We start from the raw sequence: 72089 nt of genomic DNA on the forward strand, positions 1-72089 counted from the left end.
TTACGTCTGAAGAACAAACTCGCCTCCTCGTCTCTTCTGTAGATCCTAAATCCTTGAATGAGTTTCATTTTCACTGTTTACATTCCACAAAAGTTTACGGCACATGCCTCTACATCTTGTTCTATTATCTGTGTTAGCGTCACAGCGCCTCACACAGGCCTGGAAGATGAATTGCAGCGTTTTCACCAGCCTTTCTCAGTGTCATGGGTTCGAGTCCTGGCTGCAACAGTTTCCTTCTTTTCCTCTTCACTCTCTTAACTGTCTTGTCTGAAAAAATCATCTGCCCTCTGACCCCTCTGACGTCACACCTGCTGCGGGACTATATTGTAAGGCGTAGTAATACCATAGGAGCACTTCGACGTCCGCGCAGTAAAGTGGAAGTGCTCCTAAGGTTACGCCTTACAATATAGTGGTAAAAATCAACATGTTTAAGTTTGTGTGACTATACTTGGATCGTGTAAACTCTCACAGAACCGTATTTAAATAGGGGAAACGTGGACGAGCTTGGTCACTTGGTCTGCAGGCTTGAAGAATGTCGCACTTGATTTCACGACCTGGTAGGATATTTGTTGCAACCTTATTTAACTACTAAACATCACCTCCAATCTGCTACAAATGAAATGAAATCACAAGTAAATTAATACATCTTTAAACACAAATAGTGCTACTACTAAGACTTCTACAAAGGCTGTTTAAAATCCATAACATGTCCACTCCCACAATGTCCCGAAAATGCAATTAGAAATGGTATGTTTCTGTATGTTTTTTCCAGACTAATATTTTCATGGCGTTAATGGTATTGTACGTACCTGAGGCAATTTGTCCTCTTGGTAATTGCAAAGACATATCAAAATTCTGCTCCGGCAAAGAACGTGGGTGGACCAAACAACAAGTCCCTTTTGTAACACTGTGTGCCCAATTTTATTTTTTTTTCGGCTGCAAATTTGTAAAGAACATAAAAGGAAAACGAGAAAGGTTTGGGAGTAATTTTACTGCAGTGAATGATCAGGTCACGGGTCGGGGTTCACGGGTCGGGCTAACTGTTTTAATGGGAGGCTGTTATGCAAATTATACTGCTCCCTCATTAAAAAAAAGAAAAGGTGCTGTGTTTGGAGTCATGTATTTGAAGCTGCCATGGCAAGTATTGGAAGTTTCTCTCAGGCATTGGGGAAATGGTGTGATGAACAAACTAAAGAAAAACGTATTTCTGTGTATAAACAGAAGAAGAGGCAGTGGCAGTGAGATCCATTCTCCATTTCAGGGACCAGCTCCGACTTCAGCGTTGACCAAAGCAGGCCTCATTACATTCTGCATCCAGCAAAGAAGAAGCTTGTAAACAGCAAACAGACGATATTGCTCACTCCAAAGTCTGTTGCTTTCTTCTCCATTTTTGTCTAGACCTCGTTCCCTCGGACCCCGCAGTGTCTCCTAAAATACCCGCTCTCCAGATGGAAGTGGCTTATGCATCACTAATGCTATTCTGCCTGACTCAGAGATGGACCATCTTTTGTTTGGACCTCTTCAGCGCCTCTCAAAGCGTCTGGATCCCGGTATCTCATTTCTATCCACTCCAGACCTTTGAAACACACTATGGCTGATGTTTAATTTGCACCCATTTTGTGGACATGACGACCAAAGATCTACTGAGGTGGAACAATGACTGTTAGACAAAGTACCGCGTCTCATTTAAGAAATAACTTAAAGCTGCATTATGGAACTTTATAAGGGAAATTGTATTATATTTGTGTGTAATTCCCCTCCTGGAGCCGCCACCTTAACGTGGTGGAGGGGTTTGAGCGCCCGAATGATCCTGGAGCTCTGTTGTCGGGGGCTTTGTGCCCCTGGTCGGGTCTCCCATGGCAAACAGGTCCTAGGTGACCGGTCAGACAAAGAGCGGTTCCAACAGGCCCGGTTAGAACCATGAGGCCGTCCTTCTGTGGACCCACCACCTGCAGGAGGAGCCATAAGAGGCTGGTGCAATGGGATTTGGGCAACTCCAACAGCTGCCCCCACGACCCGGCAACGGACAAGTGGAAGAAGATGGATGGATGGATTTGTGTGTAATTGACCTTATTGTAACACAGCGGCTATTATGAGTGGTTAGCATGGCGCCTTCACTTTCCTATACAACGCTCCAGGATCAACTGTTTTCTGGTGGGAGGGTCCGTCAGCAGTGAAAACCTTCCAGAAACCCTAAAAACAATTGACCCTGGAGTATTATAGAGGCCACTTTGATTCAAGTAAAGGCGCCATTCGAACAACTGGGTCACCAAAAGGTCAGATATGCACAATTGAAAAGTTTATTTTTTCATTTAAAAAGTTCCATATTGCCCCTTTAAAGGTGCAGAATGCATTTTTTAAGAAAAAAAAAAAAAAAGAAGTTGGTATTTGCGCGTATTTGACCTTGTAGTGACCCAGCAGCTGTATGAGTGGCCAACATGGCGCCTTTACTTTTGATCACGGTGGTCTGTAGGACACTCCAGGATCAACTGTCTGGAAGGTTTTCCCTGAAGATGGATCCTCCCACCAGAAAACCTACAAAACAATTAATCCTGGAGCGTTACAGACCACCGGGATGGAAAGTAAAGGCGCGATGCTGACACTCATGCAGCCCCTGGGTCACTCCAAGGTCAAATACGCACAAATACTTGACCTTTAAAAGTTGCATAATACACCTTTAAAGAACATACAAACCACGCGTTTGTGGAAGTAAAAAACATTGTAATTTTGCAGGTATTTGTTAGTAAAGTCATGCACATCTTTATCTCTATCTTCCGCTTTGTTGGTTTGAAAATGCAATATTGATATAAAACAGTGGAAACTAAAGATCCAGTAATCTCACCATAAGCTCCTCCCACACCCTCCTCCTTTCGCTGCACAGCTGTTTCAATAAAGAGAGAGAGAAATACAGAAAAAAACCAAAAACGTCAGCCTGGTTTGAGTGTACAAGTGTTTTTACTTCACTATGAAATGATTAAGCTTAGATACAAAGATACAAAGGACTTCAAGAAGGCTAAGAGGTTAAAATGTGTCAAGTTAGCTGTAACCCGTATATAAACCTTTGACCTCTTACCACCCGCCTAAACCAAATGCATTCTGTCCTCTTTGGCTATTGTATAGACCTGTGTAACGCCTCATTTGAAAGCTAAGACCCAGTTGTTGCTGTGTTGTCTCACCTGTTTTTTCTTTTCTTTTTTTCCATTTTTGTTACATTTTTGTCACATTTTTGTTGAATTTTTATCACATTTTAGTTAAATTTTTGTCACTTTTTAGTTGAATTTTTGTCACATTTTTGTTGAGTTTTTGTAATTTTTTTGTTGAATTTTTGTTGAATCTTTGTCATTTTTTGGTTGAATTTTTTGTCACATTTTTGTTGAATTTTTGTCACTTTTTGTTGAGTTTTTGTATTTTTTTTGTTGTGTTTTTGTTGATTTTTTTTTGAATTTTTGTCACATTTTTGTAACATTTTTGTTTAATTTTTGTCATTTTTTGGTTGAGTTTTTGTCACATTTTTGTTGAATTTTTTCCACTGTTTTGTTGAATTTTTGTCACATTTTTGTTGAATTTTTGTCACTTTTTGGTTGAATTTTTGTCACATTTTTGTTGAATTTTGTCACATAATTGTTGAGTTTTTGTCACTCTTGGGTTGAGTTTTTGTCACATTTTTGTCACATCTTTGTTGCGTTTACATCCTTGTTTTCTCATTTTTTGCAGCTGTTTTTGTGCTTTTTTCCCAAGAATCTTTATGATTAGGGTAAAGCCAAACTGGAGAAAATGGGATCCGTTCAGGTGGGAGTTAAGAGGTTGAAAAAGCTGACAATTTGTAACTCATACCAGGAACTCTATTTCTTTCTTTGTTTTCAAACATTATCCTCGCTCGCCTCTAGGGTTTTCTCTGAGTCCCATCTTCAGTCACGCTTCAGTCTTCAAACCATCATTGATTTCTTTTCCTCTGTTATTTTGTAAGAGTGGCTCCTGCTTCGAGCCAAACCCCCCCTGATACAATTAAACAGAGAGCTCATGAGAATGTAAAGTTTGTCCGTATACCCACACAGTTAGTCAGCCCACGTCGTAGTTCTGACACATATGCTGGCGTGGCAAGTCTGCGTTGATGCTAATTTACACCTTGTTTTCAGCACGTGTGGGCGGACTGTCGTGGGGAAGCTGCCATTCACTCGCACTGCAGTTGTGGAGGTGCAAACATGAAGTGCACGGTAGAAAAAGGCAGAGAAGTGGAGAAAAGTTTTGAAAGTACTTGTTTTTCTTTTTTGAAAACACCCTCCTCTGCACATCGGCTACAGGACAGGTACACTGAAGAGCGAAGGGCAGCGGGTTCGAAGGTTTGGTGCTTATTAAAAGTGTTTTATGCTTTTGATAACTTTTTCTTGTAAAGTTAAAATGTTTTTTTTTCGGAATTGTGTGAGTCATGTGTTGTACTGCGGAGGTTTTAAAGTCCGTGAAGAACTTATTTTTTCATCACACATTTAGGCTATATCCACACAAAAATGAAACGCTTATATTTTCAGAAACTTTCTTTGTAAGCACGAAGCCAGCTCAGTAAATGTGTGCGTCCACATGGGTCGACTCAGGTCTGTGAAAACGGCGCAATTCATCTATGAAGCCTGTGTGAGGCGCTGTGACGCTAACACAGAGAATAGAACAAGATGCGCAGTAAACTTTTTGGAATGTAAACAGTGAAAATGAAACTGATTCAAAGGATTTAGAATCTACAGAAGAGACGAGGAGGAGAGTTTATTCTTCAGACGTAACGGGACTAAAGCAGAAAAACCTCAGTGACTTTTACTGTCAGTCCAAAAACACAGACTCGGCCCAGTTTTTCTACTTGTCACTGTGGCTTGTGGACGGCAGTGGAGCAAAGAGGAGCGGAGAAAAACCATCATAGATCCATGAGGAAAACTCATTATAAGGTCAGTAGATTATGGATCACAGACACCACTCTGGAGCTGTGACGTCATTTTAGTAAAAGTTGCGGAGACCTTGTAACAACGGCTCCATGTAAACGGCGTTTTGAGATCTTTCCACTCTGGGAGCTAGTTTGGAAAATGTTCGCTTACAGACCCCCAAAACGCCGGGCTCGTATGAACATTACACTGGACTGATAAAATATCTTTGCCTTTGGTCCTCAGCTTGACTTCGTATGGACAGGGCCTTAGTCTCCAGAGTCCAGACCTTAAAGGAACAGGCCACAAACTGAGATATGTTCTTACCTGAGCTTAGACAAGTTGATAAGTACCTGTCTGGTCTTTGTGCGTGCCCAGAGAAGAGCGTGGTAGCTTCCAACTTCAACCCGTTTGGAGCTATAGGAATAAACTGGGAGAGGCCAAATGCATCTTTGGTCGTTTTGCGTGACGGAAGGCACACAGTTCTTCCATACTGTGATATGTTCTTACCTGAGCTAAGACGAGTTGATGCGTACCTGTCTGGTCTTTGTGCGTGCCTTCAGTCACACAAAATGACCAAAGATGTTGTTGGCATTTGGCCTCTCCTAGCATACTTCCCATAGCTCCAAACAGGGGGTGAAGTTAGGGGCGACCACGCTCTTCCACGAGCACAAAGACCAGACAGGTACTCCAATTTTCATAAGTCATAAGTAATGGCTTTGAGCTGCTCTAGCACTCGGGCAATCACCATTTCTTTAGGACCCCATCTTGTTGGGCATTCAGTAATGAAGCAGTGCTCAGGAAGTTTGAGCTCCCTCTGTGCTTCTGTCATTACTGCTTTCTTCTTCCAACTGTGGGAGAAGTGTCCCACCACCTTTTTGCACAGTCCTATTGCTCTTGACACTAATCATCTTTGAGCACATGTGTCCTGTAATAAAAATATAATGATGAAAGTGAATGATAGAAGTAGAGTAATGTATACAATTTGGCTTGTGTGATACAAAGTTATTAATTAAATACACACATTCAAATTCTCTCCCTCCTCCCACACACGCGCACGCGCACGCACGCGCGCACGCACGCACGCACCCACGCACGCACACACACGCACACACCGATGTACGTACCAATGGCGAGATGTAATCGGTGCCCAAAACACTGCAGTCGGGTCCATTCATTAAGTCGTGCTGCCATCACCATATTCGATGCGTTGTCCGTCGTTATGCAGATGTGGTTTTCTTCATTTAGATCCTAGATGGCAAGCCCCTCTCTCAGGCCAGCTGCAAAGTTTTCCCCCAAGTGGTCATCGGGGAAGTAGGACGCTTGAAAGCAGCACACGTTAATAGTCTTCATCAATATAAAGCACAGTTAGACTCAGATATGGCTCCGTTGTACGGCTTGACCACAGATCAGTTGTCGTTGCAAAAAACTCTTCTTTCGCTATGAACTCCGTTACCGCCAGAGTTAATTCCGATGCCGCTTTGAATTATGTTCATACGGACTTGTACTGGTGCTTTGTTTACTTGAAGTTGTGCAGCTATTGTGCAAGGCTTTGTGGTGTTTTTTCAAGTGTTGATATAGATTTGTAGTATTACCTCGTGGCGTAGCAACCGTGGCAAGACATGCTCTACAGCTAGATATTCCTCCTGTGATAACAATAACGCTGGGTTAGGCGCAATTACAGGGACCAGGCTGGTTTTCGTAAGAAACATTTTAGAAATCTCGCACCAATGAGGGCTGGACTGTTAGCATTGGAGCTGCACGAACTACACGTCACGCAAGGGCCGACAGTGAAGATCCCGCTTTCGTGCCCTTTTTAGGAACATGCTTTGTCAGCTGCTGTTTGTGATCAGCATAATTCGGCATCTATTTGTTCTGATCAGCAGAGTTTGCCATCTAGTTGTCTAATAGGACACAAACAACAGACAAAATACTCGAGACATGTGTGCATCCCTTATTGCAAATCTTCAAAGCAGTGGTGCGCCAACTACAGTTGTTTCATCAGTTGTTGAGACTTTGGAGGAGCTTGTACATGAACTACACTGAAATATAAAACTTGATGTTGCAAACTTGTTCCCCAATGATACAAACACACAGGCAACATTGAGCACATATTGGAGACCGTTGATAATCCATTTACACATGTCAATACAGAGACAAAATGGAAAAGGTACTTTCATGACAAGTGTGGCATGGTGGAGCCGGTTGAGATCCCTCTCGGTGTGAATAGGGCTTCAGGCAGATATGACAGATATATTAGTGTATGTCTCCTTACCAGAAACTTAATAGTTTATATATTCAAACAAAGAAATTGGCAACTATATAGTTCAGCCTTGTGAACGGAGAGGTGTTTATAAAGATGTTTGTTATGGTACTTCAACACCCCTTTTCTCTTAGAAAAATAATTCTCTCCAAATAGATGTTTTTCGATGAATTTGAAACTGCAAATCCACTTGAGTCATAGCATGGCATCCACAAGATTGGTAGTATATATTTTGTTTTAACACATTTTTCTCCAAAGAAAAAATCTGCTCTGATGAATAGTCATCTCCTTTCACTTTTTTTTTGTTCACTTCACAGGTCCCGTCTAAATTATTGGCTCGAATCAAAATCATTACTATTGATATTCTTTCAGCATTCTTTTTACTGATAATAGGGCTGTAATTATTACTATACACGTTTTCTGGTTATTGAAGACATGAAGCTCCTGTTGGAAAATGAATAGCTCTCTTTAGAAACATAGTGATGGTTAAACAGGATGTGGAAGTGGTTTAGTTTGGGTAAAATTGGCCGCTTTTAAAACTTGAAAGTCTTTGTATCTAAGAAAGTAAAGCAGTGATCTGGCGAAATCTTAATGGAAATACACTGTTAGAAAAAGGGGTACGCTAAGGGTACATTTATGTTCTTTAAGATACAATTTTTAGTTATGTACCCTCGATGGGTCAAATTTTAGCCCCTAGATACTGATATGTACCCTTTTTGGGCTTAAATGGTGCTAATATGTTCCCACTGATGAAAGGGCCCTAATTTGTACCCTTGTTCTTTGACATAGGGGTACAATGCATATTATTCTACAATTGTATATACTGAAGCTGTTAAATGTGTGAGCCTGCCTATTCATCTGACAAGGTCGACTTTTTACTGTACTGTATACAGTATATGGCTCAATTTTTTTGCACACATTTGCGCTACATAAAATGTAATATTGTATGTCCAAACATTCTAGGGTATAATATTTTATGACCCATTCAATTGTGTGCTTTTGGGCTAAAATAATAAAATAAATACGTCAGTGCTAGTCTGGTTTGACTCTCAAATTTGATCTTCCACAAAAAAAAAACAAAAAAAAATTGTCCTTCCACGCCCCACAACAGTCCACACAAGCGCAGTTGTGCGGTGTGTGCGCGCGCGGTCCCGACAAAGATTTGAATTTCACCGCCTTTCTGCCTCGCGCGCACATTCCGCTCTCAAACTTTTAAGATATTCACCACGGAGCCGGAGGAACTACTTCTGCAGCTAAAGGAGTCGGGTATTAATATCACGGAGGAAGAGGCACAACATTCAGAGGTAACAATTTATTTTACCCGTACATTTTTATCCAATGTTGACGATGTGAGCCATAGACTGATGTGAGCACGAAGGTTGCTTGTCAGTGTCAAAATGGTTTGCTAATGCTACCTAGCTTATGTTACCTAGCCTGTTTGGGACTGCTACTAGCGTTAAACAACTACCGTGGTAGTACCGTGGTGTACCCGGGAAGGCACGCCGATTGCCGGGCTAACCACGGCTATCTCCCAGACGTTGTGCCTACTAGCTGGCTAACGGCGCTAGCTATAAAAAATCAAATTCAAATTCCTCTTATCTGTGTCACGGCCAGCTTTGCAGTGCCTTTATGAATAGGTCAATGTTATATATGTCATGTGTTGCCTATTTATGTTCAAAATTTATTTACATTTTCCTTCTCTCTCACGCTCTTTGTGCGCACGAGAGAGACTTTCTCTTTATAGACCATGAAGTTGACGGTGAAACTTTGGAGTACAATTGTGGCTCACCCACTTGTCCTGCAGAAAGGTAAGTCAAATAACATTTGTAGTTTTGATCTGATCTTGAGATATTTGTACTGGTGTCTGAGCCAGGTTAGTTGTATAACACACTGTTTAGATAGATTTTTGTTTTTATAAACATGCATAAAGAAACATTCTTTGTCTCTATGTTACGTGGATGACTCTGCGTTGTGTTATTTAGTAACGGTCAGGAGACGGGGTTGTTTCACAAGGGTTCTTTATCTGTGCAACAGACAAAAACGGCTGGTCAGCCTTGAACCTGGAACACCAACACTCATAGCAGCTCGGCTGCGCATTGACAGAATGGTAAAATAAATACAATAAATGTAAAAATAAATAAATGTACCTGTGCAACAGACAAAAACGGCTGTTCAGCCTTGAACCTGGAACACCAACACTCATAGCAGCTAGTGGGGGGGGGGGGGGGGTACACGTTACAAACCGTTAGTGGTGGTTTAACAAATAATCAAATAAAAATGTAGAAATTATTTAACTAAAACATGTCCTTAATAATTCTACTATCATACGACATTCATACAAATGATAATTAAATGTAGAAATAAAACTTAAACAGACACCCCAACAACCGTGACCTTACCTCGGCTGCGCATTGACAGAATGGTGCCGAGCTCACGTCGCCCCCACTATTTATAGAGTTTGCCGCCACTAGAGGGCGCTGCCCCACGATTAACACCAGTATCAAGTGGAATACAATAATTTACTGTTACATTCCCGTCTGCTGAATTCCACTTGACCCATAACAAAAAAACAAAATAGACCAGCACTGCACAGGGTACAAAAAAACAAACAGCGTGTAAAATCCATACTTATGTGTACAGGGAACATATAAAGCACTCTAGTTCCCAACCGTACTAGCGAGGTTATGTCGAGCACCTGACACAGCTACAAAACCCAGCAAAATAACTATCCCCGAGGGATCAGTGTGAGACCGGAATGGCCAAAACCCATCTACACACATAGGGTAAATAGAATATGCCCACTTACATATTCTGTTAAAATGCAACTGCAGGTACACCTCAAAGTACATAAAACAAAAATCACGCTTGTACAACAAACAGTACAAACTCAAAATGCCAACATCACCAAAATGTTGCAAAACTCTCCCCAAAAAAATGGGTACTGAAGTCCGTAAAAAAATTTACAGGACTGAAACAGATTTTTGGTGCATCATCTGAATAAGTCGAGTCACTGGTCTCAGTAAACGTCCAGCTCTAGACCTATGGTCAGTTACTGCGTTAGCTGAAGTCACAGTGGGGACGATAGGCATGTCAGAGTCAGGGGTCACAGTAGTCTCTGGGTCAGGGTGAGGGACAGGGGTTTGTGCGAGGCTAGAGTCCACATAACCACTCTCTGGCTCATTCAAAGGGACATTGTCCGGGACAGCATCCTCCACATTTGTCACACTGCCCGTATTTGATGGTAACTCCGACACCCATGCTCTGGTTCTAAACTCTGCCGATTCTGAGGATGCCTCAGTGACTGTAGACCTACTGAGGTCCACTGAACTCGATACGGGGGACAATATTTGTTCCTCTTGGTTATTTAGTTCGGTTTCAGGTAAGGGCAAAAAGTTCACTGGCATTATCAGATTGCGATGTACGACTTTAATCTGTCCATTTGTTGGGTTTTGAATCTTAAATGTGTGGCTCTCATCATTTTTCTCCACCACCACATAGATTTTATTCTCCCAGCGATCAGCGAGCTTTCTTTTGCCACGTTCACCTTTGTTGGCCAATAACACACGATCATCCACCTCAACAGGAGCACCGCGCACTTTCTTATTGTACAGTTCAGTGTGGCGCTGAAGTTGTTTTGTTGCTGTCGACTGTGCTACTGCCATAGCCTCTCTCATGTTTTGACGCAAGGATTCAACATAGCGGTCATAGTCCACAACCTCCGGATCCTTGAGCACTGAGCCAAACATAACGTCCACTGGAAGGCGCGGAACTCTCCCAAACATGAGCAGGAATGGGGCATAGCCAGTTGTCTCGTGTATAGTACAGTTGTATGCAAACGTCAGTGACTTTAGAGCTTGGGGCCAACGATGTTTTGCTCTTGGTGGAAGTGCTCGAATCATGTTGCCAATAGTACGGTTCATCCTTTCACACGAGCCGTTACCCATTGGATGATAGGGAGTAGTGTGCGATTTTTGCACGCCTGCAACATGTAGTAATTCCGCTATCAGAGCACTCTCGAAATTGGCTCCCTGATCAGAATGCAAACGTTTTGGAAATCCATAGACACTGAAGTAGTTGTTCCACAGCTGATGGGCGACTGCTTTGGCTGACTGGTTAGGACACAAGAAGGCGTGCGCCATTTTAGTGAAATGGTCTGTTGCAACAAGCACATCAAGGGACCTATTAGCAGAATCTTCAGCTGTCCAGAAATCAATACTGACAAGTTCAAGAGGCTCAGAGGTTCTAATATTTTCTAAAGGCGCTCTGGCTTCAGGCTCAGGGGTTTTGCTTACTACACAGCGCCTGCAGTGTTTAACATAGTCCATAACATCCCGAGAGAGCCCTAGCCAGTGAAACCTCTGTCTTGTTAAGTACAAAGTCCTTTGCTGCCCCTGGTGGCCAGCCTCATCATGAACACCTTTTAGCACTTTGTGGCGTAATGAGAGGGGGACAACAAACAGGTATGTTTTTCTTTTATTGACTGGATCCTTTGTCACACGGTATAGTACTCCATCTCTCATAGTTAGTTTCTCCCAGTCCCGCAATATTTTGTTTGCACCAGCAGATTCCTTTGCACGTTCCCTCCTTGATGGTCTCCTTCCTCTTTCCACATAGAAAATGACTTTGCTCAGATCTGTATCATTTCTCTGTTTGTCCTTTAATTCATTGTGGGAGAGAACCTCAGAGTCAATTTGTGGGGGCAACAGGACTGACTGCGTGAACTGGGGCAGGAGCAACGCGTGTGAGCACAAGTCTGAATCGCGGCTTTTAAGTTCATTAAGCACAGCAGCGACCTCTAGCGATGATAACGAGCCAGACCTAGCAACTGCCACACCTTGAACAACAGGTTGGCCACACTCGGATGTCATGTCAGGTGGATTAGCAGACCACCGAAAAGCATCTTGAACGCCATTAGCACCGACAGCAGCAGCCTCAGCAAGCAACTCATTATATGGTACCCTTGTTAAACGGTGGGATGCACTGGACTGCACGAACGGCTCTCTGCTTAAGGCGTCAGCTACTACATTTCGGGGGCCAGGGATGTATTTTATATCGAACTGGAAAGGCGCAAGTTTAGCAATCCACCGCTGCTCACACGCATCTAGACGAGCTTTGGACAAAATGTATGTCAATGGATTATTGTCCGTCCACACGGTAAACTTATGACCTCTCAGCCAGTGGTGGAATTTATCGCACACTGCCCACTTTAATGCGAAAAACTCTAATCTGTGCGCAGGATACTTTGACTGGGCGTAAGTGAGGGATTTACTTGCGAATGCGATTGGCCTTGCTGTTGTGCCACCAGGAGGAACTTGCGACAAGACAGCACCTAAACCATCTGTGGAGGCGTCAACTGAGAGCAAAAAGTGGTCGTTAAAGTTTGGATGTGCCAGAACGACTTGGTCTAATAAGGCCTGTTTCAGTTTGTGAAAAGCCAGCTTACATTCATCAGTCCAGTCGTCAGTTTTTAACTTTTTACGAGTCTGGCGGCGTTTTCTACCAGCTCCACGTGGACCTTTGGACCCTGACGTGAGTCGGAACAGCGGCTTGGCTATGGCTGAACAATTCTCAATAAACTGCTGGTAATATACAACCATACCGAGAAAGGAGCGGACTTTACGCTGTGAGGGGACTGAAGTGCCATCCTCCATAAGGTCTGACTCTTGTAAGGAGGTTATGGCAGCAACTTTATCATGGTCAGACTGGATACCATTGGCACTAATGATATGACCAAGGAACTTAACGGAGCGTCGCAGGAAGTTGCATTTCTTTGGTGCGAGTTTAAGGTTGTGGCACTGGAGCCTATCAAACACCATTTGCAAACGTTCGAGGGCCAGATCTTCATTTGGGGCGAACACTAAAACATCATCCAGATAGCATAAAAGACTCATAAAGTTCTGGTCGCCAAAGATGCTTAACATCATCCTCATGAACGTTGCCGGACTATTGCAAAGGCCCTGCGGCATCCTATTGTACTCGTACAATCCGAATGGTGATGAAAAAGCTGTATATTTCTTGTCCTCCTCATGCACTTCCACATTGTAGTATCCTGAGGTCAAGTCCATAGTTGAGAAGAAGGCATTACCACCTAGAGCAGCTAGGGCGTCGGCGGGGTGAGGGAGCGGATGCGCATCCTTTACTGTGCGCGCATTGAGCCAGCGGAAATCATTGCATATTCTCAAGTCTCCTGATCTCTTTGAGACTAGCACGAGGGGTGACGCGAATTCACTGCTGGACTTTCTTATAATCTCACGCTCCTCCATTTCATCCAAGGCCTGTCTTAGTTTTTCATACTGCGTTGGTGGTATGCGCCTGCATGGGAGCCGAAAAGGCTTTTCATCTAGGACTCTGATACGGTGCAGATAACCAGTAGCCTTGCCACAGTCTAGTTTGTCTCTGGAGAAAATTGACTCGTACTCCACAATGAGCTCAGCAAGCTTAGCTTTGTACTCAGGGGAAACTTGACATGACTCAACATCAATGTCTGACAGACCCAGCTCACTTAACTTAGACTGGAGAGAACTAGAGTCAGGACACGCCGACTTAAATTGGGGACAGTCCGGTAAAGTGGAGGTATCTGAAACAAGACTGGGCACATTTGATCTAGCACTTTGAATCTGTACCTGTTGCTGAACAGACTGAGCACCAAACTTCTCCACTGATTCACATAAAGAGACGTCAGCTATCTTAGCATTACGTTTGAGAGTGACATATTTGTGGGACGGGTTTATTACTTTGAGAGGCAGCCAGCCATCAGCTCTTAAAAGTGCAACAGCTCTACCGACTATGACTGTTCTCGGACTGGATTTAGCACTTGTTGGTTCAACAATAACTTCACTACCAGCCAACTGTTTGTCCACGTACTGCAGCTTTGCCCACACTAGGTGCTCTGTCATAGGCTCCAGAGTAACAGCTTTCCTGAGTTTGAGAGTTCCGATCACATCCGAGACATTCTCAGTTTCCACTCCTGCCATTAAACTCAACAGTCTCCGTTCTGCATCACTCCCGCAGGTGAGCACTGAAGGGCATTGGCTCTGGAAATCCCTTTTTAGTCTACTGATTACGTACCGTAACAGGTTACTGCCAACAATCAGATCTTCGCTCTGGCCATTGACAACAAGAGTCGGGACAATTACACTGCAGCCATACATTTCCATTGTGAGATCACACACACCCACAGGTAGAGTTCTGGACCCCCCACACCCAATTAATACAGCGTCCGTTTCACCAAGGGTGGGGTCTATAACACCTTGCTGCAGCAACTGGGGGACTAGACTAGCACTTAGAGTACAGGCCATCGAACCGCTGTCTAGTAAAGCAGAGACTTTTACTTTCCCACTCAGTGTTACATTCTCATAGAATAGTTGATCATGCTGCTGAAGTCTCTGAACATTTTGAACTACGGGTGTGCGTCCCATTTCTCTTTCTTTGCAAATACTTTGATAAATAAACTCCTCTTCATCACTCACATTAACATTAGGGGAATCATTTTTAGGCCTAACACTTGCCCCTCCCACATGCAGGCCAGCTAGTTTTCCTGCTGCTGCGCTGTGGACTTAACAACACTGGGCTTACTGACAGCATTTGGGCACTCCGCGCGCGTGTGGTCAGGTGCAAAACAGGTGAAGCACAGACGTCCGGACCTGCAGTGATACTGAGTAGTGTGGCCATTATCACTGCACACGGCACAGGGCGCTAGGGGCTTGACTTTGGAGGGCTGGCCGCGTGCATTGTACTTACTGACATATCTGGACTGCTGTGATTGTTGAGCAAGCACACGTTCGAGCAGGGCAAGTACTCTGTCCAGGCGGTCAGGTGAACCCTCTGCCTGCTGTGCAGACGGCGGCGACGCAACAGCAGCTTGTGATGGTTTTGCATTAGTGGGATTCGCACTCTGGGCAGGAGCAGCAACCTCCTGGCGCTGCGAACACAAGACAGTGTTTATTTTCTGCTTACATGCCTGCTTATGGTCTCTGCAGTGCTCAACCAACTTGTCATGAATATCAGCGACAGTCCATTCTTGCAGTGGTCTGCACTTGAAAATGAGTGACAGTTCAGTATCAGGACAGTTCTGAATGAACATGGCAGCCAAATCACGTGATAGATAGTCAAAAGTTTTATTTTGTCTTTTCAAAGAGTCCTCAGTCACCTCTAGGGCTCTGTTTAGTCTTAGCCAGTAGTCAAGGGGTTGTTCACCAGAGTGGGGTTTTGTCGCATAAAAGTCAGCTAATGGTAAACTAGAGGTCAGTGTGTCACTGAAGTGCTGCTTTAACATCTCAAAAATGGGCTCTGGGCCGTCAGTCAGGGTCAACACGCGCTTACTACGTATGCCCACTTTAACCACTTCACGCGCCCTCCCTGTGAGCTTCAACAGCACCTCATCCGCTTGATCTGACACAGGGATGCCCCTTTTCTTCATATATGACAGCATCATAACCTCCCACTCCTGAACAGAACATGTGTCATTACCATCCCCTTTAAAACTCACAGGCTCTTTAACGTCCTGGCGCACAATGACATTCAATAGGGAAGGGTCATTTAACGATGCCCCAACTGCACTAGGCGCAGTACTCAGACGTGACTCAATGCAGGATGCAATACTCTCACCAATTGAAAGCCCAATGTGTGATGCTATATCAGTTAGCAGCTGTTCACTTACACCCTCATTTCCCTGTGCATCAGGGCGCACATTATAGTTTGGGTTCACAGAAGAAACATTGCCAGGTTGTTTTAAACCATAGCTCAGCTTTGGTGTGGATGCTTCTGGATAAAATAAAAGAGCACCTCTGCCTAGACTAGCTAAAGGCTTAGAGGTGAAGACTGGAAGGCCCCTCCCTCTTCCAACAGGAGTACTCTCCATGACTCAATGTAAAACTTCACAAAACAAAACTTGAGGTGAAACTAAAATAGCTGTCAAAATTGTCCCAAATCACACTCAGAATTGTAGGGGAGAAGGAAAAAAAAAGTTCATTGCATCAAAGCAAATAGCAACCAAAACGCATCAGCCACATGTAAAATAAACTCATTCAGTATTAGCGCAAATACCATTTAACCTCATCAATGGTAAAACCTGAGAGCATCAAGGACCGATGCAGATCACTGACACCTCCTCTGAGCTGCAACGAGTCCGTGCGTACTGCGTAGCTCCGTGGGCGCGCGCTCCAGTTGGCTCCAGTTGACGCGCTGCCCAGACGTTGGCCGAAGCGAGCAGCGCGAGCGGCACCGGGTTGATGCGTGGAGGGCGGGTGCGTACTGCGTAGCTCCGAGGGCGCGCGCTCCAGTTGACGCACGATCCAGACGTTGGCCGAAGCGAGCAGCTCGAGCGGCCCCGAGTTTGATGCGTGGAGGGCGGGCAGTTGGCGCTGGCAAGTCCCGCTGGATCCTGGATGTAACTGCCGGGCGGCTTTTGCGTCACGGTGTCCACAGGCTAACCTCCGCTCGATGTTGTCACAGAAAACGGTCACGGCACCAGTGTAACGTGGATGACTCTGCGTTGTGTTATTTAGTAACGGTCAGGAGACGGGGTTGTTTCACAAGGGTTCTTTATCTGTGCAACAGACAAAAACGGCTGGTCAGCCTTGAACCTGGAACACCAACACTCATAGCAGCTCGGCTGCGCATTGACAGAATGGTAAAATAAATACAATAAATGTAAAAATAAATAAATGTACCTGTGCAACAGACAAAAACGGCTGGTCAGCCTTGAACCTGGAACACCAACACTCATAGCAGCTAGTGGGGGGGGGGGGGGGGTACACGTTACAAACCGTTAGTGGTGGTTTAACAAATAATCAAATAAAAATGTAGAAATTATTTAACTAAAACATGTCCTTAATAATTCTACTATCATACGACATTCATACAAATGATAATTAAATGTAGAAATAAAACTTAAACAGACACCCCAACAACCGTGACCTTACCTCGGCTGCGCATTGACAGAATGGTGCCGAGCTCACGTCGCCCCCACTATTTATAGAGTTTGCCGCCACTAGAGGGCGCTGCCCCACGATTAACACCAGTATCAAGTGGAATACAATAATTTACTGTTACATCTAGTAAGCGGTACTTGAGAAGTAATCTGTATCCTGTATTGAGGACAGATGGCTGCTCAAGCTTACACGTTTAAATTCACTAAAAGTGGTGAGTGAATTAATTGCACTTTGTCAAGTGCAATACAGTAATGACATATATTTTATTGTGGTGTGTATAATTGCTAAAATTTTACAATTCGTTCAAATTGAAATCATTTCTTTTCTAGAGGTGCCACCAGTACCCTCCCTTCCTTAGTCTATTTTTTCCTTTTTTCTGTTTAAACTTTCTTCTTAAGGTCTTTGTACCATTGATAGTTCATCAGTAAAATATTGTCATATTTTACAGGTATCCTACTAATGCTGAATATGTTCAAGTGCTGAAAGCATTCAAAAGTACCTTTCCTAGCAGACCTTGGAGGAAATGCTCATGTAAGTATATCCAATAGACTTTATTGTGAAAAAATGTCATACTCAATGAAAAGGACTTGTATATGGTATTGGATGTAAAATAGTGTTTGATTGCAATTTCTGATTTGTATTTCAATTTGAATTGTAATTCCTAATCAGCTCATTTTAACTTTGACTTTTAGAATACCTGGCAATGCTGGCATCAATCACTCAAACGGAGATTTAAATCGGAACGTGCACCTTTGATCCATGAAGATGAAGTGAAAAAGAGTAAGGAGAAGTTTGGACAAAAGCAATCAAGACAGTTGGCTGGATGTGACACATGTGACGCAGGCGAACTCCATCTGAGGTGCTTCATAGTATATTTTTAAGATAAAGCTATAGCCATTATCCAATGATATTGCAGTTATTGTACAATGTAAAGAGGCAGTGAAATGAAATGTTATTTTTTTTGTTTTGTCTTTTTTTTTTTTCCAAATTCTATTGCTTCCTCTAGATGCTTCCTCTGTACGAGTCCTGCATGTGCAGTATGAGAGGGTCAACCCGGATGTTTCAGTTGTTGAAGACCGCATGCGGCGTACATTTGCTTGGCGGAGGAAGGAAATTGTGGATGGGATGACAGTGGTCGATGTCCTCAAGAAGTACCCCGCTCTAACCTTGTATTATATATTCAATATTTTAGCTATTTTGTACTAGGGGTGTCACGGTATGAACATTTAACCTCACTGTTATTGTGACCGAAATGATCACGGTTTTCTAGCCTGGCTTTCACCAGACTAAATATTACAAGTTATATTTAGTGTGGGAACCACCAATTCATTTTCTTGTAGGAGAGCTGTGGTTTACGATTGCTCTGTTTATTGGGCGCTAATGTCTTATTATATGCATCTGCACGAAGCCATAGCCAATTGTATCAATTGTACCCGATGACGTATGATGTACCCAAGCTAAACTATTAGCTTAACTATACTACTACACGGTCTAAAGCTGATCAAAATTATCAAAAGATGCCGTTGCGTCGGCTGCTGTCATGTTGGATCCGTAAACAAACTACAAGCTTCCGTATATCGAATAGTGCGTCATCCTCTCGCCGCCCCTACTCATTCTGTGATTGGTCCCCAAATCTGTGTGAAAATTTCGGCCATGGTATCCATGCCGCAGTACAGTTCGAAGTGAGTGCAAATGGCTTGGACATTTCTTTTTGTCTAAGCAATATTTAATCCACTGCATTTTTTTTTACAAGTCAAGGAGCATTAAAGTGATAGTCTGTAAGTCTAAATGTATTGCAAATTTAATAAATTGATGCACATCTGTGCATCAATTTTGAGACAAGCCTTCCTGTTACTGGGACAGAGGAGAGACGTTGTGGCCCAATCAGGAGAGCAGGCGGAGCATAAGATAATTATGAAATAACAAATAGAATTATAAATATTTAAACTACTGTTGGCAGGTTTCATGCATAAAATTGTTCCACAATTTTGCAAGCTGAAATGCCTGATATTGTCGATATGGGCTCATCTCACCATTAGTTCACCTGTGTGAAGGGTGTGCACACGCCTATGAACATGATTTTAAGGAACACTAGAGGGCAGCATTTACCAAAATACTATGAACTAAAATCTAATTATTCTTTCTCACAGATGTTGACTTCAGAGCAGCACTCATTCTGCTACCCTACCTCTTCAAAGAGAAAATTGAACAAGTCGTCATACTGTGCCAGGTAATGTTTTTGCCTATTTTATTTAACTTTTCAACCAACAGGAATGTGTTAAAACGTTTGCTACAGGCTCTAGTGATGACAATACAGAGCAATTATTTAACTTTGACAAACTAATATTTCACCATGAGAAATGCAATTTTGTGTTTGTGTTTTTTTGTTTTTTTACTAATATACAGTGCAGTGAAAAGTATTTGCCCCTTCCTGAATTGGTATATATCTGTATTTACTACAGTTAAATGTTTCTGTTTTCATCAAGCCAATTTGTATATCACATCAAAACAACCCCAAAAAAAACAAAATAAGATATTACATGTGTCTGAATGGAATGGAACGGTTTATCCAAGTAATAATATTGCAACATTGCATGTCCGTACATCGCATACATTTTTTCAATATAGAGGGGAGCAACAAAAAGGTTAAAATGGAGGAACATAGTAAAATGGTAGAAAACTCATATTTTTAAAGTTCAACATTTCAATATGAGCGTACCCTAGCACTAAAACCTTTTTGCGCTCATGATAGCTGTGTTATTTTTCTTTTACAGTCTGGTGCCTTCAGTTCAACCCCCTACCCAACTGTACAGCTGACTGACATGGACTGGAAGACGGTCTTCACAAGGAGGATCCCCGTGTCAGTTATGGTGGATGGAACAGATCTGTGCCAGGGATCAGGAGTTGAAGAAGGAATGATTGCAGTCTTTTGTGCGTACTATGTTTTTAATTTGGAATACCCTCCTTACCTGAAGAACACACTGACGTTTCTTCAGCACCTGGTACTGAACATTTCTGAGGGGGGTGAGAAGGTCCTTGATACGCAATGGCTATTGTGTGGCAAACTGCTTGTTCCGAAGTCTTATGATGCACACCTACATGCCTATGCAGTTCAACAGGACTGAGATTGGACTGTAATATATCCAGGACACATAATGGACTTTCAGCCTCGTGACATTTATAACATTGATGGTGTTTTGTACATAACATTAAGAAATGTTTAATTACTGTTCCAGTATGACTTTAACGTAGGAACACAAGGTTACCATTAACCTGCATATGATGGAATATGTCATCAAAAGGTTGTTAATTTTAATGTTTTATTTCCTTATACTGTTGCCAGTTCATTTGTAAGATTTATATTTAAAAAACGTCTTTTAACTAGGGTGCACGATAGAGGGGAACAATGAAAAGGTCAATGTCCCCTTTTGAGGTAAACCAGAGGCTGCGTCCATTGAGATTAATGTGGAAACATTGACAGATCTTCACATTTAGGTCTGAAAAATAGCATTTTATACATTTATATTTTGGTCTAATATAAAAAAGAAGCAAAAGGTGGGCTAAAGTTAGCAGGAAGTTAGCATGTTCAGACTTAAATATAAAGTGTTTAGGCCGTCATAATCACTTAATTTAATCAAATTGGATCAAATTCAAATGCCCATGTAAGTGAGTGATTTTGCAGCTTCTTATATTTCAATATTGCTTGGTTTTTGGCCTATGAACGGCTAAACACTTTATATTATAAAGTTTGAACATGCTCACTTCCTGCTGACTTTAGCCCACTTTAAAAACATTAACTGTGAATCTTCTACAGCATAAAATATCTTCATTTGCCTACTTTTTTAAAGTAGACAAATATCTAAAACATAAAATGTTATTTTCAGACATAAATGTGAAGATCTCAGTCGCTGTTTCCCCATTCATCTTAATAGTAACACCAAAAAGGGCGTCAATCTTTTTGTTGCCCTCTATATTGAAAAAGCTTTCGATATGCGATACAGATATAGCCTGGCTAACACCAGACTAAAATCACAAGTGATATTTAGTCTGGGGACCACCAATTCATTTTCTCGTAGGAGAGGTGTGGTTTACGATCGTCCATAGTCGTTTATTGGGCGATACGAAAAAAAAAAAAAAAAGTCTCATGCGTCTGCACGTAGCCCCAGCCAATCATATCATCGTATGAGATGACGTATGACGTACCCGCTGTAAACTTTTGAGCTAAATTATTTAGAACAAGGTCTAAAGCTTGATCAAAAAATACCATCGTGTCTGCTGCTGTCACGTTGGATCCGTAAATAAACTTTTTTTTTAATTATCCGTAAATAAACTACAAGCTTCCATATATCGAATAGCGCGTCATCGTCTTGCCGTCCCTCCTCGCTCTGTGATTGGTTCCCAAATCCACCGGAGATTTGGCCATGGTCCCCAGGCTGTTGTGCAGTTCGAAATAATTCGAGCGCACACAGCAGCCTGGTGTTAGCCAGGTTAATACAGATATGCAATATTGTTTCAATACTTCCATTCAATTCAGACACGTGTATTATCTATTTCAGCAAATTGTGTCGAAAGAAAACAAAAACACTAAATCAGAATCAAACTTGGGAAAGTTACAGGTAAAACAGAACTTCAGCACATTTGAAAGTTCCATGCATGTTTGGTTTTAGAGAATGTTGTAAAAAATTCAAATGTGAAAAATTCAGAAAACTCATTTTTTTTAATGAAATGAATAAATGGCTGAAAATATTTTGTTTGTGGTTAGTACAAATATGTCCCCATAAAGGTACAATGGGTTTGTCACTGGGGTGGTACCCTAAAAAGGACGAATTTGTACCCTCTTATAAAGGTCCGTTTTTGTCCCATACATTAAGGTCCATTATTGTCCCAAGGGTTACTAATCTGTTCTCCATAAGGTACAAACTATGTGGGTACTAAATTGTACCCACTTTAAAGGGTACAATGGGTGTACCCTTGAGGGTACCACCCCAGTGACGAGCTGTTGGACCCTTAAAGGTACAGTTTTGACACCTTATTTCTAACAGTGTATGATGAAAAAGTTATTTTAGAAAACCCAACTCTATCATTGTGAATGTTCAACCATGAAAGTTACAAGTTCACAGCTGTCTGAGTAATGCACGTTTAGATTGGCGACAACCTTTGTACCTTGTTTTAGGAGTTTACAGACAACAGGAAATTGATTTTTTTTTTAATAGATTCCAATGTTATGCATTTTTTGGTCATCTTAGAGTGCAATCTGGTCATTAAATGATTATATTTACAATTGCATTTAACATGTTTAACATTACAGTCTTAGTGCAATGAAGGCAGAATACATTTTTTGGACCTTTTGACTTCTGTGAATTTAATTTTTCTGACCTTTTGATTGAAAGTTTGAGAACCCCTGCTCTACATGGTACAGTTGTTCAAGTAACTGGGGACAATTTGGGATTACACACACTTCTTGGATGTGTTTAGTTATTCAGTTCAAAGTATTTTTGCCATTTTTGCCTAGCTGATGAGGATACCTGCCCAAATGTTTCCTGTGGCCTTTTAATGTGGCCTTGATATTTGGAGATTTGATACCAGAAGGAGAAGAACATTGGAAGCAATTACTTTTATTGCAGATTATCAACAGTATATTTTCTCCAATATTAAGTAACGGCATGACCGTTTTCCTGAAGCAACTCATTGTTGATCATCACTGTTTTTTTTTTTTAAACGCTGTACCCAAATTTAAGATAAACCCCAAGCATCATTTCATGATTCACTATTGAATGAACACTCATTTGGAGTAGATTTTAACACTTAGCAGTTGCAGTGCAACACCAAGTAAGATTCATTTTTAGTATCCCATAAACACTAATGTGGAGTATATTCTTTTACAGTGGCCAATAAACACTTTGTTAGAATATATTACAACTCTTTAAAATGGCCAGACATCACTGGGTTACCGTCAGTTGAGTGCTAATGAGGGAACATTTTTACTCTTCACAGTGTTTAAAAACAACTGTGGACAGTGTTAAATGTACTCCAACTATTTGACCCAAATAAACCCCGATGTTGGTGTAAAATGTGCTCCTATAGTGTTGAATATACTGTGGGCCAGTGGTTCTCACACTGTTACAACATGTTTAGATATTGTTCAGACATGACTATAATTTAAACATGGCCTCCATTGGTAGGGTGACCAGGTTTACCATATTAAAGACTGGGATGCATTAGGAAATTGTGGCGGTAGATAAAAGTGACTGACTGAGACTCTATGGACACTACAAACTCATTATATTTCATTAATAATACATAAAGATGACCATCAGTCCTGTGACTTTTGGTTGGCAGTCAGCTGTTTGGAACTGTGCCTATTTAAATATGAATGTAAACAAAGGCTGAGAGCGCCTTCTTGAAAAAATATGAATTTATAAAATGCACTGGTTGCACAGGTGATTCTAAACAATTCCCTGGCAACAACTTTTGAAAAATATTGCTAACAGGTTTTCCCTTTGATTGCAGCGTTACTTCTAGCCAGCAAAGGATTTTACAAAATATGCCTACCTGTACTGTTTGATAGCTGCTTTATTTCGACTCAGCAAAGGATTTTACAAACACGTTTTCTTTTTGATAGCTGCTTTATTTCGACTCAGCAAAGGATTTTCCAAACCACACCTGACGCTGGTCACAGACACTCACCACCACATTTGGTAAGTATTCTCACACAGTTTTTTCTGTATTTTGTACAATTTTGTCACTTTTAAATTTAATGTTGGTGAAAAATTGATTTTGGGGTCATTTACCATGCGTTTGCTCATGTGCAAAATGAGTAGCACATGCACAAGTCATGTCAGATTTGGGGCCATAATACTGTACAATATCAAACAGTAACGTTAAATTAGCTAAAAGCTAACTGAAGGGCAATGTGCCCACAAAATAGCATATTTTATTGATAAATGACATAGACATAATATTTTAATGTGGTGTCGTTAAGGGTGTTTTTTTTATAAGATTGTGGGGGGAACTTTGACATTTAAGACATTTAGGACCTTCCTGTTTAGCTGTGTACAAAAAAACAAAACAAAAAAACATCTGTACTATGAGCTGGAAGCAGACAGGTGGTTGCCATGTTTTTGCTTGGTTTAAAATGTGTTTTCCTCTTTTCATAATGCACATTTTTGTCATCGATTTTTGTAAGGTAGAAATTAATTTAAATCTAATCATGTTTGGCTGTAGTGAGCTCTCTCACTTAGCAACTGGGCCTCGATGCTAATGCTAATGCACGGCTAACACTTTTTCAGTGTGAGTTTTGCATTTGCTCTTGTACACAACATGTGACCTTAGAATATTTCACTGTGTGTCTTTAAATTTGCATTGGTACTTAAATGTTTCCTTTCGATTCTGAAGGGTGGTCCTGCCATCATGGTGGCAGAGGATCCTGAAGGCAGCCCCGAGGAGAGCCTCCTGTATCCAGACTTGGTTCCTGAGGCCTTCACCTTTAAGCAGAGCGATGTGCTCCGGCGCTGGGCTCTGTGGATCACTGTGGACGCCGCACCGCACTGGAACAACCTGTCGGCCCTCATGGTGGTGCTTGGATGTTGCGCCATGTTTGCATACGACCCCTGCACCAACAGGGGCCCATTCTTGGAGGTAAGCCACTGTTTTGATGAAGATTTCCAAAGGAGAGGGTACATGTTATGCATGTTTGAGCTTGTAACCATGTTTCCTCGCCAGAAACAGCATACCCGGTGTATTATTTCACTTCATTCACAGAGTGATTGAAGGCCAGAGACTGCTAAAGCACTACAATTTGTTAGTTTGAACATTTTTGTGATGTTTATAGTTTCACTTCCCTATTGGACACTGACAAGAACTGACATAAATGCCGACCATGTTCTGTCAATGGGAAATGAGTGAGTCAAACTTTATCTCTAAAGGTTAAAGTAAGTTTAAGTAAGTTTATTTATGGAATGCCCCTTGAGATGTTCCATCTCGTTTGCGAGGGGGTCCATTAGGTCAAAGTTTAAAGGTCAAAGTTTATTTATAAAGCACATTTAAAATGCAGTTGCCCATATATATATATATATATATATATATATATATATAAATTCAAACTCTTCCTCACCCTCCGCGGGCGGTCTCTCTTTTTCCTCCTGCTCGGGTCCTCTACCAGAGGCCTGGGAGCTTGAGGGTTCTGCGCAGTATCTTTGCTGTTCCTAGAACTGCACTTTTCTGGACCGAGATGTCTGATGTATTTCCTGGGATCTGCTGGAGCCACTCCTCCAGTTTGGGGGTCACTGCCCCGAGTATATATATATATATATATATATATATATATATATATATATATATATATATATATATATATATATATATATATATATATATATATATATATATGTATATATGTATATGTATATGTATATGTTTATAGTCTATGTCACTTCCTGTCAGCAGTTTAAACATTAAAATAAAAACAACTTTTCTTCACAACATAGATACAGACAGCATCTAGGGAATTGCCCATATATGGTCATGTTTGAAAACAGTTGAGGGGAAAAACAATTTTGAAAAAAAATCTAAACTTTCTCTAATTATTCAAAAACTGCTTTAACAAATGCTGAATTATGAAAATAGTTTTCTACTAAATAAAGATACAGAGACATGGAGAGGAGCAAAGTGGTTCAACAGCCCATAAATACATTTAAAAAAAACGGAGAATGCTAACATGTTAGCATCGAGCTAATGCTGCCATTTTTTCACTTCTACAGAACAATCGGCTGTTAGAAAATATCCATATGGACCCGATTTAGACTTGACTTTATTTGTATGTGATAAATATTCATATTCCACCAGAAAATGGCTAAAAAGAGTGAAAAATTGTGTTTCCCAAAAGATTCTATTTTCCCCTCAGCGAGGCCACGCCCCCTTCTATGACGAGATGCCGTCTGTGTCTATTTCTTCATTCAAATTGCTGCTTCACTGAAATAAAATTATAGTTATTACTTACAACAGATGTTATCCATGTAATAAATCATATTTACAATTTGCACTAAATCTAAATTCCATGACAGCTGACTGGCTGTGTCAGAACTGTCGGACATTAAATACTGACAAAACAGTCTTGTACTTTACAAATAGAGGTAAACGCTTAGATTATCCAATTATTTTTATTGAATATTCAACATTTTACTGGAAACACAGGTGTAACTCGGGACCCAACATTGTCATTCAAAAAAACTGTAAAAACACAGAAACACTTTAAAATTTAAAGTGCGTATGACAGGTTATAATGCTTTTGACTTATTTAGATGAAGAACATCATTTTATTTCAGTGAAGCAGTAATTTAAGGAAGAAATTTTGGGCATTGGGCAAGGAAGTTATATAATTTTTTAAGCTCCTGACAGGAAGTGAGATAGATAGAGGGAAAGTTCCAGAGCAGTTTGACTCAATCCTCTCTCTATGTCACTTTCTGTCAGTGTCCAATAAAGTAAATGAAACTGTAAACATCACTTAAATGGTCAAACTACAGAAAGCTGAGTAAAAGTTTTAGCAAAATGTTAAATATAATTGTGTGAACTATGTTTTACATATGCACTTTAACTTGTCCAACTTTAGATACACACGGGGGTCTCTTACCACTGAGGCGTCCCATTTGTCCCTAAACTCTCTAATCTTGTCACATTTTATGGATGGTATATGGATATGTTCTGGATGCGTCCTGGTCGCCTCCCTCGGGAGGTGTTCCTGTTGGGAGGAGGCCGTGTTCGAAGCCCAGGACACGCTGGAGGGACTATGTCTCTGAGCTGGCCTGGTGTCGCCTCAGAGTTCCCCCAGGACAGCTGTGTGGGTCAGGCAGTCTGGGCATCTCCGTGACCCGGCCCCGGATAAAGCGGAAGAGGATGAATGGATGGATGGAAAACTTTAGCCATTTCTTTAGTTTCTATTTAGCTTTAATCTCTATTTATTTATCTGGATATTTCAGTCATAGTTTGTCTCATTAGCCTCTTAAACCTCACCTTAACCAAGTGCATTTTCTCCAGTTCAGTTTTACCCAAATCTAAAAGCTTCTGTAAGGCCATTTGAAAGCTTAGACCTTCAAAACAGATTCCAACTTTTTTACTTTCTTGATTTTAACGATTTGCTGATTTATTGTTGCTTCTTCATCACTCTTTACTCGTGTTTTGTCGCTTTTTTGATGTTTTTGACGTTTTTCCTTGCTTATTAGTCATGTTTTCGTCCACTTTCGTCCACTTTTTTGCCTTTAGAGAAAAAAATGTGCTTAACTACTTTGACTTTATATTCGTGAAAGTAATGCTTTGTTTTGTCATACAGCTGGTGGACACCCTGGTCACGGTGTTTTTCTCCATCGAGCTCGCCATGAGAGTCTTAGCCCTGGGGCTGTCTGGGGCGGACGGAACGTTCCTGCGCGACCACTACAACAAGCTGGACCTGATCATCTTGATCGCCGAGTAAGTTGATTGTCATAAGTTGAAGTGCAAATGACAAGTGACCCTCATTTTATAGCATGATCATATTGGAAGCCACACCGCACAACAACCCATCCAGCTGTTAAGGGTGAAAAGAACATTGCTAAAAGCATCTGACCGATCAATTGGATCTGTGCAAGTCGGTTTTATTATATCACTATCCCATCAGACGAATAATATTTAGCAAACATAAACACCTGTCATATGCACTTTATAATGTCATTGCTCCTGGATGTTACATTTGCAATATGAGGTGGTGAAAGTATTGATTGTTCACGCAGTGTTTGAAGTGGAGAGTTTTGACAAGTTTACTCCCTTAATGTATTAGTTTTCATGTCAGAGAAGAAAAATTACAAAACCTACCCCGTGCGATGCTTATTTTATGATGCATCCACTTATGCAATGAAACAGCCACTATAGATCCAGACGGCATCTCTGGAATCGCCCACATATGGTCATGTTTGAAGCAGTTGAGGGGGAAAAGCAAAGAGGAGAATAAATCTAAACTTTCTATAATTAGTACTACAAAACTACTTTAACAAATGCTGAATTATGAATAGTTTTCTACCCCATAAAGATTCAAAGCAAAGCAAAAGGGTTCAACAGCCCATAATTGACTCAAATCATAACAATGCTGCCCAAGAAGAGACTTGTTGTGATTTGAAGTTATGCACAGTCAGTACATTTGTTAAGTTTACCTTCTTCCATGTCACTTATTGTTTGTGTCCAATAAGGAGGTGAAAATATTAACATCACAAAAGTGGCCAAACTAAAGAAATGTGGTTACAATCTTTAGCAAAATCTGGTCAAATCTTGCAAAAATGGTGTCTAGTGTGTCATATGCACTTTATGAAGAAATGTTGGGCAGAAAAGTTTTTTTATTTGATGTTTTAACCTCTTACCCCTCGCCTGAACCAAGTGCATTTCCTCCATGTCGGCTTGACCCAAATCGAAAAGCTTCTTGACTGGAGGACAACAGTGTAATATTCCATTTCAAAACCTGATCCTAGCTTTTTTTGTCACGCTGTCGCCGTGTTTTTGTCAAATATTTGAAGCGTTTTTACGTGTTTTTTGTCGTTTTTTCTTGCTTTTTTATCGCTTCATTTGTTGCTTTTTGGTCATGTTTTTGCCATGTTTCTGTTACTCTTGTCAGTCTCTTCTTACCCTTGTTTTTGTCACATTTTGTTGAGTTTTTGACGCTTTTTTGTCACATTTTAGTTGCGTTATTCTGACGTTTTTTTCCAGATAATTTTTAATTTGCGTAATGCAAAACTGCAGAAAATGTCCTTGGTTCAGGTGGGGGTTAAGTGGTTAAGCTACTGACAGGAAGTGACATAGATAGAGGTAAAGTTCCATAGCATTTTCCATATGTTTATTAAGCAACGATGTCATCGCTCTACCTCCGGGTCCAACAGAAATTTGTCTAATGTGTCATATGCACTTTAAGTACCTGAGCTGCTGGTGAGGTGCTTGGGGACATGGGGTTCCTGGAAAGTGCAGGGTAGGGCCCGCTCATGCCCGGCCTCTGTTGCTTTGACTCTGGCGGCGTGCGGTGTTGACAGGACACTGACAGAGATCCTAGTTGCAGCGAGAGGAGGCTCACTCTGCGACTAGCCCTCCAAAATATTAGACACTGCCTGATGTCGGTCGTAGCTCGTCTTTGGTCATACAACGGTTCTATTTTAACTCTTTGTCCCTGTCTCACTGTACGACCTACGACCTAAGATTTTACCCACGAAGAGTGATCGTTTGTCGCAGACGGCCAATATCGTGCAGTGTAAACACGGCTTTCGTTTCATCATAAAAAGTAATTAAGTACGTTTTACGTTCTCTGGCGGACTATTAAAGGGGCTAGATGCAAATTAGCCATTTTATACTCACTACTGCCACCTCAGGTCATACGTGTAACTGCAGCTTCTATATTAAAGGAATAGGCCACTGTTTTTACATACTGAGATATGTTTTTACTTTAGCTTTGACGAGTTCTTTAGGACCTGTCTGGTCTTCCCCTGTGCCTTCTATCACGTAAACACAGCGCAGACGGCGTTAGCATTTAGCCTCTCCCTCTCTCCTCTATAGCTCCAAAACAGGTGAAGATAGAAGCTACCAAGCTCTTCCACGTTTTCCCTATTTAAATATGGTTATGTGAAGTGTTACACTACAAAGTATAATTACACAAAATTAAACAATGTGGATTTTCTAAGCGGATAAAAGGGGGAACTATAATGTAAGGCGTAGTAAAACGAGGAGTAGTTTGGCATCCGCACAGTAAAGTGAAGATTACTGTGCGGATTTCGAACTACTCCTGGTATTATTACTTAAAAAAATAATGACCGCTGCCAATGGCAACGGAGTTCGTGCTTTCATATCACTCCGCGCGTACGTAGTAGCGACACTGTCTGTCCCCGTCACTGAGAGAGAAGTTGGGGTAATTGCTCGTGAAGTTAGCGTGAGTCTGACTTTCAACTTACCCAGAGATTCACCACCATTCCTCCAACTGCGCCTTCAACTAAGTAGCTAGGCTAGCTACTAGCCTTGCTGCTTCTAGCCTAGCCAAACGCTGCAGCGCAACGCGCAAACTTTTGGGAACTATTTGTTGCGGAAGTCATTAAATAAACCTTTCGGCCTTCATAAAAGCGTACGAAGTTTATGTTGTGTGTGTTCAGTTGGCAAATGGCCGTATAATAAGCGGAATAATGTATAGAACGCTTCAGGGTGAAACAAGAACCCTCCGCTTCGCGTCGGGGTCCGGTTCGCCCTGTCGGTACTTATTTTCCCGATAATGACCAGCGTTCTATACATTATCCCTTACTTCTACCAGTTAAAGACCTGAAAATTGACTCTCATTTGAGTTGACAATTTAGAAAATCTTAGAAAAATGTCATTTGCATAATAATTTGGAACGCAGTGTATTTATGGGCTGTTGAACCACTTTGTTCTTCTCCATGTCTCTGTATTTTTATTTAGTAGAAAAATATATTCATAATTCAGCATTTGTTAAAGTAATGGTAGAGAAATGGGAGAAAGTTTATTTAGTTTTTGTTTTCTGTTCTCAAACATGACCATAAATGGGCATTTGCAAAGACGCCGTCTGTATCTAATTGACTCTGTGCATAACTTTAAATCATAGTAACGACGCCCAAGAAGTGACTTCCTGTTTTGATCCAGCACACCAAAATAAAAGCACCATCTTATTCATTAGTTCAGCAGTTCATTAGTTCAGGTTTCTTTCAGCCTAACTTTTAACAGGCGAAACACTTAAAATGTGTGCATTTAACCCTCGTGTCGCCTTCGCGGGTCATTTTGACCCGCTGTCATGTTCCGGGCATTTGGATGCAAGGTGACACAAGGGGGCGCCGTTCCAACCTTCTCAGTGGAAATGTGAGTTGACTTTCTTCAGAGTTAGACTTTAGGTCAGACACCATGAGTGACAGTAACATGACGCTAAATACAGTGAGCTCTTTGTTTGCAGTAAAAAGGCTGAAGCCTCATTGCTCTTCAGTCACAGACTGAGAAGTGAAGAAGGAAGTCATGGAGCTTCTGCTTTAGACAGAACTTTAGTCTTCTGCAGCATATAAGAGTCATATCATTTTCTGAAAGTCAAATATGGAGTAAAAACATAATAAATGGAAAATTATTATTACAATTACAAAAAGAAAAATATTTGATATCTAATATCAATCAATCTAATATTTTTTTTATTTACCCTCATTCAAAAAAAAAAAAAAAAAAGCCAGGTCATTTGTATCTGCTGTAGGTCATGTTTGACCCAGTTCCTCTGAGTCGTGGTGCAGCAGGACTGATGTGGACAGATGTTACAGAAGCAGCTCATGAGGTTCATTTCTTCAACAGTTACTATAGTAACTATTTTCTCCAAAGTAAAAGTAGATCTACCACAGTCCTGTCCACATCTGTCATGGTCCACCATGACCCACCACGACTCAGAGGAACTGGGACAAACATGACTTTACAGCAGATACAAATGGCTAGGGTTTGTTTGGGTTTTCTTCTTTAGAATGAGAGTAAATAAAATAAAAAACTAATTTTTATATTAGATACATGATTTTCAAATATTTTTCTTTTTGTAATTGTAATAACTATTTTCCATATATTATGTTTTTACTACAGATTTTAGTTTTAGAATATGATCAATCAATCAAACTTTATAAAGCACTTTTCATACCAAAAGGAATCACAAAGCGCTTTACAGATTACAATATTTGATATGATATGACATGACTCTTACCTGCAGCAGAAGTCTGAAGTTCTGTCTAAAGCAGAAGCTCCACGACTTCCTTCTTCACTTCTCAGTCTGTGACTGAAGAGCAATGAGGCCTCAGCCTTTTTACTGCAAACAAAGAGCTCACTGTATTTAGCGTCATGTTACTGTCACTCATGGTGTCTGACCTAAAGTCTAACTCTGAAGAAAGTCAACTCACATTTACACTGAGAAGGTTGGAAGGGCGCCCCCTTGTGTCACCTTGCATCCAAATGCCCGGAACATGACAGCGGGTCAAAATGACACGCGAAGGCGACACGAGGGTTAATTATATTCTTGTAATGTTGCAAGTACTTGCTGAACTAATCAATGGGATGAGCTGTCTGCTTTTATTTTGGCGTGCTGGATCAAAACAGGAAGTCACTTCTTGGGCGGCGATTTGAAGTCATGCACAGAGTCATGTGTTATGTGTCGTTGTGAACATGACTTTTCCTAAAACCTTTAACCTTTAACCTCCAACTTAACCCAGTGCATTTTCTCCTATTCGGCTTCACCCAAATCTCAAAGCTTCTCGACTGGGGCTCACAGCCTATAGGCCAGAGTAACGCCTCATTTGAATGCTAAGACCTGCAAAACTGATTGTAACTTTTTTTATTGCATTTTTGTTGTGTTGTAATCACATATTTGTCATATACACTTACCTTTTAAAGGAATAGGCCACCGTTTTTATATACTAAGATATGTTCTTACCTCACTTTAGTCGAGTTAATATATCCCCGTCTGGTCATTGTCCGCGCGCTCTGTCACGCAAACGGAGCACATACGCAGCCTCTCCCATATGTGACATAGCTCCGAAAAAGCTCACGATAGAAGCTACCAAGCTCTTCCACGTGTTCCCTATTTAAATAAAGTTACGTGAAGTGTTTTCATGCGAAGTATATTTACACAGAAATGTAACGTGTCGATTTTATAAGCAAATAAAAAGGGGGACTATATTGTGAGGCGTAATGATACGAGGAGCACAGCGTCCGCGTAGTAACTCCTAAAGACTTCCCCCGCTCACTTCCGTCAATAACCTTTAGGAGTTACTGCGCGGACGTTTTACTCCTCGTATCATTACGCCTCACAATATAGTCCCCCTTTTTATTTGCTTATAAAATCGACACGTTACATTTCTGTGTAATATACTTCGCATGAAAACACTTCACGTAACTTTATTTAAATAGGGAACACGTGGAAGAGCTTGGTAGCTTCTATCGTGAGCTTTTTCGGAGCTATGTCACATATGGGAGAGGCTGCGTATGTGCTCCGTTTGCCTGGCAGAGCGCGCGGACAATGACCAGACGGGGATATATTAACTCGACTAAAGTGAGGTAAGAACATATCTTAGTATATAAAAACGGTGGCCTATTCCTTTAAAGTTTAAAACATACGGTAAATGAAAGAACATTTTTGTTTTCGTCTTCAGCATCGCAAGCATAACCCTGAAAGTGAAAGTTGATCTCTCCCTGTGGTCCGACATCCTCCGGCCCCTGCGAGTGGTCAGGAGAATCCCGCGTAAGTCCAAAGTGTCTCTGGTGAATCTGCCCGAGTCGCCGTGAATAGCTCAACTGTTAAAAATCTCTCTTATCTGTCCTCGCAGACATGCGCATGTTCGTGGCCATGCTCTCTGAGATCCTGCCCATGTTCCTGACCATTGTGGCCGTGTGCTTCCTGGTGTTTGTCATTTTTGGAACAGTCGCCGTTCAGCTTTGGTCAGGAGAGCTGAACCGGCGCTGTTTTCTGGACGAGGATGCGGCGTAAGTACAAAAAAGCGACACTGCATCACATTTCAAGTACTTTCTCTACGGCTGTTTTTAACTGTGGAAACTCTGTCCTTATTGGAAACATTTGAAATCAATGGAGTTCTCGTCCGCACAGATGCATTTGGAAGCGACACTGCTCTTTTTTCTCCTTTTTGATATTGATTCAGTAACAATCTATGCTTATAGTTATCGCCTGTTATGTTCACAGCAAGTACAACCGGTCGATGCCCCCATACTACGGGAAGAACAGGATGCTGCCGTTCCTGTGCTCTGCCCCGAGCCGCCACGGCATGCGAACCTGTGAAGACATCCCGGCCTACATCGACAACGGCACATTCTGCACCCTGCATCCAGACGACCTGTTCGATCCAAGCGTCAACCTCACCGGGGAGTGCGTGGACTGGAATGAGCTCTACAACACATGCAGCAACAGCGAGGACAACCCGTTCCGGAACACCGTCAACTTTGATCACATCGGATACGCGCTCATCTCCATTTTCCAGGTAGATGTTGTTTCAGACCAAAGAGGAAGCATTCATTTAACCTCCTACCCTCCGCCTGAATCAAGCACATTTTCTCCAGTTTGGCTTTACCCAAATCTAAAAGCTTCTTGACTGGAGCTTACAGCCTGTAGGCCAGTGTAATGCCTCATTTGTGTTTTTCATCCCCGTTTTTGACGCTATTTGGATGCTTTTTTTCAAGAAGCTTTTAGATTTGGGTAAAGCCAAAACTGAGAGAATGTGCTTGGTTCGGGTGGGGGTTAACGGGTTAACCAAAACTTCTCTTCAGACTTTATTTTCAGTTTGTTTGATGAGCTCATGTAACCTCTTTGAGCTTATGTTAAAACTCTCCCTCCTGTTCAGTGGGTCAACATTTCCAGGCTTTAGTGCCTTGTAGGTGAAGGCTGATTGTCCCAAAGTAGTTTTACACCTGAGGACAGGACAACCCTTGCTCTGAGCTCCTCTGGTCTTACAGGCCGTGGCCCTGAGATAGGGAAACCCAGTGGAAAGCCCAGTGACTCCAGTGACGGTCTCTGCTGCTTCACAAAGGCCAGAGTTTGCCCCGGTCTGATCCTCTGCCCCGCAGTCACTCTGAGCAGAGACACACTTAACTCCGTCCCCTTTTCCATTGAGTCTCCATAGAGACAGCTGTCAATCACAGCAGAGCTCGAGGCACGAGGAGGATAAAACAAAAACATTTTTGTTTTTATGAAGTTTTACTTTAAAGAGCAAACAAGGAATATTTAAAACAGGAAAACAATTTCAAATAATTGTATGTCAGGAATCTAAATATAAATTGGCTGGACTCTCCTGAGCTCATATGAACGTGAAATTGTTTTCATTAAAATCATAATCATCCATGCTCCATATTCCCTGCCCTCAGAGAAACCACCAGTAACACTTTAGATTATCCATCCATCCATCCATCCATTTTCTTCCGCTTTATCCGGGGCCGGGTCGCGGGGGCAGCAGTCTCAGCAGAGATGCCCAAACATCCCGATCCACACACACCTCCTCCAGCTGTTCTGGGGGGACCCCGAGGCGACACCAGGCCAGCTCGGAGACATAGTCCCACCAGCGTGCCCTGGGCCTTCCACGAGGCCTTGTCCCACTAGGACATGCCTGGAACACCTCCCGCGGGAGGCGACCAGGAGGCATCCGGAAAAGATGCCCTAGCCACCTCAGCTGGCTCCTTTCGACGTGGAGGAGCAGCGACTCTACTCCGAGCTGCTCCCGGGTAACTGAGCTCCTCCCCCGATCTCGAAGGGTGCGCCCAGCCACCCTGCGAAGGAAACTCATTTGGGCCGCTTGTATTCGCGATCTTGTCCTTTCGGTCATTACCCAAATCTCACGACCATAGGTGAGAGTGGGAACGTAGATCGATCGGTAAATCTTTAGATTACAGCCCACAAATTCCATGTGTAGGTACAGGAAACAAGAAAGTGATTACACATTTAAGTACAGGTCATTACACATCATTAAAGTGCAAGGTTTAATAACTGTGTTCGAAGAGTAATAAAGGTGTACAAGATGTAGGTGTAACAAAGGGCTACAGAGTCTCTCACTCTAGATTAAAGCTCGCGCTCATGTGTATTTGTGATAATACTAAAAATGACAAATTGAGGCAAAAAATTAGAAAAAAAAAATGGGGGAAAATGGGGCAAACATGGTGTGAGATGCTGTGTCTTTTTTCCAGGCGGTCACCTTAGAGGGATGGACTACGATCATGTACATGGTCATGGATGCCTACTCCTTCTGGTCGTTCCTGTTCTTCGTCATCCTCACCATCGTAAGTGCACTTGTCTTCATGATGCATCCTGTGCGAGAGCTGAATGAGTTTTCTCTGGACAGATCGGCGCATTTGTCATGCTGAATGTGTGTGCCGTCGTCATCACGGCACAGTTCTCTGAGACCATGGACCAACATCAGCATGACGACGACCAAGGGTTCCTGGAGACCATGCTCAACAAGATCATCTCCTGGGCTACCAGGTAAGAAGCTCTGAGATTGAATGTTTTTGTGTGTTTTCATCCTCCTATTTTGATCCTTTTTTTTTTCAAGAAGCTTTTAGATTTGGGTAAAGTCAAACTGGAGAAAATGTGCTCGGTTAAGGCGGTTAAGAGACCAGATCACACAGATCTCACACATATTTTCAGGAACTGCAAGGTCTTAGCTTTTAAATGAGGCGTCGCATTGGCCTATGAGCTGTAAACAAAAATGTGACAAAAACTCAACAAAAAAGCGACAAATTGACTCTGCGCATAGCTTCAAATCATAACAACGGCGCCCAAGAAGTGACTTCCTGTTTCGATCTAGAACGCCAAAATAAAAACTCACAGCTCATCTGATTGATTAGTTCAGTAGGTACTTGCAACATTACAAGAATATAATTACATGCACACATTTTAAGTGTTTGTCTGTTAATAGTTAGGCGGAAAGAAAGTTGAACGAAGGAATAAGATGGTGCTTTTATTTTGGTGTGCTGGGTTGAAACAGGATGTCACTTGATTGTTTTGATTTGAAGTTATGCACAGCAACAAAAAACGCAACAAAAGGGGGACAAAAAATATGAATGCGATTAATGCGCGTACATTCAAATCTACAAGGCCACTGCTCTTTTCATCGGCCTCTTTCTCTCTTTAGGTTTTGGTCAGACAATCCTTGGTGCAGAGCAGTGGCTGCGTCATGGGAAAGGCTCTACAGTCTCCAGGCGGTGCAGAGGTTCCTCTCCTGGTGGACGCCAGTGAGGGCCGAACTCAAGAAAGTTGTGGACAGCAAGCTGTTCGATCAAGTCATGCTTCTGTTCGCGATCGCGAGCACCGCCGTAATCGCAGCTGAACACCACGACCAGGTAACCATTCCGGCTCTTCTTTCAGGCAATCTGACAGTGACTTTCAACTCAGGACGCAGGGAAAGTGCCCTGGCTTTTCTTTGTCTTCAATAACTTTCTGTTCCACCAAAGAGCAAGAACCACAGTATTTCAGCACAGTATCTCTTTAGAGTCCCTTGCAATTATTTGAAATGATCAAATGTCAAATATCGATGTTTAGGTCACAGTAAATGTCCACTTTTCACATTTTAGAAAGGACTGAGATGTGTACTGCTGGACAAACACATGAATCACACCCTTTTCTGATCTCAACGTGGTGACTAGGGCTGGGTACTGTTTTTCCCAATACCGGCCCTTTAATGATGCCTGGTTTTCTATACTGATGTCTGAACGATACTTTTTCCAATACATATACTTTAGTATTTGTCACCTAGAACCAGAAAACAGGACAAGAATGTGCGGAAGATGTGGCAAAATTAAGGAAATATTGTGTAAAAAAAATGGGTGAAAATGTGGAATGAATTGAGGGAAAAATTGGGGAAGATGGGGGGGGAAATGGCAGAAATATAGAAAAATGTTTGTAATAAAAGTTAGCAAAAATGAGGGAAACAAATTGGAAAAGGAGAAAAAAATTATGGCAATATGGGTGATAAAATGTGAAAAAAGTGGGGCAAACATTGGGAAAAAGAAAAACTTTTATTTGAGCTGAAACTACTAGTGCTTTAGTGAAGTCTATGGAATAACAGCATCAACACAAGACCTAAAGATTTACTTTCATTTCTTCGATGCCAGTGACTCTGACCCGTTTCGGATTACTTTCCCACACCAATACAGTACTTAATAACTATTTTATTTTTCCCACTAGCCTGACGGAATGGACGACGCCATTTGGATCTGCGGAATTGTCTTCGCCATCCTGTTTCTGCTGGAGATGCTCATGAAACTCGCCGCTCACTCGTGGGGCTATTTCAAAGACTTCCACAGAGTTGCGGAGTTTGTGACCGTTGTCGTCAGGTAGTTCAGACCCGAATCCGTCTGTCCTTCATGCCTCTCCAGACCTGGCTAACTCCTGCTTTGTGTGCGCAGCATCGGCGAGGTGATTTCCCGTACACGATACTCCGCGCTCTTCAAGTTCGCCCGCTGCGTGCTCTGCTCCAAGCTGCTCAGGAAGCTGCTGCTCGTGCTGTGGAAGACGCTACAGAAGGCCGTCTGGCTCTGCGCACTGCTGCTCCTCAGCATCTACTGGTACAGGTAAGATCCCACACCAACCCACAATCCGTTTGGGGAAGGTTCGAGGTGTTCATGCTTCTCCAGGAGGTTACTGACATACATTAATCATCAACTCACACTGTGCGTCTGAATCGCATATGAGGAGCATACGAGCCCACAATAGATACAGACGGCATCTCTGGAATCGCCCATATGTGGTCATGTTTAAAAACAGTTAAGGGGGAAAACAATTTGGAGAAAAATCTAAACTTTCTCTAATTATGCAAAAACTACTTTAACAAATGCTGAAATATGATTATACTATTTCTATTAAATAAAGATACAAAGACATGGAGAGGAGCAAAGTGGTTCAACAGCCCATGAATACATAAATAACGGAGAATGCTAACTTGATGTTACATGTTAGCATCGGGCTAATGCTAACAGTTAGCTAGCGCTAGCTACAACTGCCGTTTTTTCGCTTCTACTGAACAATCTGCAGTGAGAAAATATCCATATGGGCCCGATTTACACTTGACTTTATTTATATGTAATAAATAAGTTCATATTCAACCAGAAAATGGTTAAAAAGAGTGGAAAATTGTGTTTCTCTAAAGATTCTATTTTCCCCCTCGGCGAAGCCACGCCCCCTTCTATGATGAGATGCCGTCTGTATCTATGGAGGCGCTCACATTGTCTGAGTGACAAGACCTGCGTTGCCATGGATACTAGCTTGGTCTGTCAGCCAAACATCAATTAAATAACTTTGGGATGGCTAACTTCAGAACCCAATGACATTCACCGTCCATCCTGCCATCCATCCATCCATCCATCCATTTTTTTCCCACTTTTCCGGCCTCACGGTTCTAACCGAGCCTGTTGGTCTCTCAACAGAGCTCCTAGGATCATTTGGGTGCTCAAACCCCTCCACCACGTTAAGGTAGCGGTGCAAGTAACTTAAATTAGCCGATAGTCTCAAAACTTTTCCAGACTTTGGGCGAGCACCAAACGTGATGATTATCTTCCATAGCGCAGCTGTTGCGCTGTGTGCCACTGGCGAGAGGGCGTCGCTAATAAAGAGAGAAGAGGTCGACTGAGCCGTGGTTTATTACAAGCAGCTCTGGTCTCTGATGGCAGCCTCACATTCATGTCCTCATTTACTCTGCGCTGCCTTGTGTTCTACCTAAAGGCTCTCATAGGTCAACTAAACACTTAATTACCGCCATCGTGAGCTGAACAATGTCCGTGTCCCAGGAGAAAACGATGTCGTCTACAGCTTGGCCGTAATTGTGTTAACGCACCCAAACAAAAGCACACGTTGTCCGGTACCGTCCGATGCATGCCTCTGTTCAAAGCTAATATTGTATACATGTCCCCTGTAAAGGAAAGAGGGGCTTCAAGGATTGAACTTCAACTGTTGTTTGTCGGATATACAGTATATAACACCATAACATAGCTCATTGTGTGTGTCTCATTGCAGTGTGCTCGGTATGCATATTTTCGGCTGCAAGACCAACTTCCTGTCCAGTCTGAAAGACCCCATCCACGCCCGCCGGAACTTCGACAGCCTGCTGTGGGCCATGGTCACTGTGTTTCAGGTCGGTTCATTCACACGCAGTCTCTCACAGCCAATAAATAGAACATAAGCTTTTCTTTCAGCATGGAAATTCTGAGTTTTATTCACAAAAGCCGTATTCGCATGGGATTAGAATGACCTGTGGACGTTGGTTATTTTTATCTGCATTCCCACCGGATCAGCAATGTCAGTAATTCACACAGGTTTACAGAAATTATGTTAGGATAATGGAAACTGAATGATGACAACAAGTCTCTTATTCATTCGTAGGTCTGGGCTCATTCTACACATTAGGACATGGCTGGAACATATAGGGGGAGGAAAATACATAATTTTAACATTTTTAAACTCTGTATAGTCCCTTTAAGTCGCCAGACTAGTATTGACTGTATAGCTCAGTGCTCCTTATCTGTGAGCCTTCCCATTGCCAGGGTCACCAGGTCATGACATTGAAAAGCAGGACACTTAGGCTCAAAAGTGAGGACATATGAAACCTACAGGTGCTATATATATTTTAAATTATGTTACATCCAATTAGAATGTACAAAACATCCATATTGTTGCATTGTAGGAATAGAAAATATAATTACGCCATATAGTTATTCTCTTTCATACTTTTTAAATGGATGAAAAAAAGACAGCATTCATGTCTGGTCATTCTGGTCAAAATACGTTTTGAATCGATGTTGCCCTTATTTATACTTTATTATGCTGGTCAAAAACTTTTCAAACTCCAACTCGCACGGGACTAGAATTACCTGGGGAATTCGGAGTTTGTCAGTAATATTTCATCATTCTAATCCTGTGCGAATAGGGCACAAAATGCTAGTAGTAGATTAAGGATAGTTTTTGAGTATCCGCAGTATTCTTCTTAATGAATGCTGTATGGTAAGTAAGGGATAATGTATAGAACGCTGGTCATTATCGGGAAAATAAGCACCGACAGGGCGAACCGGACCCCGACGCGAAGCGGAGGGTTCTTGTTTCACCCTGAAGGTGCTTATTTTCCCGATAATGACCAGCGTTCTATACATTATCCCGCTTATTATACGGCCATTTGCCAACTGAACACACACAACATAAACTTTGTACACTTTTATGAAGGTCGAACGGTTTATTTAATGACTTCCGCGACAAATAGTTCCCAAAAGTTTGTGCGTTGCTAGGCAACGTTTTGCTAGGCTAGAAGCAGCAAGGCTAGTAGCTAGCCTAGCTACTTAGTTGAAGGCGCAGTTGGAGGAATGGTGGTGAATCTATGGGTAGGTTGAAAGTCAGACTCACGCTAACTTCACGAGCAATTCCCCCAACTTCTCTCTCAGTGACGGGGACAGATAGTGTCCGCTGCTAGGTACGCGCGGAGTGATATGAAAGCACGAACTCAGTTGCCATTGGCAGCGGTCATTATCAGAAAATAATGACCGGTAGAACATTGGGAAATCCCATTCAAATCAACGGAGCATTCTACTTACGTTGTGAAGAGCCGTATAATAAACATTTTTAATCGTCTGTTTGGATAGTTACAATGATCTTTTATTGTGCCGGGAAACTATGGCAGAATTCTACCAGTGCACAAAGTAAACAGTATGTGTGATCTTATGCCTGCGCAGATCCAGACCCTGAGCGACTGGAACCTTGTGATGTACACGGGCATGGAGGCCACCAACGCCTGGGCAGCACTGTTCTTCATCACGGTCATCGTGCTCTGCAAATACCTGCTGCTCAACGTGTTGGTCAGCATCGTCGTGGAGACGTTCCACGAGCAGGTACGTGTGCACTTTCACACCAGAGAAGTGAACGCTCCTGTAGATCACACTGAAATATTGCACTGCACTGTCTGGAGCACCGTTCCCTGGAGCGAACAGAGGCCTGGGCTTTGATTTGACAAATTCTCAAATATCCGCAGAGATCTTCACATTTTCGGATTAAACTGAGCCGTTAGAGAAATAAAAGTATTTATGAGCTGTTGAACCAGCTGTTGTTTGCCCCCTCCATGTCTCTGTAGAACAAGGTCTAGTTCATTCAACCCAAAAATATGCATACATTTGGTGTTGGTTGTCTTGACAAACGATCTACCCCATAGCCAAGTTAACTCTTTAGTTTAATGCCTCAGAGAAAGCACAGAAAGTATATAGTCTTTGTGACATAAATCCATGTGCATTTCACTGATACGGATACATCTCCCTGTTTTTCTTGCAGATGGAACCGGACGGCGACGAGGTGAGTTTATTTACACTATTTTTTCTTCAAAGCACATGACTCAAACATTAATTAGACCCTGTAAGGTAACACTTTAGTGTAAGTGTGTAAGTGCAGGTAAATACACATTAAAGTGTAAGGTTTAATAACTGTGTGTACGTGTAACAAAGGCCTACAAGGTGTAACAAAGGTGGACATAGCGTCTCACTTTAGACTACAGCCCGCTCTTATGTGTAGTTACACATTACAGGGTTTCCGCGGGGCATTAAAAAGCATTAAAAGTGATTAAATTGTGCCAAAATCAAGGACTTAAATGTCATCAAGAATTCAATTGGATTAAAACTGGCATTAGATCAAACTTTATCTGAAAATGCTGATGTTACTCAACACTTTTTGCAGTATAAGTTCATCGAAAATACGAAAACTATGGACTAAAACATATTCAGCTGCAGTTTGGACTGAAATTGACTTGTTTAAAAGTTTCTCGTTTTGTCCAATTCTCTTTCCTCTGTTTGATTAAAAGTTTGCAAATCTTAAGAAATTTGAAAGCTACAAACTGATATTAATGGATCTTTTTCCTTGCATTGTTGCCATGTTGTCGTCACTTTGCACTCGGTTAAAGTGGGGGTTAAGAGGTTAAGAATGACATTACAAAGCTGTGTACACCTTTGTTACACCATGTTTACAATTAATAATGCATTGGTTTTACATAGCGCTTTTCTGGACACTCAAAGACGCTTTACATTGCATTATTCATTCACTCCATACTCGGTGGTGGTAAGCTACTATTGTAGCCACAGCTGCCCTGGGGTAGACTGACGGAAGAGAGGCAACCAGTCTGCACCCCTCCGACCACCACCAACCACTCACTACATTCGCTAGGCTTCCTGGTGTTCCCAAACGGTCTCCCATCCAAGTACCGACCAGGCCCTTCCCTGCTTAGCTTCCAAGGTCTGACAGGATTGGGCAGAGCAAAGGCGGTGTGGCCAATTGTGACACTTCGGACTCCTTTATTAAACCTTGCACTTATATGTGTAATGACTTTCTTGTTCCCTGTGCCTACATGGAACTCATGGGCTGTCATCTGTGTTGCTAATTGGAATGCTTAAAGCCACAGCGTGGAGCATTCCTGTGCAACATATTGCTGGGAATGTGGGGGTTGTATCATCACGCAATGGCTCTACATTCAAGTTGGAATTCTTTTAAAAGGCTGCCATGTATTGTTAGTTGTTACTTGCCGAATTTTGTCAGTTCAAGTCATTTCTCGCTTCCCTTAATGCTCGGCTTGCTAGTTTCTTTTTTACCAGTCTATGCAATTTCTGCGGTGTAAATGCTCAAAATATTTCATCTTCTTTCCCCTAGGACGTTGCCAACAGCGCGGCAGCTTGTCAGCCAGAGGCAGCGGTGAGTTTGTTTTCGTGCATGTTTTCCAGTAATCCTGCTGTATATTCAGTCCCTATCTCCCTCTTCCACACCCCACACTCCCATATACGTCACACAGAGTCCTCCGTGGAGTTTTAACATCCGGAAAACCTTCACCAAACTCGTTCTGTTCGTGTCCGAATGGTCAAACTCCTGGTTAGCCTGTTTGCACGTCGCTTTCGTGGAGGATAATTTAGGGCACATTCACAACCCCGTCTTGATCCGAATAGAATAATATCGTACTTTCAGAGCGGAAAGCCAGATCCGAGAGTCTCAAGAATTAAACGTTTCCTTTATCCCGTAGAACCTCGAGGTGGCAAACCCAGACGACATCGTTTTGGACCCAGAGAACCCCGCGGCAGCTCGGCCTCCAGGGGCAGCGGTGAGTTTCCCGTGTCACAGGACTTATTTATGCATTGACTTTTCCATGTTTGCAGACTCTGTTCGTAGGATCTGATTGGCTGAGCGGCGTTGAGGCAGACGTTCTTTAAGCTTTCAGTCATTTTTTCATGTTTCGTGCACTTTCCTTGACAAACAGGAAGCAGCTGTGACTTGTGCACCTGCAGGGCCAGACAAACTCTCCTCTTCTCCGGCAGCAGATTCACTGTCCAAAATAAAAATAAAAATTCCCTGTAGAACCCTGTGAGCGGCAAACCTGATGATATTGTTCCTTGCCCTGATGACAGCGCGTTTTTCCATGTCATGTGACTTTTTCCATTGTTTTTGCAGATCCTGTTCATGGACCAGTTCAGTTTTATTTACAATTTTCCCACTTAAGTTCAATTTCTGCCTTGTTTTGGTGAATATAATGTGTTGAAATACTTAAGTATAATATTGTTATTGCAATATTACAGGACAGTTATTGATTGTACAAAATATTTCTCATATAATGCATAATTCTAATTCTTGAAAAAGCTACACTTACACTGAATTGATCACAGACCTGTACCATACTTGAATCACCTTGAAACTTCTCAGCTTTTCCCCTCAAACAGTGTTTTTGAAAAAAAATACTGTTATCACTGGGAGATTTTTTCAACCACATTCAAACGATCCTCTAACAGTTGAAGACTTGAAAATTATGCTGACTCTCATTTTAGTTGACAATGTAGAAAATCAGAGAAAAATGTCATTTGCATAATAATTTGCAACATGGTCTAAAGACAAGGTAAATAAACAGAAAGAGACAAAAGACTTCTGACGCCTTCCTCATGCTACTGTTCTCTGTTCTGTGTGTTTAGGTGGTGACTGAGGAGAAGCCCGGCTATAGAGGTGTGGCTTTGCGCTACGTCAAGTCAGTCGGCAAAAAATACGCCCCTTCCTGGTGGAAGAAGCGAAAGCACTGGTCCTTATTCCTCCTGTCTCCGAACAACAGGTAGGCCTATCTTATAGGTGCAGATGCAGACACTGCTCATTTACCAGTCTCACATGCACTCAGGGGTAAAGGGCCTCATTCACGGCACAATAAAGCCATTTTGGCAGGTCGTAGGTCGTACAGTGAGACAGGGACAACATAGAAACTGAAACTGCTAAGACAACACTTTGGTCGTAGCTATGGTTGTCTCTTTGAAGCATCGCACAGTGGAGGCGAGTGCAGCTTACGATTTTACAATCCCCATGTCGTGCGCTGTGACATCTAAAAATCACAGTTTACAGCCTTTACGCACAAAAATACATTCTTTGCTGAAAAAGTTCTTCCGGGAGAACAAATTCAATGGATCCCTATGCACAAATAAAATGTTCAGACAGCTAGAAGGTCATGATGCTCCAGTTTCCCCTACCACTAAAAACATGTACAATTCTTCATCTCAGTGGGACTTTCCTGGTTAAAGAAGTACTAAGTAACTTGTTTACCTTAATAAATCCTTTCTGTAGTCCGTCCGGGGACCGTATTTTCAGGACTCTAAGTCGCTCCGGAGTATAAGACACACCAGCCAAAATACGCGTAATGAAGACGAAAAAAACATATATCCCCTTGACGCCTGAATGTATTTACAATTTTAGAAAAAAAATATATTATCAGTATTTTTGCTTTCATGCTTGTGCTAAATTAAGTGGAGACCTGCAGGAAGTGGTATGTCGTGAATTAGCGACACATGGCGTTAAGTCGCTCCAGTCCGGAGTATAAGACACACTAGCCAAAATATGCCTCATGAAGAAAAAACAACAGGCTGAATATGCGTACGGTATGCTAACGCAACACATCGATGGTTAGCTACATGAAGCATAAACAGCAGCTGAAATAGGTCTGTCTGGTATGTTAACATCACATGAACAGTTCAGATAACTGTAGCATAAAGAACATACCAAACTCTCCATCTCACTCCAAATCACTAAATCCATTGAAATCTTCTTCCTCTGTGTCACTCTTGACAATCACCTTGGCAACTACCAGGGCACGGAGGCGTAACTGCACCGTTGACAAGCCACTCCCGGTAACATGTTTTTCAAGCTCTCATTTGCAAACTAGCTCCTCTGGCTGTTACTCCAAACTTTTTTTCTGCTGCTCGATTAGCCTGCAGTGTCCTCTAGTGGCATGTGAAATTATATATTTCAAAAAAAAAAAGATCACATTAGTCACTCCGGTGTAAAAAAAAACTATGAAAAAAAGTGCGACTTATAGTCCGGAAAATAGGGTACAAGTGTTAATGGGATGATTGGGGGGGGTCTTTCATCTCCCCCTGGTGTCTCTGTCCAGAAAACCACAATTGCAACTTTGCTGCCACCATGTCTGAGGCACAATACACACTAATGGAATCACTTAGAAGAAGCTAACAGGCTAACGGGCAAAGCTAGCTTCAGACTAGCGGCACTTAAAGCCAAGTTTGAGCGAAAAAAATGATCTCCATTGTGTATTTTGATGTACAATGTCCCTCTCTCCCTTTGTCTTTTCTGTCAGCGTAGTGTTTACTCTCACAGACAATTAAGGAGGGGACATGAGTTACTTAGCACTGCTTTAAACAAAGGTTAAATATAAAACAAAGTCTAAAAAAAAAAATACCCTGGACTGATCTATTCAATTTTCAATGGTTTCCAATTGAAAACAGAAAACCATACAAAAAAAAGGTCAAACTTTAAAATGGCGTCACCTCTGGAATAATCATCAAATCTGCTTGACTCGACCTGCAGCTGAAAGCAGAGGAACATGTGATATGAGGAATAAGAGCTCACACAAGATTAAATAGTTTATGCACTGCTCTGCTAACATAAGGCTTTCTGTGCAATACAAATGTGTTACATCAAAAATGTGCTAAATTTGACAATGTAGGTTCAGACCATTAAGACCACCTAAGCTCCTAAACCCCGCCTTAACCAAGCACATTTTCTCCAGACGTCCAAAAGTCTGGTGCGTGTCGAGCTGGAATCGAGATATAACCCGTGCCTTCTTGTGTGCCCAGATTCCGTCAGCTTCTCCAGAAGATCACGTCCCACCGGAGCTTTGACATCATCATCCTCGTCTTCATCTTGGCGAGCTGCGTCTCCGTGGCCGTGGAAAACCCCAACATCGCCAGGGGCACCACAGTAAGATAACACAGCCCTCCGTCGGGGAAGTGCGCAGATATGTGAACGCTGCTTTGTAACTAATCGCGGACCGTCTTCTAGATGCGGTTCGTCTTGGACGTCTTGGACTACACGTTTTCGGCGATCTTCATGTTGGAGATGACCCTCAAGGTGAGAAACACACAGGAGGGTCATGTGTTCGAACCCCTCTGCTCATTCCCCTGTTACTACGCTGAAGATTCACTCAGAGAATGTTCAAATGGAAAGGATTCTTTTGTCTTTCTTGCATTATCATTGAATGAATTGTGCCACCATTAAGGCCTTATAATGTTACTAAATTGGATTCAAACTGGCATTAAATTTAGATTAAATAATGATATTGCTCAACTATTTATCGTATATTAAATTCTGATCGTGATCCCACTCCGCTGCCGCTCTGAATGAGATCAGACACCATTTTACGCTCAACAGTCGCTTGTCGTCTCCAGTTTTATTTCGAATATTAGAACTACCCCTCTCTGTTTGATTGAGTGTTTACAAAACCTTAACCTTTTTTCATTCGCAGCATTGAAAATGTCGTATTTGGGCTTTAAAGCCACACTACATTTTAATCAATAGGATTATCTTATTTTATCTTATAAATAGAAACAAATAAGAACATTTATCTATTACAGATATTTCTATTACCCATTGTGCAATTGTGTTTAATTTAGTTATTTGTTTATTTTACTTTCTTCTAAAACATTCAGGGATTTTTTCCTATAAATAGTGTCAAAACAAATCTTACAAATGGACTAAATCAGAGCGAAATCAGGAAAGCCACATTATCAGGTTATCGTGCTTATTTGCAGGTGCTGGCTAACGGCTTGGTTTTCGGGAAAGGCGCATACCTCCGCAATGCGTGGAACGCCCTGGACGCTGCGCTCGTGCTGATCAGCGGCATCAACATCACCGTGGCCCTGGCCAGCTCTGGCAAAAGCAGACTCCTGGGGCTGCTCAAAGTGCTGCGGCTGCTCCGGACTCTCCGCCCGCTCCGGTACGTTGCCATAGATACTCGACGGTGTTGTATTTGCTGTAAGGGTGGGTGATACCGCTGATTTTCTGATTGATCTGGGCTTACGATCCAATATCGACTCCATTGAGGGAGTTGCTCACCTTTAAAATGATCTTACAAATAGTTGGAAAGGCAGTTCTTGTACCATCATCGGTATCAAGATCTCGGTGTTCTAATCTAACAACATGCTTTCCCATAATTGACGCTGTGCATAAGTTCAAATCATAACAACGTTGCTCCTGTTTCGATTCAGCACACCAAAATAAAAGCACCATCTTATTCATTAGTTCAACTTTCTTTCTGCAGACAAAACACTTCAAATGTGTGTATTTATTATATCTATCTATTGACCGTCTTCAAAGTGAGTCAGTGTTTGGTTTCATGGTATAGAATTATTGGCTGTTTCTTTTTTGGCTTCTGAACCCTGCTGCTTTGTGCGACAGGGTACTGAAGCGGGCCCGCCGACTGAAGCTGGCCGTGCGGGCGGTGATCGCGTCCCTGAAACCGCTGCTGAACGTGTTCCTGCTAAGCTGCGTGTTTTTCATCTTTTACGGCCTTCTGGGTGTGCAGGTGAGATCACACCCAGTCAGAGACAACGTTAATGCCAGGGCACTCCAGAGCGCAGTGCTCTCCTAGAAAATAACATAACCCTTACTGTGGGCTCAGAAAGCTTGTATAACTCTGCAACAGATAGTAGTTATTTCTATTTTATTACATATTTTATGGAAGGTTTCTGTGGTGCAGAGTCATTTCAGTAATCGCGCCCACATTTAAAGCACTGAATTGGATTCCAACTGGCATTGAATACATTTCTTGAAAAATAATGACATTGCTTGACTATTTTTTTCTGTGTATGTTTGTTGAAAATACAAAACATGATGGATGGGTGAAATTGTACACACTATTTAGCTTTTTAAAAAAATAAAATTTAGCTCTTTTGAATTAAGTATTTCCCTTCTCCTACATGTTCCAGCCATGTCCTAATGTGTAGAATGAGCTCAGACCTATTCACCACAACTGCCTCTAAAATCTTGCACCGTCCCTCAAAATGGTGTTAACTCGGGTCCAAAGAACTGTCATGCACGAGCTTAAAGAGACTAGATGCAAATTGGTAATTTTATGCTCACTACTGATATCCCAGGTCTTACGTGTAACTGTAGCTTCTATATAAAGCTCGTGCATGACGGCACCTCGGGCCCAAAGTAACACCTTTTTGAGCGACAGTGCAGGATTTTAGAGGCAGTTGTAACAGGTTTGGGCTCAATCTATACATTAGGACATTATTGGAACATGTAGGGGGAGGAAAATACTTACTTTTAACATTTTTAAACCCCGTATAGTCCCTTTAATATAGAAGCTGCAGTTACACACAAGACCTGAGGTGGCAGTAGTGAGCATAAAATGACCAACTTGCATCTAGTCCCTTTAAGCATTGCTACTCATTCAAATATGTGGCAAAACTATGGTCAAACTCAAAGACTTTTTGGGTCTTATATAAACATTAGAAGCACATTTGGTATTGCAGGTATTTTGTTTCTCAGTTGCAGTTTGTTTTCATGAAATCAAAATATCCCGTTTTCTTTCAGCTGTTCCGAGGGAAGTTCTACAACTGCAAGGACAGATACATGAAGGATTACAGGAACGTCACCACCAAAGCCGAGTGCCTGGCGCTCAACTACACCTGGACACGCCGCCAGTTCAACTTTGACAACCTGCCTCAGGTTTAGTTGATTCAGATGAACTTTTCGTTTGGAGTAAAAGTTTTCAAGCTGTCATCTGTCCTGGGATATTTAGCGCTGAAAGCAGTTTGTTTCTCACTTCAAGAGGTTTCGACAGTATGTTCCAAAAAGCTGCTCTGTTTTGTCACAGTGTTGTTGTGTTGTGCATCCGCCATTTCGTTGCTATATGGACGCTGTTTTTTCAAGAAGCTTTTAGATTTGGGTAATGCCAAACTGGAGAGAGAATGTGCTCTATTGGTGACCCCCCCCCCCCCCCCCCCCGTGTTTGTCTGTGTCCAGGCGCTCATGTCCCTGTTCATCATGTACTCCCAGGACGGCTGGACCAACATCATGTATGACGGCATAGACGCGGTGGCGGTGGACGTGCAGGTAACGCAGTCGAGGCGCGGGTGTAACGCTCCAGCTGTGTGTGTGAAGAACCTTAACCGCGCTCTCGTCTTGTCTCGGCAGCCGGTCGTCAACTACAACAGGGGCATGATTCTCTATTTCCTGTCCTTCATGGTGATGAGTTTCTTCCTGCTGGACATGTTCATCAGCACCATGGTGCAGACGTATCACGAAGAGCAGAAGAAACAGCGGCAGACGGGAGAAGACCCACTGGAACCGGACGAGAGTGAGTTCCTGTCTTTCCTAACATATTTGCAGCATCCAAATTCTTCATAGGGACTGTGTTTTTTCCACAAATGTCTGAATTTACAATAATACTAAAGGAGGAGGTTAGAAGCTGCAAAATATTTAATTAAAGCCGGAACTTTCCAGGTTATTACAGTATTACTCAAATAAATAAACATAAAAGCCCCCAAACAAAGCCAGTTAAAGATTATGTTTTTTAAAGCAGTACAAAGGAACAAAGGTGTCAGAGCATCTAACGTTTTTTTTACTCATTAAAGGGACTATACAAAATATATAAAATGTTAAAATTAAGTATTGTCCTCCCCCTACGTGTTCCAACAATGTTCTAATTTGTAGAATGAGCCCAGACTTATTCACCACAAATGCCTCTAAAATCCTGCACTGTCACTAAAAACGGTGTTGCTTCGGCCCGAAGTGCCGTCATGCACGGGCTTAATATAGAAGGTGCAGTTACACATATGACCTGAGGTGGCAGTAGTGAGTGTAAAATGGCTAACTTGTGTCTAGCCCCTTTAATTGTCCGTGAGAGCAAATACTACGCTGACATAAAAGACAAAAGGAGAGAGGGATATTGTACATCCAATTACACAATTCACCTTATTCCGGAGGCTCGCGTGGGCGCCGCCATGAATTGTGCCCGCCCCTTTTCTCCTATGTGTTAACATGGGACCGGAGAAGTCCAGATAAAATCAGTCACTACACGAAAACAAAGCCGTTTTCAGGCCGCACAGAGAAACGGTGCAGTGTTGACGTGTTGGTGCAAATGAACATTGGACATTTTAAACAAATCAATCAACTAAACAACAGATTTGAGCGGAGAATATTTTCCCTCGTTCTCCGTTAACATGAACGGGCTTCGCGCTCGACCGGAAGTGTCAGGACAACGCAAAAAGTGGCAAAAGTGGGCGGGGCGGAATAAGGTGAATAGAAACTCACTCAAACTTGGCTGTAAATACTGTTTAAGTGGCGCTAGCCCGCAGTTAGCTTTGCCCATTAGCCTGTTAGCTTCTTCATGATTCCCTTAGTGTGTATTGGTGACTCCGACCCGGTGCAGGGAAGATGCAATTGTGTTTTTTTTTGGCCAGGGGGAGATGAAAGACCCCCCAAGCATCCCTTTAACACTTGTATTACCCCCAGAGGGACTACGAAAAGGGTTTGTTATGGTAAACAAGTTACATAGTGCTGCTTTAAATTTAGTGGATGAAATCGTAGGACCACTTCATGAAGTTTCTCCTGTTCCATTGACACTGAATTTAAATGATCGGTAGTTATTTCACCTTTAATTAACATTTTATTGGTTGAAAAAAGATGTCTGGATTTTTTTCTTTTCAATTCCACGTTTTAGAAACTATTTTCAATTCAGTTTCAGTCAACAAAATATGACTTTGACAAAATATGGATGGATTTTGCTCCATTTAATCCTCTAGCCAGGCGATTCTGACCATTAGCCTGGCTGGACATGTGGAGAGGGGTCTCCGAGTGCAAAGTATTTCAGTGGAGTTTTGCTTTGTCCCATTTCAGCGCCTGTGGACGACAGCTTCCATCTGCTGTACTCTTCGTGGCGGCGCACGGTCTACCAAATCAGCGTCCATCGGTTCACAGACCTCTTCATGACCGTCGTCATCATCCTCAGCGTAGTCGTGATGACGTTTGAATATTACAACATGCCAGGGGTAAAAACTCCCTCATCTTCCAGAGTCAATCGCGATCAATCAATATGCCCACATTTTAGTTTTCACTCTTTCATACTTTTTAAACTCATTTTAATTTGTGTGTTTGTCCGTCAGTGGTTGGAGGAGCTCATCGAGTACTCCTTCTACGTGTTCACCGCCATCTTGGTTGGAGAAATCCTCATGAAGCTGGTGGCCTTTGGACTGAAGAGATTCTTCGCAAGCAGGTGAGAGTTTTGTCATGTTGGAAGACTAGGTTATGTTCACAAGACCAGAGCCTCCTGCGGCACGTTATACCTCAACAGTAGATTGGTTTTAAATGCGCTTCTCCCTTAACATCGTAGGTGTTTCCTCAGAGTATTAAAAAAAACATGCATTCATTCACAAATATTGACATGTTTTATATTCACAAAGAACTCGAGATGACGCTAAAATCCAAATATGGTCATTTCCTTTCGAGGAGACACCCGCTACAAGCGGAGAAATATGCGCCCATGTTACAAAACTTATACTCAGTATAAGTACAATGTGAATTGATGTAATTAGAAATAAACTTAAAAGCGTCTCCTGTTGTTTCATATGAAGAAAACTGCTCAGAGTCCAGCCCATTTATACTGTATTTAGATTAATTACACAATTGTTTAAAATGGTCTTAAATATGCCTCATCTGCTCTTAAAGGTAAAACAAAAGCCATGCAGTTTTCAAAGGCGTCCTTTTATCTTCCTCATGCCTCCAGCTCTGCCGTCTCTATGGAGACCCACAGAAAGGGGAAAGGGGGTGGAGTTAAGCATAATGCTGTAGTTGATCTCTGTTTTCTTCAACTAAAACTTTGTTTGGCGGAAGAAAACACCGTCTCCTAAAACACAGCACGCGGCCTCTCTAAAGCAGCAGAGATCGTCAGTCGCTGGATTCTCCTCTGGTGTTATCTTTGCTACGGAGCGTCTGAAATGTGTCCTCTGAGCGAAATGCTAACGCATATTGAAATATTGAAATTGTCGGCACATGAGAAGGACGTGGAGTGACAAACCTTTTACGATTTACGATTCAGCCATTTCCCACATTGTCTGTCTGTCAGAAGCATAAATTAAAGCAGTACTAAATAACTCATGCCCCTAGAGGCCATAAGTGCCACTGCAGATGTCGTAGCATGTTGCGTTTTTTTACTCATTAATTGCTGTGAGAGTAAATACTGTTATTAGGCCCAAAACTAAAACAACGACTTTAAATGTAAACGATGGCTACACGACAGCTCTGGCCTGCTCTCTCTGGTTTACCTGTTTCCAGAGCATAATTTCTTGGCAAATGTCATTTGTGGGATTAAAAATATAGGGCCAGATCTTGTGGTGGCGCACGGGGCGGCGCAGGCTCTTGGCGAATTATTAGTGGCGGCGCTATATGTGCCATTCGCCTCCGCCACCTGTGAGGGGGCGTCACAAGAGGAGGTGACTGCACTGATGGAAACACAACTGACAATCACTTCCTCGTTTACATTGCGCTGTCTTGCGTTCTTTCTTAAGCCTTAGGCTCTCACAGGTCAAACTAAAAACTTTATTTACCCCATCGTGAGCTAAACCATGTTCACGTCTCGACAGAAAAAGAGCTACAGCGTCCGCTCTGGCGCGGATCGGCCGCGCTTGGCGTGAACGCGAAGCAAAACAAAAGCACATGTTCACCCCACACAACCACACAACCACTCTCCTGGACGCGGAGTCGATCTGGTTGGAGGAAAATGTGTGTCTCCACCCACCTAAATGCACTAAGTCTGGAGTGGCAAGATCATAAAGTGCTCCTACTGAGCGCAAAATGTCACGCTATCGTCTGCGTTTTGAGACACAAGGTCGGGCCCACAGTCTTCAGGCGTTATCTTTTGAAATGACCATCCGTCTGCGTTGTCGACATCATTTCCTATAGGACCTTGTGAACGCAGCCTATTTCCTGTATGTGTGCACGTGTGTCTAACCCCCCCCTGCATGCCGTTTTAGATGGAACATTCTGGATTTAGTGGTGGTCTTGGTGTCGCTGACAAGCATCTTGTTCAGTGAGCTGAAGGTCACATACGAAATCCCCATCAACCCCAGCATTCTCCGGGTGCTCCGGGCGCTCAGGCTCGCCCACGGTACAAACGCACACACACACGCACACGCCTCTGCTCAGTATGTGCACTGTGACACGTGGAGCGGCCTTTACTTATGTGCGTTTGCTGTTGCTACAGTACTCAAGACCAAGAAACTTCGAGTCCTGGTGATGACGGTGGTGAAGACGCTCCTGCAGGTGAAATTTACACTCACGTCTCCAACATCATGCTTTTACATCAGTGGTTCCCAAAGTGGGGGGTCACGGGACACTGAACAATACCAGTATGGTATCGGAAAAAATGTTTACCGCCTATTTTTAAAAAGTCAAAAATTGCCTAATGTTTGCCACGTTTTTTTCAATTTTCTTCTTATTTTTGCCTCAAGTTGTTCTCGTTTTCCCAATTTTTCCCCTCATTTTTGCTCATTTTTTGAAGCAAAGTTGACTAAATCAGAGAAGAAATGCACTATATCTTAACGAAAACATCTTGACATTTGCGTCATTAGATGTGTGAACGCTTTAATTGATTTTTTTTTCCTTATAGGTGGGAAATTTGATCTGGCTTTTTGCGTTCTTCTTCTACATCTACGCTATTTTGGGTGTGGAGCTGCTCGGACACATCGGTGAGTGCATTACTTTCCTCTCTACAAACGTCCAAATGTATCAGGTTTAGTTCACTGCAGTGTCTCGCGTCACAGGATTCCTTCTGAAAGCCTGTTTTCATTTTGCCTAGAATGCACGCGGCTGCACCCATGCATTGGGATCCATCGCCACTCCAACTTTGAAAACTTCGGCCAGGCCCTGATGTCCCTCTACAAGATCTGCACGGGCGACAACTGGAACGGGATGCTAAGGGTAAAGCTAAGACCTACAACACTCATCTTAACTTTTTCATTGCGTTGTCGCTGCATTTTTTTGTTGTTGCTTTTTTGTTATTTTTATTGTTATTTTTGTTGCTTTTTTGTCACATTTTTTGTCATGTTTCTTCCCTTTTTTGTCTTGTCCTTGCTTTTTTTTGCCGCGTTTCTGTCACTTTTATGACTTGTTGTTTTTAGTCACGGTTTCTGTTCAGAGCCTACAGGCCTCATTTGAAAGCTAAGACCTTCCACTTTCTGAAAATATGTGTACGATCTGTGTGAGTAAAACACAATTTACAGGTGGTTGAACAGCAGGAGACTGGTTAACCAGGGAGCCCCCCCTGAGATAAATCACTTTTCCTCTTTATGTTGAAATGAATGCAATACCAGATAGCGCTCAGATGACAAATATGAGGAATATATATTTATATATAATACATATTTGGGAACCATCCTTGACTTGTGCCTAATCTTAACATGTGTGACTGAGTGATCCGTTTTCTCGCTGCGTGCAGGACATGCTCCGGGAGTGTCGCCCCGACGACCACAGCTGCGTGGGCTACCTCTCCTGGGTGGCTCCGCTGGTCATCATCACCTTTGTCGTCATGGCGCAGTTTATGCTGGTGAACCTGGTGGTGGCTTCCATCATGCAGGCCCTGGAGGACAGCTCGGAGGTACGGCCCATGTCCCGGTTGAGGATTTTTTTAAGACGATGTCCCGTTTCCTTGTAATATAATCTAAAAACATTTTTGTCACATTTTCATTGTTTTGTTGTGTCACATTTTCATTGCATTTTTTAGTGGCGTTATTGAGGTACTTTTTGTCCGGTTTTCAATTATTTTTTTTCTCGCATTTTCCTCCCACATATTTTTTGGGTAATTAACTGTGATCAAGACACAAAAATGTGACCAAAACCTGTCAAAAAAGCAACAAAAAACATGAAAATGAAAAACGGTACCCAGCCCTAGTCGGAAGTCCAGAATCATCTGCATCGTCATAATCACATCAATGCAGCCCAACCTTTATAGGAATCAGTTCGGAGCAGAGGACCCTGGCTGTCTTTGCAAAGAGTTTGTCACTTTCCCATCAAGGCTAAACCAGATAAGCTCCGTGGCTCCATTGACTTTCAAAGATAGTAAACAACCGCACACACATAAGGAGCATTGAGTTGCCTTGTGTACCAAATGTGCTGTATGATTAAGCATGCCTTGCCTTACCTTACCAAGTCCAATTGGAAATCATCTTAGGAAACTAACTGAACTTTTGTTGATTTTCGCAGAGAGCCGACCATGAGGCTCAGGAGCTCTTGTTCACTCCAGCAACTCCACCAACTTCACCAAACCCCCAGCCGGACTCTCCTGAATACGCTCCTGAATACTCTCCTGAATACTCTCCTGAATGCTCTCCTCCACCAGAATATCCGCCGGATTTTTCACCGTGTACCACTCCTGGGGACACGCCTCCAGAATTCCCACCAGGATTCCCCTCGAACATTGGCGATTCTCCGAACACCGTGCACGACTCTTCCCCACCAGAATTCCCACCAGAATACTCACCGTGCAGCAGTCCTGGAGCCTCGCCTCCATATTATCCACCCGGATACAGACCGGGCAGAAGTCCTGGAATCACGCCTCCCGATTTCCCACCAGGATTCTCATCGTGCAGCAGTCCTGAAGCCACGCCTCCAGATTTCCCACCAGGATTCTCACCGTGCAGCAGTCCTGGAGCCCCGCCCCCAGATTTCCCACCAGGATTCTCACCGTGCAGCAGTCCTGAAGCCCCGCCCCCAGATTTCCCACCAGGATTCTCACCGTGCAGCAGGCCTGGAGCCCCGCCCCCAGATTTCCCACCAGGATTCTCACCGTGCAGCAGGCCTAGAGCCCCGCCCCCAGATTTCCCACCAGGATTCTCACCGTGCAGCAGGCCTGGAGCCCCGCCCCCAGATTTCCCACCAGGATTCTCACCGTGCAGCAGGCCTAGAGCCCCGCCCCCAGATTTCCCACCAGGATTCTCACCGTGCAGCAGTCCTGGAGCCCCGCCCCCAGATTTCCCACCAGGATTCTCACCGTGCAGCAGGCCTGGAGCCCCGCCCCCAGATTTCCCACCAGGATTCTCACCGTGCAGCAGGCCTGGAGCCCCGCCCCCAGATTTCCCACCAGGATTCTCACCGTGCAGCAGGCCTGGAGCCCCGCCCCCAGATTTCCCACCAGGATTCTCACCGTGCAGCAGGCCTGGAGTCCCGCCCCCAGATTTCCCACCGGACATTGACGATTATTTATGATTGAGCAACCAGTGACATTGAGCGGCATAATGATTGAGCCTTTAAATATTTGCCAAAAATTTCACCAATGAAAAACGAACGTCTTGATAGTGATTGTTTATTTAAATCAAGAGATCTTTTTCATGTGCATATTTTGTGTTTTTGTGTTCTTCTTGTTTTGAGCGGCATAATGATTGAGCCTTTAAATGTTTGCCAAAAATTTCATCAATGAAAAACGAACGTCTTGATAGTGATTGTTTATTTAAATCAAGAGATCTTTTTCATGTGCATATTTTCGTGTTTTTGTGTTCCTCTTATTTGAGCGGCATAATGATTGAGCCTTTAAATGTTTGCCAAAAATTTCATCAATGAAAAACGAACGTCTTGATAGTGATTGTTTATTTAAATCAAGAGATCTTTTTCATGTGCATATTTTGTGTTTTTGTGTTCTTCTAGTTTTGAGCGGCATAATGATTGAGCCTTTAAATATTTGCCAAAAATTTCATCAATGAAAAAGGAACGTCTTGATAGTGATTGTTTATTTAAATCAAGAGATCTTTTTCATGTGCATATTTTGTGTTTTTGTGTTCTTCTTGTTTTGAGCGGCATAATGATTGAGCCTTTAAATGTTTGCCAAAAATGTCATCAATGAAAAACGAACGTCTTGATAGTGATTGTTTATTTAAATCAAGAGATCTTTTTCATGTGCATATTTTGTGTTTTTGTGTTCTTATTTGAGCGGCATAATGATTGAGCCTTTAAATGTTTGCTTTTATTTTATAATCAATGAAAACAAACGTCTTGATAGTGATTGTTTATTTAAATCAAGAGATCCTTTTCATGTGCTTATTTTGTGTGTTCTTGTTCTTACTCTACAAAAACAAAAATTGAGATATCCCAGCTTTAATTTACAGTTTGCACAGTTTGACAAACCAGACCAAACAAACCAAAGTGAAGAAGGTCGTGCAAACTGTTCAATTTGCTTTGTATATTTTGTGTGCACGGAAATAAACATTTTATTCATTCATTGTTTTGTGTTTGGTTTGAACTTGGCTCCTTCTGCATGTAACGGCACATTTTTATTCCCCCTTAATGTACACACCCACACTTTTCACAGGCAACTTCACAAAGGGCCCTCTTCTTTTCTCGATGAATTGACACTTGGCTCCATAGCTGTTTCCCATTTGCCAGGATCCTCGGCGTCTCGTCCACTTCAGACGGAACGTCGTCACAGCGCCGCCAAGTGGTGTTCCAATTCACCTGGACCACTCACAGCTCGACTCCTCCGTTTGGCTCATTTACGAAGGATGCATCTGTGGATCCTCCGCTGCCTCGGAGAGCTGATATTACCCATAATGCACCGCTATCTTATTTTTCTATTCCTTTTTCTCCTAAACCTTTTTGTCTGTACTCACTATAAAAAGTTTGGTTCCATGTTTGTGCTAAAAAGAAAAGGGTAATAATAAAATCATTAGTTTAAGTGTTGATGTAAAAATGAGGTTTATATAAAGTAATAAGCTGCACACAAAGCAATGCAATTTAAGTTAAAGGCACTATATGTGTCATAAAGAGCAGTAGTAAGGGGCCTTTTAGTTAATGTGTATGAGTGAATTGGCTTGCTAACCAATGTAGACCCTTACATGGTTGTAATGCCACACATGATTGGTGGGCAGAGGGAACCCAAGAATTAACTTATCCCTACACATTTAAGTCACACAGGTTTGTTTGTGGAAAGGGACAGGGACATACAAAATAATTATTTGCCCTAATGGCAGCACAGAGCACCATTTTCATATCAGTAAGCGGTCACTCAACCGCTGGCAGCAGCTTCCTACTCCACAGAACATCGCGCTAGTTGAACTGACAGAGAGTTTCCTCAGAGGAGTCACAGATAGGGCTGTTCCACCAAGGTGTAGGTTTTGGGCTGGTTCAGAGCTGGTTCAGAGCTGGTTCTGGTGCCGGGTTGGTTCCACACTGACTTGGTTTTCCACCAAAATGAGAGCTGTGCCTATTGTCATGGCAACGCTTTGGGAAGTCAACATCAAACATGGATAGTAACATCTTACTACAGCCACTTCTGGTTATAAAATACAGAAAAATAAGTTTGTTTCAGTCACAGCAGCCGTTAACATTGTGATTTCTTCTTTCTAACTCTTGTTTTAGCTGAAGAGCATAAAGCAAAACAACAGTTTCCTCCACAGAGACGGTTTTGGCTTCTCCAGGAAGTTATAAGCACAAACTAACTAATATTGATTGTTTGTTGGAGGAGAGAGCCACGCCCCCAGCCGCTGACATCACTGGTGCTCCTTTCTTGGTCCAGCTTTTAATTGGTTCCCAACCGGCACCAGATTTTGGAACCAAGAGCCGGCACTTTTTCAGTGGAAAACGAAAGAACCGGTTCTGAAACTGGAACTGGCCCAGAACCAGCACCGGCACCAGCCTGGTGGAAAAGGACTAAGAGAGAAGGATGAAAGAGGAGGCCCATCCGACAAGAGCCTGTCGGTCGCTATCAATTAACACACTCATTAAAGCAGTATTCAGTAACTCATGCCCCTAGAGGCCATAAGCGCCACCGCAGCTGTCGTAACATGTTGCGTTTTGTTACTCATTAATTGTCCGTGAGAGTAAATACTACGCTGACAGAAAAGACAAAGGGAGAGAGGGATATTGTACATCCAAATACATCCAAATCCAAGATAATTTTTTTCACTCAAACTTGGCTGTAAATACTGTTTAAGTGGCGCTAGCCTGCAGTTAGCTTTGCCCGTTAGCTTCTTCTTCGTGATTCCATTAGTGTTTTCTGGCCAGAGACACCGGGGGAGATGAAAGACCCCCAATCATCCCATTAACACTTGTATTACCACCAGAGGGACTACGAAAAGGATTTATTACAGTAGACAAGTTACTTAGCTTTAAAATAAGCAAGGAAAGACTTTCAGACACATACCGAGTTGTTTGTGTGTGGCACACATTATACCGCATAGACGCAACGGCCCGACACAAGGAGCCACAGCCAGTAAGCTAAGAAAAAGTTAGCAGTGAATGCTCTGTAAGAGTCTAACAAATGAGCTGTTGTGAGATTTTATTTGGGAAAATTGGTGATTTTCGTTTTTTGCAGATTCTTTTAGTTGAGATCACGAAGAAGCCTCACCATGTTTTAGATAACAGTATTGGTATGTTTAAAAGCGTGAAATCTTGGTGAAAAAGTCGGAGAAATAGCGCGTCATTGTGTGTGTGACTTCCTGATTATGCAACACTTCCCGTGTGTCTCACAGAGGCCGGCTGTTGCTAACGCTCTGAATAGCCGAATGCTAACGCTGGAATTACTACTACAGAAGTTTGTTTTTCTGTGTGAATCCAGTGAACTTTTCCAGGCTAACTTTTCCAGTGCGACTGATGGTGCCCTGGCTGTAGCCTAGGCATGCACAGTCAGCGCCCCCTGCTGACCATTACATTTCCAGAGCCAACTTAAAATAACTGAAGATAGCTGCGTGAGGAAAATGCATTTGATCACGAGTTTGCTGAGCAGAAGGTTACGCAGAGGTTACTTCAGACTGGTGAGTGAAAGTTTCTTTTTTTTGGCTTGTGGTCGCTGTGCCATCGTGTCTGTTTGCTTTATAATGAGGCCATTGTTGTGCTGTAAGCTAACGTGGTGTGTTCAGCGGATTGGATTTGTTTGCGTTTTGTTTTTGGTCGTAAACTGTGTGCGCAGGTTACGGATAATATAGTTGTCCATGGCACTAATGACTGTGTGTGTGTTCTTCTTTCCCTCTGGTCAAATGTGTGTGTGTTGGGATAATGTTGCTAGTTGTCACTGTGTTGCTAGTTGCTGTAGAGGTAGGCTCTATGGGAGTGGAGATATTTATTTATATTAATTAATTAATTAAAGCTTGGTGACTACACTTTCGTAATCTATGGCTCTCTCAAAATGCAGCAAAACCGAGTTGTGTCCTCCATTTCCGTGATGGGTCACAAATGTTTCAATGATCTAAAACTCAACGAACATACGCAAGTAACTGTACCGAGTCACCGGGGTTTGAAGCTTTCAGGACGGTGTCAAAGCGTTTACTTCTTCAATAACCACAACATGCTAGGGCTGAGCTCACAGCGGCCATCACTCTGCTCTTACGGGCGTGTGACGTCAGAGGTCAGAGGTCAGAGGTCAGGAGGGCACACTCCAAACAAGCTCCAAGACGGGTAAAAATACGGTAGTTTCCCGGCCAAAACTGGAGACTTGACAGCCACAAAACCTCGCGACAACTGCCACTCAGGCCTCTGCAGGTGGCAGTTCTCACGAGGCTAATGACAGAGTTCAGTTTGCTTTTTTGAAATATATTTTCTAATAATACGGGAGATTTACGGGATAAAACTAATACGGGAAGGTCGGCAAAACCGGGACACTTGACAGCTATGCAGGTGGGCCGAGCAAGAGAGAGGGAGCACCGTTAATACTGTACGGGAGGAGCACGTGACACCCGTGTCACTACATACACATCGATTTGTTTGGTTGCTTGTAATGGAGCTTTATCCTCCTTTAGTATATTTTAAACTCTTTTGAGGGGGAAACACTCTTCATCAAATTATTGCATTTGGTCAATTTCATGAATGTGCAGGCTAAATTGTGAAATATGGCTGAAGAATTGGAATTCCACAAATATGTGAGACAAGTTAGGAATGAGTTTGGACATTTAGTGGCCTCCTCTTTCATTGTTTGCAATTTAAAGAGGGGGTATTATGCTTTTTTCAGCCACATAGCACCAGTCTATAGCACACTACAATGATGACCAAACCTTCTGTTGGTCTGTAAATGCAGTAAATTAGAATAACTGCCTTGTATAAAATTGCTCTTTCAAAATGGCGGTAGCAAATGACTTGAAATAGGCCCCTGTCTCTTTAAGACGCTCCCTGACCCTTTCCGACACGCCCCCTCCACACGCCGTCTGTGGCATCACAACAACACTGCGCTTGTCTCAACAGTATTGAAACTACGATCGGTGCATTTTAATTTTTATTGTTGGAAAGGACCTACTGTTTATCACTTTGTGAACAATGGCCATATTATTTGGAGACGAACCTTCCACACCGGACGCTTGGAAGGGGCTCTTGCCTGAAAAATAACTGCTGTTTGGAGGCTATCTCTTTGCATCTGCCATGCCCTATGGATCTGTAACTATACCCCCATGGACGACACCAGGATCTGCAGGAGCCCATACGATTCAAAAGACGGACATTATCTGTGCAGGTGGACAATGGTTTTTCGAGGTTACCCCGTTAGCTTGTTATAATCGACTACAGCTCATTGTTGATGAAAAGTCTGCAATAAACCACAAATGTGTAAAGCCAGGCTCATTGTGTGATCATCGTAAAGGCTGCTCTGAGTAGTTGCTGCTTTATTGACGTTATTTGTGCATAATATGCTGCCTGTTTTCAATGAATGTTGTGAAGGTGAAGGTTGTTAGCTTGTCGCGGTTAATAGTGCCTTAGCTCCGGGAGAAACCACTCGGCTACGACTCACTGTAGATGAAATGTGAGCAATAAACTACGAAATCAACAAGCCCGGCTCCGTGTGTGATCGTCATAAAGGCTGCTTCAAGCAGTTGCCTGTTTTAGTGACGTTTTCAATGCATAATATGCTGCTTGTATTCAGTGAATTTTCCCGTTAGCTTATCGCGGCTAGCTTGTTAGCTCCGGGAGAAAACCACTCGGCTACGACTCACTGTAGATGAAATGTGAGCAATAAACTACGAAATCAACAACCCAGGCTCCGTGTGTGATCATCATAAAGGCTGCTTCAAGCAGTTGCCTGTTTTAGTGACGTTTTCAATGCATAATATGCTGCTTGTATTCAGTGAATTTTCCCGTTAGCTTGTCGCGGCTAGCTTGTTAGCTCCGGGAGAAAACCACTCGGCTATGACCCATTGTAGATGAAATGTGAGCAATAAACTTCCAAATCAACAAGCCAGGCACCATGTGTGATCATTGTTAAAAGGTTCTTTATGTGTGCGGTGGTTTTATTGACTTTATGTGTGCATATTTCTCGTTTTCATGTGATGACTCGAGGTTTAGCTTAGCATTAGCTTTCTCCGGAGGCTCTGTGCATCATCAAGGCCCAGCGCAGAACCAGACACTGAAATAAGTGTTCTTGTCACCGGTTTTAATCCTGGGTGTTTAGGTAACAGAAACACTGATGTGTGTCTTTGTAAAAGTTTCAGAACTGTTGTAACTCCGGTTCACAACACATGAGGCTAATCCTCCATGATGACTCTGTTTACATCTTAGGGCTAGACACTGCGGGGAGGGGGTTCTGCTGAGGAGCAGTGGTTGGTTACTTGGCTGGTGACGAAAGGTCGGAGGCGTATCCTGGAGGTCGAGGGCGTTTCCTGAAGGAATCAGGCGTTTTATCCCTAAAATGGCCGCCATCAGAGTTTCTACAGATTACTCGAAAATACGTGAATGTGCTAAGGCAACACTTCAGGCATGTTTTTAATGAGGGAATGACTTAATAACATGATGTAAAGCTTGAAAAAGTCCATTTTGCATAATACCCCCCCTTTAAGCAAAATATCAGGTATAGGGCCTTTAAGGTACCGCCATCTTGGGGACTTTGAGCCAGTGTATATTATATCAAGGTCCAGTGACTGAAGTCTTAGGCTCCTTCCAAAACCATCAGATTGGTAAGAGCTCTTACGCCAAACCGGATGTGCGTCAGCGTCCGCCATGATGAGTTGCTTCCGGATTGGTCTGTTAGTTAGGAAGTAGTTAGGAAAAGGAGCCTTGATGCTAACTATCATAGCCACTTTAGCATAGGGACCTCTGATGCTAACTAACCGGTGATTAGGAGCTATGTGAGCCACTGCGCCAAATCCCCCCACCCCCCTCGCCCCCACCCTCGAGTGATTCATGCGCAACCACTGTTGATTGACAGGAGCACATTTAATAATAAAAATAATAATAATTAAAAAGTAAGATTTTGCACAAGCCAAACTTTATAAAAGTGACAAAATCCATGTTGTCGTCCCCACAGCTCAGTCACATGTCAGTGTTAAAGAGTAAACTCAGGAAACAGATTAAATGCATTTGTTTTCATTTAGTACAAACTTAAGCCACATGGATCATTTGCATAATGTAGCTTTATGAAACAGCTGTTGAAATAAAATGACACTAAAGGGAAATGTTTGGATCATTTGGATTTATTTTTCTCCTTAAATGTCTTTGTTTGGACACTATGTTGTTGTTGGACACTGTACAGTAGGGGGCGACATGCGCTTTTGTTTGGCCTGCACTCCACCAACAACGTTAAAGAAAAGCAGCTGTTGGTGATGTCACTTCCCTTTCCCCTGTTTAAGGATGGACGGATTGTGCAAATTCTGCTGGAGGTCTAGTTCACTAACTGCATAGAGGTCTAACAGTCGACCCCATGAAAGGTCAAGGAGTTAGTTGCTAGTGTTAGTGCTTAGAGGCTACAATTTGATGGTTTCAGACGCAGCCCAACTTGGAAGACCTCTTACCAATCTGCTCATTTAGGACGCAGCATTAGTATTAAAGCAGTACTAAGTAACTCTTGCCCCTAGAGGCCATGAGCGCAACTGCAGGTGTTGTAGCAAGCGTTTTTTTTTTTACTTATTTATTGCCCATGACAGTAAATACTGCCCTGACAGAAAAGACAATGGGAGAGGGGGACAAAAAAACTGATGCAATAGTGACAATAATGTGTGACGAAATTACAAAAAAAAAAGAAAGGTAAAAAAAAGGTTAAAAAAAAGTGCCAACATGAGGAAAAAGATCAGTATAAATGAGTTTAGTAAGTCTTGGCTTTCAAATAAGGCATTGCACTGGCCTATAGGCTGCAACCTTTTAGATTTGGGTAAATCTGAACTGTTGAATGTTTCCTGTGTTTCCTGTTGTGCCTACTTTTTGTCCGGTCGTCGTGGAGACGAGATGAAGGCGAGCGTTTTCATGAATGAGAGTCTGCAGCTGAAACCGTACACCCCCCAGCGCCGTGTGTAACTCCGCTCCAACGCGCCGAGAGAAGGCGCCCCTCCCTAAAAAAAACAAAAACTCGGATTTCAGGGCGGACTCGACAAGTTACACCGATCAGATCCGAGATAAAAATAAGCCTTTTCATTTCAGCGCGCTCCGAAACAGAAGGAGGGCTCGGCCGCCTCCCGATCTCACCGTGATACGCTCGCCTCGCACGGCTGCGACCGCTCAGGCTCGGGCTGCGAGGTCTCAGTGCGGTCTGATCCACAAACATGCTCTGATGCACATGGGCTTCTTGTATTAGTTCAGCAACGCACATCTTAATGTTCCCTCGATGAATAAGTGACATAGCATTGAGGCTCCTTTTCCCAACTCTTCCCTAACTGCCAGCCCAATTCGGACGCTTCTCATCATGGCGGACGCTGACGCACATCCGGTTTGGCGTAGGACCTCTTACTAATCTGCTCATTGCGGACGGGGCCTTAGTTTCCTTTGACACAACATATACATATTTTTTGGTACCTCGGGATTGATGTGAAAGGGCGTGAAATCAAACCAATGGCAGCTGTGATGAACCCACTTTGAGCCCAGAAGGAAGCAACACCAGTTGGTGATGGATAACGAACTTTGGAAATATGGGCGATTGTGTTTCCTTTATGCAACAAAATCCAGGAAATGCCATTACAAGCGCTTCAGCAGTAGAAGAAGAAACAACCAAAGTGAACCAAGTCTCCGGACGAGGGAACAAGACAGTGCTTGAAATATCTCCATTCTTTCCACAATGTACAGTTCCTTTAGCAGGATCAATGTCCAGCTGATTGTACATATGGAATTGTGAAAAATAAAGTCCAGTGTGAATTGACTCTTTAGTGACAATATTAGGAAATCCCACGCTTACATATCGGAGAGGCATTTTCTTGTATTTTGCTGCTCTGCAATGACAGAAAAAACAAAACTCAGTCTGTCGTAGGACTGGGTTTAAAAAATCGATTAATCGATTTGAATCAATTATCATTTGAATGGGCCGATATCGCTTGAAAAAACCCTTAAATCAATTTTAAGGTCGTGTTTGACAACAACTTCTGAACGAAATGAGATAGAAACATAGCCCTTCTTTTTTTTGCATCATCGCATCCCTCTAGGAGTAAAGCTACAGTGTGGAAAAGAAAGAAAAAAATCTTAATATAAATATTCATATTTTTACTCATTTATCAAGTTAGAGTTAGTTTCTACTATTTGCATAATTGGTTCTAATGTCTTCCACATCCAAGTAAAATTGGTACTGCATGAATCGTGAAGAGAATCAAATCGATTTGGGAAATCCAATTAGATACCCAGCCCCAGTGTGGAGCTTTGCAGGCTGTTTATTTTGCCCAATCAAACTTCAGACTATTTCCAGAGGATGTTGTTCCGTTGGACCTTCAGCTGCACTGGGGTGGTTTGAGGATCAGCACCTCCAAATACGAGGCCATGGTTCTCCACAAAAACAGGTGGCGCCCTCTCCAGGTCAGTGGAGAGTCCTTGCCTCAAGTGGAGGAGTTCAAGTAGCTCGGGGTCTGGTTCTCAGAGAGGGCTGGCTGGAGCGTGAGATCCATAGATGGGTCGCTGTATCGGACTGTCGTGGTGAAGAAGGAGCTGAGTCGGCGGCAAAGCTCTCGATTTACCGGTTGATCTGTGTTCCCACCCTCACCTAATGGTCATGAGATCTGGGTAATGACCGAAAGGACGAGATCGCCGAAATGGATTGTGAAGAAGGAGGGGAACACGCTGGAGGGACTATGTCTCTGAACTGGCCTGGTGTCGCCTCTGGATCCCTCCAGACGAGTGTCTAAGGAGAGGCAAGTCTGGACATCTCTGTGAACCGGCCCCAGATAATGGACGGATGGAAAAGTTGTTCCTTTGCCAATCTGAAATGCTAAACCTAAACAAGAATCCATTGCATTTCAGAACAAGTCTGTGTAGCTCAACTACAGCATTTGCAGATCATGTCCATAACAAGACCTCATGGAGACACAGAGACGTTTAGCATTTTTGCAGACGGCTTTCTATTACCCAACAACCGCGGCCTTTGTGATTTGCTAAGTGCAACCATTCCTTTGTGTTTTGCGATTAGAGACGACGCCCAGTTGAGCTGCAGAATTCTGTCATTTCTAAATATTTACAAGAGAATCCCAAGAAACGTTTACTGCATTAGCCGAAGCAAAAGTCATGGCCGTAAAAAGACATGTGACAAAGCATTTTGATGAACCGCACTTCTGTTCGAACGCTCCAATAAACGCTCCAATCCCCCGTAAACGCTCGCCGCATCACCGCTTCGTCACCGCTTTATGGAGCGATCCGAGCGCGAGGATCGGGGGGGGAGGGCGTTTCCAGCGGGCCGCGCGTGTCAAAAGCAGCCGGTTTCCACATGAGAGTAACGAGGGGTTTAAAGGAATAGGCCACCGTTTTTACATACTGAAATATGCTCTTACCTCACTTTAGCCGAGTTAATATATCCCCGTCTGGTCTTTGTCCGTGCGCTCTGTCAGGCAAACGGAGCACATACGCAGCCTCTCCCACATGTCATATAGCTCCAAAAAAGCTCACGATAGAAGCTACCAAGCTCTTCCACGTGTTCCCTATTTAAATAAAGTTACGTGAAGTGTTTTCATGCGAAGTATATTTACACAAGACCCCTCCGCTTCGCGTCGGGGTCCGGTTCGCCCTGTCGGTACTTATTTTCCCGATAATGACCAGCGTTCTATACATTATCCCGCTTATTATACGGCCATTTGCCAACTGTACACACACAACATAAACTTCGTACGCTTTTATGAAGGCCAAAAGGTTTATTTAATGACATCCGCGACAAATAGTTCCCAAAAGTTTGCGCGTTGCGCTGCAGCGTTTAGCTAGGCTAGAAGCAGCAAGGCTAGTAGCTAGCCTAGCTACTTAGTTGAAGGCGCAGTTGGAGGAATGGTGGTGAATCTTTGGGTAAATTGAAAGTCAGACTCACGCTAACTTCACGAGCAATTCCCCCAACTTCTCTCTCAGTGACGGGGACAGAGAGAGTGTCCGCTACTACGTACGCGCGGAGTGATATGAAAGCACGAACTCCGTTGCCATGGGCAGCGGTCATTATTTTTTTCAGAGGTCCTTTATCAGAAAATAATGACCGGTAGAACGTTGGGAAATCCCATTCAAATCAACGGAGCGTTCTACTTACGTTGTGAAGAGCCGTATAATAAAAGCAGATAAAAAGGGGGACTATGTTGTGAGGCGTAATGATACGAGGAGTAAAACGTCCGCGCAGTAACTCCTAAAGGTTATTGACGGAAGTGAGCGGGGGAAGTCTTTAGGAGTTACTGCGCGGACGTTTTGCTCCTCGTATCATTACGCCTCACAATATAGTCCCCCTTTTTATCTGCTTATAAAATCAACATGCTACATTTCTGTGTAAATATACTTCGCATGAAAACACTTCACGTAACTTTATTTAAATAGGGAACACGTGGAAGAGCTTGGTAGCTTCTATCGTGAGCTTTTTTGGAGCTATATGACATGTGGGAGAGGCTGCGTATGTGCTCCGTTTGCGTGACAGAGCGCACGGACAAAGACCAGACGGGGATATATTAACTCGGCTAAAGTGAGGTAAGAGCATATTTCAGTATGTAAAAACGGTGGCCTATTCCTTTAAGGACCTCGCAGAATGGCAGCGGCGCCTCGTAAAAAGCTCAAACAGTTTGTTAAATGTTTTGTTTATGGGACGCTGAAGTCAGTAAAAGACGAGGGGGAGAGGGTCCGGGCGGGACAGGGGAAGCGTGACATCATCTGCACGACCCAAAGAGAAGAGAACGGATAAGACCTGGTTTAACGGAAGATTTTGTTTTCTGTGCTGAGCAGAAAGCTTCACTGTCACGGACGACCACGCAGTTTGAGTCAATTATGGGCTGGAGTCCTGGCTCTGACCCTTTGCTGAATGTCTCCTCCAGCTCTTCACTCTCTTTCACTCTGCACAATTCTACCCAATACAGTATACAGGCCAAAAACCAGAGGTGGGAGACTCGAGTCACATGACTTGACTCGAGTCAGACTCGAAAGATCAGGATTCATTGCGTAAAAACGTCGCATCTATGTTTACATTATGGTAATTAGCCACATGCGTGTGTAACGGGTGGTACCTCAGGGTGTCGCTGTTTCCCTTCGGCCGGTGACAGCTTAAATAGGAAGTGGCCTGGTTGTAGCGATGTGCTAGTTTCCGTGGGCGACCAGGAAGATTGCTGGGCTCACGCTGTGCTCACCCACGCCAGGTGTGAGGGCTGAAGTTGTTTGGTGAGTGATTTTTAGAATGTATATGTTGTGTGATGTATGGTAGCAACAACGCTTGATTTTAATTGTTTATTTTAATGGCAGAATCGATCAAAGCCGATTGATGACCAGCGGCGTGGGGGTTGTTGAGCAGACTGTGTGTGGGGCGTTCACGACGCACAGGTAGCTTTTAGATATTTTAGATATGCTTAATAAGATTAAAGGTGTTTAAAGTAAGTTTGGTGTGTTTTATAATGAGATATTTTTGTCTGTTTTTACAGTGTTGCTACCTGCTGTCCTTGTGGTTTTTTTGTTTCCAGTTAGTCCGTCCCGCTGTAGCCCATGCTGGGGAGTTCGGTCTGTAAGGGCGGACTAACTAGGTTTTTTTTCAATACTTTGTTTGTTTCGTTTTTTTGTTTTGTTTTGTTTCGGGTCACTTCCCCAAAAAACCTGCATACGTCAGAGTCAGACTAGAGTTGATCCAATCGCATGGTGTGTTCACATTGCAGTGTTTTGCTGTTAGCTTGCGGTGCCTTTTCAATATTGCATGTTCAGTTTCAATGTCGCATGTTGTTGGGTTTGCGGGGTTTGCCCGCCTTGTGTTATTAGTTAATTTGGATCATATCGGCGCTCTGTTGTGCAGCGGGTAAAATGGGCTGTGGTCCCGCTATTAACCCTACAAGAATAAATAACGTAAACCTTTCTTCTGACTCTGTTCGTTCATATTTCGGCATAGTAACACGTGTTCGGTTTCCCGACACAGCGCTTCTAATCAATACAGCGCGTAAAGGCAGGAGGAAATACAAGGTCGAAATACGTGCATTAAACGTTTTCTAAACAGAGTGAAGAGGTGGAGATTTACGGACAGAAAAACGTTTGAAACAACTGACTGGACCTACAGCGCAGACGGAGCCTCCAGAACGACGATGCGTAAGAGCTGATTAATTAACAGAAATCCTGGGGCTTTTCGATGTTTTAAGGCGTTCACACAAAGTTTACAGCATTTAGAGGCTATTTTACGCATCCGCACACAGCCCAGTGACAACGGGACTGAAGGCTACGCAGAATCTACTTTGAGCAGGGGCGAATCTGAGTATACAGGGGCTGGGGCATTACAGGGAACCACTGACAGAAAAACTGCCAGAAACTAACAAAACTTATTATTTTCAAGATTAAACACATGGAAAGTAGACACGCTGGCATTTGTGACTTGAGGTGACTTGCCAGCTAAAGCAAGACTTGACTTGACAAAAGCTATGACTTGACTTGACTTGACTTGACCCCATGACCGATTGACTTGGACTTACTTGAGACTTGGACCTTCACGACTTGGACTTGACTCGAGACTTGCATTTAGTGACTTACTCCCACCTCTGCCAAAAACCCAATAAATAGAAAATAGGGCCGTACAATATTGAAAAATCGTGCAATAGTTTCGACACAGTATGCCATTCAGCAAGTTGTGTCAAAGGAAACTAAGGCCCCGTCCGCAATGAGCAGATTGGTAAGAGGTCCTACGCCAAACCGGATGTGCGTCAGCGTCCGCCATGATGAGAAGCGTCCGAATTGGGCTGGCAGTTAGGGAAGAGTTAGGAAAAGGAGCCTCAATGCTAACTATCATAGGCATTTTAGCATAGTATAGGGACCTCCGGTGCTAACTAACCGGTGATTAGGAGCTATGTGCCATCCCATAAGCCACTGCGCCAATCCCCCCCCCCCTCGGCCCCACCCTCAAGTGATTCACCACTGTTGATTGACAGGAGCACGTTTAATTAAAAAAATATATGTAATAAGATTCTGCGCAAGCCAAACTTTAGAAAAGTGACAAAATACATACGTGGCTAATCTGCATACTGCAGCTTTATGAAACAGCTGTTGAGATAAAATAAGGCTAAAGGGATTGTTCTTGTTTTCTCCTTAAAGGGACTACACAGAGTTTAAAATTGTTCCGACAATGTCCTAATGTGTAGAATGAGCCCAGACCCTGTTCACCACAATTGCCTCTAAAATCCTGCACTGTCACTCAAAAAGGTGTTACTTCGGGTCTGAATTGCCGTCATGCACGAGCTTAATATAGAAGGTGCAGTTACACGTATGACCTGAGGTGGCAGTAGTGAGTATAAAATGGCTAGCTTGCATCTAGCCCCTTTAAATGTCTTTATTTGGACACTATGTTGTTGCATATGCAATACAGTATGGTGGCGGAATGCGCTTTTGTTTGCCTGCAGTCTGCCAATAACCTTAAAGAAGAAGAACAGCTGTCGGTGATGTCACTTCCCCTTCCTCTGGGTAAGGACGGTCGAATTGGGCAAATGCTGCTGAAGCAAAGGTTCACTGCATAGAGATCTAACAGTTGACCCCATGAAAGGTTAACGATCAGGAGCCAGGGTTTGGATCTGGCTATAATCTGATGGTTTCGGACGCAGCCTAAAAAAACACACTAAATCAGCACCAAAACGAGGCTAATATGGAGCTGGATTTCATTGTTGCGACTTCATTCTTACAGACATCATTTCAAATTATTAAACTGTCAAAGATGAGGCGCCAGAATAATATTTTTAGGCCCCATCTGCAGGATATGTGGTCAGCACTTTTCAACTGGTGCAGACTTTTAAAAACTTTTACCAAGTAGCTCAACTAAAATGATAAAAATGCCACTTGCACAGGTTTACACAGGTAGCAGCATGTTAACGGCATTTGAA

At 42.7% G+C, this 72089-nt stretch overlaps 2 protein-coding genes across 2 annotated transcripts; both read left to right on the forward strand.

The window, feature by feature from the left end:
- Window positions 1-17267: 17267 nt before the first annotated feature.
- LOC306978298 (voltage-dependent T-type calcium channel subunit alpha-1I-like) lies at window positions 17268-42095 on the forward strand (the record flags this gene model as incomplete). Its single annotated transcript, XM_079576821.1, has 17 exons — window positions 17268-17307; window positions 19247-19326; window positions 19871-20098; window positions 24492-24734; window positions 27421-27557; window positions 33263-33351; window positions 33437-33593; window positions 33808-34102; window positions 35796-35888; window positions 35951-36090; window positions 36743-36950; window positions 37795-37943; window positions 38016-38180; window positions 39619-39736; window positions 41322-41477; window positions 41911-41931; window positions 42081-42095. 17 exons carry the CDS (start codon window positions 17268-17270, stop codon window positions 42093-42095), a joined length of 2334 nt encoding a protein of 777 aa, XP_079432947.1.
- Window positions 42096-44413: 2318 nt separating this feature from the next.
- On the forward strand, window positions 44414-54736 carry LOC306978299 (voltage-dependent T-type calcium channel subunit alpha-1H-like; the record flags this gene model as incomplete). Its single annotated transcript, XM_079576822.1, has 15 exons — window positions 44414-44440; window positions 44574-44707; window positions 46731-46854; window positions 46936-47004; window positions 47685-47869; window positions 48331-48457; window positions 49474-49608; window positions 49906-49995; window positions 50077-50239; window positions 51781-51932; window positions 52047-52156; window positions 53913-54046; window positions 54143-54201; window positions 54548-54626; window positions 54702-54736. 15 exons carry the CDS (start codon window positions 44414-44416, stop codon window positions 54734-54736), a joined length of 1623 nt encoding a protein of 540 aa, XP_079432948.1.
- Window positions 54737-72089: the final 17353 nt, after the last annotated feature.

Source organism: Gobius niger, assembly GCF_951799975.1.
Source record: "Gobius niger genome assembly, chromosome: 19".
Lineage (NCBI taxonomy): Eukaryota > Metazoa > Chordata > Actinopteri > Gobiiformes > Gobiidae > Gobius > Gobius niger.